General features: G+C 37.9%; 1 protein-coding gene and 1 non-coding gene across 2 annotated transcripts; both read right to left on the bottom strand.

Annotated features, from left to right (window-relative positions):
- Nucleotides 1-24,708: 24,708 nt before the first annotated feature.
- Nucleotides 24,709-26,174, bottom strand: LOC148563798 (uncharacterized). The gene is made up of 3 exons (XM_088486951.1): nt 26,005-26,174; nt 25,569-25,887; nt 24,709-25,503 (listed from the first exon to the last, which is right to left on the bottom strand). Exons 1-3 carry the CDS (start codon nt 26,172-26,174, stop codon nt 24,709-24,711), a joined length of 1,284 nt encoding a protein of 427 aa, XP_088343077.1.
- Nucleotides 26,175-52,636: 26,462 nt separating this feature from the next.
- On the bottom strand, nt 52,637-52,744 carry LOC148563797 (small nucleolar RNA R71). Its single transcript, XR_015885018.1, has one exon. It is a non-coding gene; the product is annotated as a small nucleolar RNA R71 (small nucleolar RNA).
- Nucleotides 52,745-72,089: the final 19,345 nt, after the last annotated feature.

Here is a 72,089-nt window from a genome sequence, read left to right as displayed (position 1 = left end):
ATCTTTCTACTCTGAGGTAACAATATATGCCAAAACAGGGCATACTTTCTGGTGCCAGTGAACATTACCAGGAAAGGATGAAACTATGATAATCTTTTCATCTTTTGGTCTCTATTTTCTAACTTAGTAATTGCATTGTCCATTGATTTTAATATGAACGTGTTGCTTCTATTCATAGTAATGTTATTTGATACCCTATGGTACTTTCATCCTAACCCACAAATGCTGATGAACTGACCTATATATTTCTTGTATGAATTTTTTTCTTGAATTATTTTCTGGGGGTTGATTCCTTTTATGAGTATCTACTTAAAGCTCATATCCTTTTTGGGAAGGAGGACTTTTTGGAGAATTTTTCATTCTGCTTATGTTGCTGTGCATAAATATTTCAGACATAGTCCTTAAGTTATTTGACTGGGACATGATAATTGATCATTATTTTTTATTTTTATTTTTTTTCTAGGTGGTTAATTGTACTGACAATCTTTAAGATTTGAGACTATGCTGCTTATTAATTTGAAAGATAATATTTTATGTAGTGTTTTAAATTTGGAAGATATTTTAAAATTTATATTAGACTATAATTATATTTCAGGATGTTTATTTATAATTTTTTATTATTTTATTCTAAAACGGTTTTTTCGATTGAACTACGATTGGATTGGATGGACCAATAAACCAGTGAACCAATGACTAGAACGGTTCGATGACCAGTTCGGTTCTCAGAATCTTAATTTTTTTTATCATGTTGTCTCTAACCTTGAGAACACAAAAATGTCCTCACCAACATAAACCAATTTCAGCCATCCACCTTCTTCCAGTCCATATAAAGTTACCAGATTGTAAAATCCAGCAAGTATGTATCCAAAAATATTTTCTTTTTTGACCATCAACTCTACTTGGTTCTCGTTGGCATCAATGAACTGCATTCTATTACCCAATATATCCTTATAGTTACTATAGAAAATGGAAGAAAACTCGTGAAGAAACTACAAAAAAAAATTGAACAAACTAATCAGAAAATCTTAAAGTATAGCACATTTTTAATTTATTAATATAAACTAACAGAATGAAAATCAAATATCATCACACTTCATTACCAATTTAGGATCAATCTCCATGTAAAACACTCTATCATCTTCGAATTCCATAGGCATCAATAACTTGTCCATTTTGGTTACAGATATGAGCAGCAAAGAAGAAAGAATATAGGAAAATATGATCTTATATGAAAAAAGATAGATAATGGGATGCCTTGAAGATATATCTAGGATTATGAAAATGAGTAGAATAGATTTAGAATATAAAGCTCAAGGAAAAATGGTGCTGATATATAAAGAAGAAATACGGGCAAATAAAATAATGTGTGAGAGAACTCATGATGTCCATGAACAAAGAAAAGAAAAGAAGAGTACTTTAAAACTAACGTACTTCATATGTGACTCTGTGAAGCAGCAAACAGTAACAAAAATGGTGTCAACTGGATTCATATAACAATTATTATTTTTGAATAAAGACTAAAAAGTTGCATGAAAAGTTAATGAGTAGATGCAGGTGACTAAGCATGTATTTTGGGATATGGAACAATTGTAGGAATTATCTTTAGATTTATACATGACCAACTTAAGAGAAATAAAATTTAATGTTAAAAAAAGCTTAGATTTTAGTTTAACTTTTCAAGGGTATATATGTTGCCATTAAAATTAGATGATATGGTATAAGTAGTTATGTTATTTATTTAGTGATATTAATTATACGGTGTCTGAAAATTTTATAATAAATAATAGTTCAACTAAGTAGATTTTACATATCATAAAATATAAAAAATAAAAAATACAAATAATATATATATATATATATATATATATATGTATGTATGTATGTATGTATGTATGTATGTATGTATGTATAACAAATGAAATACTTCAAAAAATATAAGTAGATGAAAATGGTATTCTGATTAAAGAAAGGAATTGATCAAACCAAACATGTAACCAACTACTAATTATTAGTTATCGATAAACAAATCTCTAAATTGTAATACATAATTTGGCAAGTACACATTTTTTTGAAATAAATATTATATATGCTAAAACTCAAGTTTATAATATGTGGACGCATTGACAAAAACTTAATTTGACTTAAATGTACCTAATAAATAGCAAATAAATTTATTTGATAAACATGATAATACAAAATATTATAAACTAGTTATGTTTTTCATAATACAATATCTTATTATAACTCTAGAAATATAGAAATGCATTATGTAGATCATAGATCCTACATAATGTTAGTACATAGGAATTTAATATTGGTGGGAATATATGACCATAAAACATAGGACAACAACATGATAATATATATTTAACCAAGATAATAGGAGCATTTTGCAGAACTGGTTTAAACTATAAACCAAGTCATTATTTTAATTTAAAGCAAACATTATATTAAACACATTTTTTGGACCATACTTCAAACCCTTTGGCAACATGACCAACTCCTTTAAACTTGTAACTTCACTAATCTTGGTGAAGTTTTTCAACATTTTCTCGTCATCAATAATGATTTGCAGGGGCGAAGCTAGACAATATTTAGTAGGGGGCCAATATTTTGTTTAATTTTTTATTTTAATTAAAAATAACAACTTAGACTTAGAATTAACTTTTTATAAGATAATTGAACATGTCGTATATTAAAATAATTAACCATAAATATCTCAAAACTAATTTTAAATATTGTAAATATAGGTTACATACTTGCTTTTAGAATCTTCAAATACTATTCAATTTCTTTTTAGACGTTTTCTACAAAATTATTAAAAAAATGTATTATGCTTCATGTAAATAATTTAAATCAAAACTATAACTTATGCAATGAAAAAATTAATAATATTATTATTAGAGCTGAAATAAGTTAAAATTTGTAATTTACATAGATAATTGAGCTCGACGTTTTTTCCTTGATTCAAAGTCATCTATTATTGAGAATTTACATAGATAATAAGATAAACTTTATGCAACTTAACTAAACTCAATTTATTTTATTTTTTGTAAATCAATAATATCAATGTCACAAACAATTAATAATGAGAAAAAATTAAAAATAATACAAGGATAGCATTACAATTACATGATCATCATCTTCAATTTTTTTAAAACCTAAATTAATATTATAAGATTATAAACTAGATAAATAAATAAATATATAAATTATTAAAAAAAAAACAAATAAAAAAATAACTTATAAAAAAAAAGAAAAATGAGAGATGATAATGGAAGACCAAAGACTACTTATTGTTTTCTAAGTTGTAATAATAATAAAAATATGGAATGATGTTTTGTTTTCTAATTAAAAAAGAGAGAAGAATGGAAGAAGTAATTTGTTGGCTTGTTGTTGCTACCCTTTTAAATTATTTATTTCTAATATAAACTAAGATTTTTTTTTAATTAAACATATGTCCCATAGCCTAAATAACACACAACTTTTCAATTATTCTTTGCTGCATTGAATGAGAATTAGGGATATTTTTTAAAATACGGGAAGACCATACATTATTTTGGGGGGTGGGGGCATTCTTTTATTTTTTATTATATTTATAAACAATTTTTTTCTTTTGGGGGGGGGACACTGCCTCCCCTATTTTATACATAGCTTCGCCCCTGATGATTTGTCTACACTTAGAGGACGAAGTAATAACAAAATCAGGATAAAGATCAACCAACTTCTTGGACTATCCAGTAGAATTAATTTCCTCTTTGGTGTTGAGAAAGCGTTAGTATTGTCATCACCCAAGATCTCAATAGAGGGAGAATCTGACCCCTGATTAAAAAAATTGAAACAAAAAGATAACTTATTTAATAACATAATCTTCATGTGGTTGTAATGTTAATAAATAAAATAAAAATTCATGCAGCTTAATAGTATCAACATAATTGGTCTAAATGCTAAGAAGTTCAGAATCCTCACCACCCAAGTTTTGCTATTAGATAAATTTATTAGTAGGTTAGACAAATGAAAATTATAAAAAAAGAGAAGTGAATGAAATTAACTCACGCTATAAATGTTATGCTTGTCCACAAAAGTAGAAATGACAGAAATCTCTCCACATATCTTGATAACTATTATCTTGCATGGTTGGAAAGAGTTAATGTCTTCCATTTTAACAGAAACTTTGAATAAGAACTTCTTATTCTTAAAAGAATCTAACTCAATGGGATATTCCTTATTTATGCAACTCTTGTAAAAAAAATAAAATGTTAGTAAAAATATGTTGAATTAGCATCCAAAAAGTTTGTAGCAGTATATAGTGCCCATTGGAGCATACGAAGTTAAATAGTAAATTGGTTAGCTGAGCAAGCCTAAGTTCAGAAGCAGTAGTGCCAAGAAAATTTGTAGCTTCTTTATCATATAAAATAGATGATGCAGTGTCAATGTCATCAGCAACCCTTAAGTTAATGTTATACTTGATTTAAAAAAAAAAGATATAAATACATGATAATTAGCTAATGTATATGATAGAATGAAAAAATAAATATGATATAGTTCTTATTAACTGATTACCTAGGAGTATGAGAGGATGGAAATGTATCACATGTAGTACAATGATATGATGTATCACTTTCCTTCGGAGAATAGAAACACTGCTTGGATCCCTTATACCACCAACCATTCTTTGAATCGATAGCAAGAATAGTTCCAATGGTAACATAAGAACCATTCTAGAATTTTAAAAAAATTAGAAATGTCATAAATAATAAGTCTTGATTATTTATATAAGATGGAATCAAACCTCAATTAACTCCTTAAGCTCGCATATAGGCTTATAAGTAGATCGATTTGGGAGATCATCTTCCAAGTTATATGCAGGATCTGTAGAAGTTTAAGTGAGTTGATTGGCATGAGGGACCCCAGACATTATAATTCTATAATAAAAATGTTAAACTGTTAGTACTATGAGAAACAAATACTTAGATGAGAATGTAAAAAATGATAATACAAAAATTAAATAGAGTCATCTCTGCCTGAAATCCTTAACCTCCTGAAAGTCAAGGTTAATTAATGTACAGAATTGAATTATAATTCGTGTTGAATATACCCATACCTCCTATAAAATGATTGTTGATTAATGATTAAAAAAGAATTCTTAATTATGTACTTGAATAGTTACATATTTGTAATAAGACACCTTTGAACATATTGAATTTGGCAAATTGAATAATAATAATATACTCAGAAGTAGGTTGTTTCTCAATATGTTAGACCAATCTTGTGGCAAATTCATCCCAAAGAGTACATTTGATCTTACCGTGTCCACTAAGAAGATATATACGATTAGAAAAATAAAATAAGAATGCAGAATATGATATTCACTAAACATATTCACTAAATATATCATAAAGCTCAATGACAATGTAGATAGATGTTTTTTCATTTCTAGAAAACTTAATAATATCACCTTTGGCAGTAAGGAGTCCCATAACATCTGGTAAGATAGAATGTAAATGTAATCAATTGTGGGTTAAGAATGAGAAAAAAAAATCTCAATTAAATGGTATAGTATCACATACCAATAAGAGAAGACTGAGCATTAGTATGGTTAAGAATGAGATCATTGGGTGTAAAACAAAAAACATTGGAAGGAAAGTTCACATCCGATACCATCCTAAGTTGAGTTTCTCTCTTGAAATAGATAAGGCGAGAATAACTTGTGGGCTTGTAATTTTGATCATTTAGTGCAAGTGAAACATTTGATAAGGCGTAAATCATCTCATCAGATAAATCACTCTCAAACAACCTTCTTTGAGGACTTCTAATTGAGGATTAGATACGATTTCCCTAAAAATATAATTTAATTAAAAAATTGTAATGCAGATAAATATGATATCAAAATCAGTAGTTATAGTACAAACTTTGAAAAGGAAAGCATTACCACTTTATCCATAACCACCATCTCAAGCGCAGATTTTTGAAATTTCTGTTCCTTTGGTGAGATTGACCACAACTTCAGGATTCTGACCTTTATCCTGTGGTTTTGACTTTTGTTGGCAGCTTCAAAATAAAAAAATGAAAGAAAATAGAAGAAAATATAATCAAGCTATTTTGGTGATAGTGCTGAAAGAGTTATTTTGGTGTTGTAAAACAAACTGAAGGAGGGCAATATTTATAATGTGAATAACCATCATGACTTTCACAAAAAAGATCAATAATAATGAGGAAGAACATAAAGATAATAATGGTGTGCAATTAACATGATTGGCTGAAAGAAAATCATGATAGATGGTTGGAATTATGAGTAATGATATAAGTGACATATGTAACTAAATATGAAAACAAAAAAATAATGATGTGAATAGTAATGTAGATAAAGAACTGAGTACTATGTACTGTTATAGAATAGTGAAAAAAAGAACAAAAATGTATGATTTAGAGAAAGGTTAAACTATCGAGTGGAGTACAAATTCATTAAAACAAATTAGTATAAAATAAGTGGCAAAACATTGATTGAGCTATTTTATATATAAAATGAATGAGAAGTCATTGAAACTAATCCAACACTTTGAAGTAACAACTAAGTATATAATTATGATCAATACTACAAAAATTATACAAATGATACATCAGTGGTTTTCAGAAAATATTTTTCAGTATGCCATGGATCCATCATCTCATTCCGAGTGCTCGACTCATCTCAACCACTTTCAATTCAACATCTCCATTCCTCGTTCTCATTCCACCAAGCCCATCCTTAGTACACCCAAAACCTAAGCCTCGATTTTCTAACTTTTTATCAAATTACCAAGTTAAAATCACCTAGGACATTCTCTACGTTTTGATATCAAAAAACGAGCCAAAAGTCTTAAATAGGTGTCACAGAAGTTTACAAGCCTAATTCTCTGTCTCTAGACTCAAAATGGAAGTATCCTATAGATTCAAACCCATTTAAAATAGTTTAGTTGAATAAAATAAAAAAAGAAAACTATTTCTCTTGCAAAAACTGATTTTAAGTTTGAAATCTCTGCACCAAGACAGCAAGCTACCCTGTTCTTAGAAAATCCACCAAAAATTATATTTTTATTTGATGTATCTAAAATTTTCCAGAAATAATCTAGACTCATAGAGCTTTAAATCCGTTAAAGTCTCATAGAAAAACTATTTTTCTAGAGAGAGTTATACTGATTACAAATTTACTTTCAAAAACTAGTTTTGCTGTCAAAATAGCTAAGAGCTCTATTTTTAAAACGAGCACAACTCCTTCTACAAAATTTATAATAGTCTAAAATTTTGACTCAAACAAGAAAATAGTCCAAGTCTCAATGTTCTTTTGGTCCCACTCAAAATTATGGTCAGGATTTGGAGATATAGGCTTGGAAAGTTGCTGGTTTGATTATGTAGCAGCAAAAAATCAGTTTTAAAGTAACAAACTTCAAAAATTTATATCTCCTAATCCAACTGTTAAACTTTAACCAAATTTTTCAGGATTTTTCTACACATCACAAAGATTCGAGAAAAATTAATCATATTCAATTGTTATGGTTAGATCATTCCCAAAAAGCGTCCGAAGCTGCTACCAGAAAATAGATTATGCAGAATTTTGCCAAACCTCAACTTTCAAAATATTTCAACCAAAATCAGACCAAAACCATACCAACTCCAATTTACCTCATAAGCCACCCTTTGTGTCACAACCTACCATTCATACGAAATTTTTTATTCACCCTTGATGAGAGGACTTTTGCGTGGTCTAGAAAATTGCGGATAAATCCTCGTTGCAAGTATAGTTTCTAAACCTTCAAAAGTCCTTTCATACAAACGTTTTGGTTGTCACAAGTAACAAACCCCTTTAAAATTGATAACCGAGTATTTAAACCTCGAGTCGTCTTCTCAAGGAATTGCAGGGAGGTATGTTCTTATTATTGGTTATGAGTTTGTAAATTGGAGAAATTTGGAGTTTGGGCAATGGGCACAGGTATATTTTCAAAGCAATAAAAATAAATAAATAACTGTAAAGCAAACTTTTGGCAAGGTATGAGAAATTGGAATTTCTATCCTAGTTATCCTTATCAATTGTGAAGAGAATTGGGTTTTAATCCCACTTGGTCAGCCTTTATTAAACAAAGGAAGGTTAAGTGGACTGATTAGCTTGATTCTCAAGTCCTAGTCAACTCCTGTGGAGAGACTAGTGTTAGAGCAATCCTAGCTAAAGCAAAATCTGCCAATTTCAATCACTTGCTGAGTTTGATAACTCAAGTACTACCAATCACTTGACCAAAACCAAAAGGGAGAAAAATATCTAAATTAAATTAAAAGCATCAATATAAGCAAAGCAATCTTAAATCTGAAAATACCTCGAATTGCATTAACAAAAGAAATTAAATCTGGCATAGATGTTCATAAATTAAATTGAGAAAATAAATAAAAATAAAGAACCTAGGATTGAGAGTCACTCCTAAAACTAAGAGAAATCCTAAATCCTAATCCTAAGAGAGAGGAGAGAACCTCTCTCTCTAAAAACTACATCTACTCCTAAAATTGTAAATATGAGAGCCTCTCATGAATGGATGTAGTCCCCCACTTTATAGCCTCTAATCTATGTTTTCTGGGCTGCAAACTGGGTCAGAAACAGTCCAGAATTCGCTGGTTTCGAATTTTTGCCACGCTGGATTTCCGTCATTCGATGCGGCCGCATGAATCACGCGATCGCATTGCCTAGCGTCAGGGAAACTATAACATATTATATATCAAATCGAAGCCCCAGACGTTAGCTTTCCAACGCAACTGGAACCGCGTCATTTGGACTTATGTAGCTAAAGTTATAGCCGTTTGAGTACAAAGAGGTCAGGCTGGACAGCTTAGCAATTTCTCCAACTTCTTGTATTCCTTCCACTTTTGCATGCTTCCTTTTCATCCTCTGAGCCATTCCTGCCCTGTAATCTCTGAAATCACTTAACACACATATCAAGGCATCTAATGGTAATAAGAGAGGATTAATATTAGCAAATATAAGTCCAAAGAAACATGTTTTTAATCAAAGCACATAATTAGGAAGGCAAATGTAAAACCATGTAAATAGTATGAATAAGTGGGTAAAGAGTAGATAAAAACCACTCAATTGAGCACAAGATAAACCATAAAATAGTGGTTTATCAACCTCCCCACACTTAAACATTAGCATGTCCTCATGCTAAGCTCAAGAGAAGCTATAAAGAAATGAAGAGGAATGGTAAAATGTATGAAATGCAACCTATGAATGCAACTACATGCTAAATGTTTTTACTTACTTGGATAAGAGTAAATAAGTTCTCCAAGAATAAATATGAACTGGATTTCACTAATTCAAATCATAAAAATGAAGTACAAATAGACTTGCAAGAAGAAAATAGCTCATGAAAGCAGGGAACAAGGAATTGAGCATCGAACCCTCACTGGTAGTGTATACACTCTAATCACTCAAGTGTTTAAGGTTCGATCTCTCAATTCTCTACTAACCTTACTTTCTAAGGCTTGCTCTTCATCTAACAATCAACATAAATTTAATGCACAGATACACATATCAAGAGGTCTTTTAAGGGTTGTAATGGGGTTAGGGTGAAGGTAGGATTGTATTTGGTCAAGTGGACTAAAATCTGAATCCTTAATTAACTTAAACTTTCCACCTAACTTTAGACAATCCATGTAATCACAATACAAATTCTAACTATCCATCAACCATGTTTTCCACATTATTCATGCATTCTAATTCTAAGTACCGTACATATGCATTACTTTCACCACTTACTTTGGGGCATTTTGTCCCCTTTTATTATTTGCTCTTTTTCTTTTCTTTTTTTTCTCTTTTTTTTATATATATATATTTTCTTTTTTTTTTCTTTTGTTTTTCTCAATGCATATGATTAATTTATTGAATGCATGAACATGTCCTAAACATTTCTTCCACATTTTTAGAAAATTCTAACATACTCAATTCTCAAACCAAATATTTCCAAACCCAATTTCCCACACTTAAATCATAAGCACTCTCACTAGTCTAAGCTAACTAAGGATTCAAATTAAGGACATTATTGTTTTCCGCTTAGAGTTAATGATGTGCTAAAGTAAAGAACAAAGGGGTAAAATGGGCTCAAATTGGTTTGCAAAGGATAATGAAAGGTAAGGCCATATGGGTATGAAAGTTCAGTGAAAAAAAGGCCTCAATCATGTAAGTGTATGCCTACATCAAACCATGGAAATATAGAATCAAGCAAGACAAAGATCACAATTTTAGAGAGAAAAATACACACTAAAAATAAAATATTGGTTGATAAAATGCAACCAATTCAAATAGGCTCAAAATCTCATAGGTTTTGTGTGTTCAAGCTCTAAACCATGTTCCAGTATAATATTTCTTCAAACAAGTGTAATATTAAATTTTATTCAAATTAGTGAAATGCTCTAAAAGGTTTCTTGAAAAAGAAAATATTACTTCAACCAAGTGGTAAAATATGCAAAAAATCAAACAAATATGCAATCAAACATGCAAATGCAACAATGAATAAACAAATAAAATAAAAATTTTGGTGTTGAGTCAAGAAATAATTAACCCATGGAGATCGGTATCGACCTCCCCACACTTAAAGATTGCACCGTCCTCGGTGTATGCTGAGATGTGCAGGTGGACGGGTTGCTCCAACTGATGCTTGTAGATGGAGGCGCCTTAGTTGGAGATCTCTTGGTTCCTTTCCTTGCTGGTGTCTTGTCAGTGGCCTTCTCTTTTCCTTTCTTGGTACCCATGCCTAAAGAAGAAGAAAAAGGAAGAGTGTGAAATATAGAAAACTAAGACCGGAAGGGAGAAAATTCCAAGTGATAAAGAATGCCAAAGGAAAGATGATAGTCCATCTACATGGTAGCTACAACATGTAGGGAAGACAACAATAAAGATTAAAAAGGGCAATTCAAAATAATTAGATGCAAGAGGGTAAGAACATGCAAATAATAGGCATGAGAAGCATAGCTCAAGCATCAAGTAATAAATTACCATGTTTGTATTGACAATTATATTCAATTAAAATAGTAAAGGGGTTTATGAAAAGCAAGCATTAAATAGTATAAAGTATAATAGAGAAGTGCATAATGCCATATGGGCTTTTTCACAAACACATAGCATGTATGGTAAATAAGCTATTTGAAAGTATTAAATTGAACATGCAAGCATCCTTTAAAAAGTAATATATAATTGTCAAATAATTATGCAATAATCCACAATGACCCAAATAAAATTCTAACACCAGTGAAAATAATGCAATGAATGAAATATACAAATAAATGAAGTAAAATAAAATGAAAGATAAGAAGAATGAGAATGGAAAGAAAGAGAGGAGAAGTAAGTAAGAAATAAGGAGGGAAAAGAGAAAATAGGATTTGGAGAAGAGAAAGACAAGATATTTTGGCATATGAGGTTAAGGTGTGCGATGCTGGCGACGCGGCCGCGTGGGTGACGCGGCCACGTGGTGCGCAATAAGGTCAGGCGACGCGGACGCGTGGGGCACGCGATCGCGTGACTTGATTTGTTCTAGTGGCGCGAGTGCAGCCTCGCGGTCGCACAACTCTCTGTTCAAAACTTAGTATTGCCAAAATCCTGGGTGACGCGGTCGCGTGGTTGACGCGATCGCGTGAGTGGCCATCATGGGATATGACGCGGACGCGTGGGGCACGCGTTCGCGTGGTGAGGCTTGGGCTTCCAGCATGATTCCAGCCCAACTCCAGCTCAACTTTCGGCCATGCACCCGGTTGACGTCGATTTTCAGGTCACGCGGCCGTGTGGGTGACGCGGTCGCGTGGGAGGCCATTATTCCCATATGACACAGTCGCGTGGGGTGATTTGTGCCATTGGCACGCCTCCAGCGCTGCTCCTGCGAAACTCTCTGTTCTTATTAATATTGTCTCCCATCTCCTTGCGACGCGGACGCGTCGCTGATGCGGTCGCGTCGCGTGCTCGCTTTTTTTTTTGTAATCTGAAAAATGCAGAATGCAGTGTTAATATGAATGTGATGCAAAACTCCAGGTTCAATATAACAAAATAAAATAAAATTCAAAAACAAATAAAACTAAATAAAAATAAAAAAGGACGATCATACCATGGTGGGTTGTCTCCCACCTAGCACTTTTAGTTAAAGTCCTTAAGTTGGACATTTGATGAGCTTCCTGTTATGGTGGCTTATGCTTGAACTCATCCAGGAATCTCCACCAGTGTTTGTGATTCCAGTAACCTCCGGGGTCCCAAACTAGGCATGTAAAACCCTTGAGCAGCTTCAAAAAGATTCTTAGGCTCTCGGGGTGTTGGATGTCAGAACAGATTCCAGGATCCCAAACCTTGCTTTTACACCCATTTTTGTCAGGATCTGTATTTTTCCAGCCGGGTGATAAGTAATTTGAATTCTCACTGCAGCTACCAAACAGCTTCCTAGACCCATTCAATTGAGCTCTACACCAACCTTTGCGTTTAAACTTAAAGCTTCCAACCATAATGAACCTTGCAGGACAATTCTCACCACTGGCCATCTTCCTCTTACTCTTAATGTCACAAAGAGCTCTAAGTTGACCATCCGTCTCCAGTAGCCCATATTCAAGTGGAATTAGAAAGCTAAGGGATATGAATTTTACCCACTTGAATGTTGTGAAGGATGATGGCAACTTAGGGGGAGGTATTTTTAATGAAATTGCAAGTTCCACTCCCTTGTGCTCTTCTCTGATAATTACCACCTCTTTGCAAGCTTCTTCAATTTCAACCTCTTGTTCTTGGCAGCTCTCTTCCAATTTAATCTCCTCTTCATTGCTTTCCAAGGGCATGGGAGGTTGTGCTTCTTCTTCTTAAATCTCCATCTCTTGATCAACCTCTTCCAAGTCTTCAACTATGATATGCTTTGAAGGTGGTACACCCTCCTCAGCATCAAATTCAACCGTCTTGGAAGGATGCTCTATGTCTTGACTTTTCCATGGAGGTTCTGCATCTCCTAGATCTTCAACCAACTCTTCTTCTTGAACAATGACAGCTTCTTCTACTTGTTCTAGTACGAATTCATTCTCTGTCTTGTCCACTGGGGTTTCTGGTATCTCCTTCATGCTACGCTCTTCACTAGACTGTCCACATGGGGCTGTGGCTGATCCTTGTGTATTTAAGTGCCCTGAAACCCATTGAATTACTACTTGCTCCAGTTGTTGAATGGTTGTTTGAAATTTATTTACTGTTTCCCTTAGGCGAACCTCTGCTTCTCGGGTTGCCGGACTTGGACATGACACAAAAGAAAGTGGTGGTGGTTGGGAGTGATTGGATTGGAATTGGGGTGGTTCTATATATGGTTCATATGGCTCATAAGGTGGTTGGTATGGTGGTTGAGGGTTAGGGTCATATGGAGGTGAATGGCGGAAATGGGCTTGTGAGTTTGGTGGTCCAAAGTTATGTTGAGGAAAGGGTTCATAGGCATATGGTGGTGGTTGTTGATAGTCCATTGGAGGTGGTTGTTGCCATGAGGATTGATAAAGTCCTTGTGGCTCCTCCCATCTTTGATTGTTCCAACCTTGATGTCTGTTCTCATTGTAATTTCTTCTTCCTGCAACATAATTGTAACCAGACTCATAGCCAAAGGGGTGAGAGTTCATAGTAAATAGAAATTAAAAATAAAAACAAATTGAAATTAAAAGGTTATTTAAATTTTTAAAATTGAATTTTGAAATTTGATTTTTTTTTTAAATTTAAATTTTGAAATTTGATTTTTGAAATAAGATAAGATAAAATAAAAATTTTAAAATAAAAACCAATAACCTCTTAACTTAAGAAAAAGCAAAAATAAAAATAAAAACAAATAAACAAGCAAAAATAAAATATTTACAATAACCAATAATAAGGCACACGTTTGCAATTCCCCGGCAACGGCGCCATTTTTGACGTTAGGATTTTTGCCAGTAAAGAATGTCATAAAAACAGTCGCGTTGTAGATATAGTCTCTAAACCGACAGAAATCCCTTCGTACAAACGTTTTAGTTGTCGCAAGTAACAAACCCCTTTAAAATTGATAACCGAGTATTTAAACCTCGAGTCGTCTTCTCAAGGAATTGCAGGGAGGTATGTTCTTATTATTGGTTATGAGTTTGTAAATTGGAGAAATTTGGAGTTTGGGCAATGGGCACAGGTATATTTTCAAAGCAATAAAAATAAATAAATAACTGTAAAGCAAACTTTTGGCAAGGTATGAGAAATTAGAATTCCTATCCTAGTTATCTTTATCAAGTGTGAAGAGAATTGGGTTTTAATCCCACTTGGTCAGCCTTTATTAAACAAAGGAAGGTTAAGTGGACTGATTAGCTTGATTCTCAAGTCCTAGTCAACTCCTATGGAGAGACTAGTGTTAAAGCAATCCTAGCTAAAGCAAAATCTGCCAATTTCAATCACTTGCTGAGTTTGATAACTCAAGTACTACCAATCACTTGACCAAAACCAAAAGGGAGAAAAATATCTAAATTAAATTAAAAGCATCAATATAAGCAAAGCAATCTTAAATCTGAAAATACCTCGAATTGCATTAATAAAAGAAATTAAATCTGGCATAGATGTTCATAAATTAAATTGAGAAAATAAATAAAAATAAAGAACCTGGGATTGAGAGTCACTCCTAAAACTAAGAGAAATCCTAAATCCTAATCCTAAGAGAGAGGAGAGAACCTCTCTCTCTAAAAACTACATCTACTCCTAAAATTGTAAATATGAGAGCCTCTCATGAATGGATGTAGTCCCCCACTTTATAGCCTCTAATCTATATTTTTTGGGCCGCAAACTGGGTCAGAAACAGTCCATAATTCGCTGGTTTCAAATTTTTGCCACGCTGGATTTCCGTCATTGCGACGCGGCCGCATGGATCACGCGGTCGTGTCGCCTAGCGTCAGGGAAACTATAACATATTATATATCAAATCGAAGCCCCGGATATTAGCTTTCCAACGCAACTAGAACTGCATCATTTGGACCTTTGTAGCTAAAGTTATAGCCGTTTGAGTGCGAAGAGGTCAGGCTGGACAGCTTAGCAATTTCTCTAACTTCTTGTATTCCTTCTACTTTTGCATGCTTCCTTTTCATCCTCTGAGTCATTCCTGCCTTGTAATCTCTGAAATCACTTAACACACATATCAAGGCATCTAATGGTAATAAGAGAGAATTAATATTAGCAAATATAAGTCCAAAGAAACATGTTTTCAATCAAAGCACATAATTAGGAAGGCAAATGTAAAACCATGCAAATAGTATGAATAAGTGGGTAAAGAGTAGATAAAAACCACTCAATTGAGCACAAGATAAACCATAAAATAGTGGTTTATCAACCCTTCAATATCCTCAACCTCAAATATCAAATATGTAACACTATAATCGTTCCTCCACCAACCGCATTCATCAATTTCCATTATCAAATATATAACAATACATTCATTTTTTAAATCAACACATTAATCAAATTCCATTCTACCATTTCCAACAATCATCATAATCAATTTCAATCTCAATCCTCAATACCATACTATCAACATCAACAACCCAAATCATCAAATCATCATACATCATCATACAACAATTCCAACAACCAATTTAATTTAATCTTATCCTATGGGTCACTAGCTTAAGTGTCCAGAAATATTATATATTACATAGAAAAAACCAAAATCATACTTTGGCTGATTCCCTATATGAACCAAAACTCAAAATTTAGCACCAAATGAGCTTCCAACCACAAGCAAGCCACCAATGTAACTCTAACAAGCACCAACAAGCTCCAAACTCACAATAATCAAACTATATATGCATAAACCATCACAAATCAACCTAGGGTTCCATTTAAACATACTATTACAAGGGTTTAATATCTCTTACCTTTTCCAACAGATTTAATAGCCAAAATCTAATGCTAAGCAAGGACTAGAGCAAACCTAAACATCCAAAATCACAAAAACTCATTTAACCGAAAGCCCTAAAAACCCAAAATTTTGGAGAGAATAACTGAGAGGATTTCGAGCTTGCCATACCATTTTCTTATATGAGTTTTGTAGAGCTCTTCACAAGGAATGCGTAGCCGTTGACGACATACAAATCGGAGCACCATAGCTCGAGATATCGCAAGTTGAAGTGAGGAGTGAATAGTGTCAATGGGGGTTTTCTTCTTCTTCCCCCTCTCTTCTCAATTCTGTTGTGTGTGTGTTTAATGATGAATGGGTTCATTAATGAGCCCTTATATATGTTGGACTTGGGCCCAACTTGGGCCCGATTCAATCCGTTAGCGTTTTTAGCCCGTTTGGCCCAACTTCGGGCCAAACCTTTAAAATTAACGCCCGGTTTTTTATTTCTAATGTTTTCTAAGGTTTTTGGCTGTTTCCACTCTTTCTCGTGTGGTACCGGGCAGACTTGAACTGGTTCAACCGGTTCAATTACCGGTTTGCAGTTTTTCACGGTTTTTCGCAGAAAATACATTTTCTGACTCAGAAAGACCCACTAAGTCCAAAAATCGCATTTAAATCCTCAAATTCTCACTCTAACTTTTTGGAACATAACATGAGCTATATAATCGCTTAATTAACCGGTTGATTAGTTGCGGTTCTTACATTCTCCCCACTAAATAAGAAATTTTGCCCTCAAAATTTGAATTACCTGAGAAAAGCTCGGTATAATCCTTTCGCATCTCGGACTCCAGTTTCCAAGTGTGTTCTTCGACTCCAGCTCTTTTCCAAGCAACCTTAACTAATGTAACTTCTTTTCCTCGCAGCTTCTTCACACTGGTGTCACTTGGAATGTTAAGTTCTCCCTCAACTCGACCGACTCAGGCTCTAACACATGAGCCGCATTTGACGTGTACTTACGGAGTTGTGACATGTGGAATACGTCATGCAGGTTAGATAGGTGAGGTGGCAAAGCAACTTGATACGCCACCGGTCCGAATCGCCTTAGAATCTCAAACAGTCCTATAAATCTCGGATTCAACTTCTTGGTCTTGATTACTCTCCCAATCCCTGTTGTCGGTGTAACCCTCAGAAATACACGTTCTCCCACTTCAAACTCTAACGGTTTCCTCCTCTGGTCCGCATAACCTGAGCAGTTAAAATCCTTTCCCATATCTTCTTAATCTTTTCTGTAGTCTCTGCTACCAAATCTGGACCCAAAACACTTGCTTTACCAGATTCATACCAACAAAGTGGAGATTGGCACTTCCGTCCATACAAGGCCTCATACGGAGCCATCTCTATGCTTGCATGAAAGTTGTTGTTGTACACAAACTCTACCAATGGCATGTAGCGGTCCCAACTTCCGGGTTGATCCAATACACACGCTCTGAGCATATCCTCCATCGTCTGAATAGTCTTTTCTAACTGTCCATCCGTTTGCGGATGATATGTGGTACTGAGACATAGCTTTGTGCCGAAAGCTCTTTGGAAAGCTCCCCAAAACCTTAAAGTGAATCGGGGATCATGGTCTGACACTATGCTCGACGACACACCATGCAACCTTACTATCTCCTTGATGTACAATCTCACCAACTCCTCCATAGAATAGTTCACGTGGATAGGCAAAAAATGAGCGAATTTGGTTAAGCGATCCACGATCACCCAAACTGCATCAAATCCCGACCTAGTCCTCGGTAAACCGGTCACAAAATCCATCGCGATTCCTTCCCACTTCCACTGAGGAATTTCAAGTGGATGTAGCATTTCCGACGGTTTCTGATGTTCTATCTTCACCTTCTGTCACGTCAGGCACCTTGAGACATGTTCCGCCACATCCTTCTTCATACCAGGCTGCCAGAACATAGCCTTCAGATCGTGATACATCTTAGTACTCCCAGGGTGAATAGAAAATCCGCTCTTGTGCGCTTCTCTCAATATATCTTGCCGCAACGTCCCAACATCCGGCACAATGATCCTACCCTTGAATCTCCACAATCCATCTTGATCCCATGACACTCTCCACTGCTTCCCTTGCTTGATAGCTGGCAACACCTTAGGTAACACGTAATCGTTTTGATGAGCCTTTAGGAGTTCGGATTTAAAGTCACTTGAGATCTGTAACTGATTTAGGCAAGCTCTTCTGGCAACTTCACCAATATCTAATTTAAGATCCACAAACTTCTCCACTAGCTCCTCCTCCTTAATTCTCATCCAAGCAATTGTCAAGGACTTCCGACTCAAAGCGTTTGCTACCACATTCGCCTTTCCGGGATGATAACTCAGTTCAAAATCGTAGTCCTTAAGCAACTCCATTGATAAACCCCGTTTTTAGGGTTTATCATGTGCGGAATTTAGAGCATTTTATTAATCTTTTCTCACATTTATTCAATGAAATAACATAGTTTTGTGATTCTCCCTCATTTTGTGCTTAAGTGTGAAAACATACTTCTAGAACTTTAATTTGATGATTTTTACTCACCTTTGATTCCACTAGATGCCTTGATTTATTTTTTAAGTGATTTCAGGTTGAAAAGGCTAGGAATGGATCAAAGGAGTGAAAAGGAAAGCATGCAAAGTGGAGAACACATGGAAAAAAGCCAAAGATTTGGATGCACTCAGCCACGTGCACGCACACTGGACGCGCACGCGTGGATTGCAAAAATCCCAAGGACGCGCACGCGTGCTGTACGCGTATGCGTCGGTGCTGAGTGGTGACTGATGTGTTGTTCTGTGTACATATTGCTACTGCTGTGTTGATTTTGATTTACAAGCATTGCCTAATTCCTGCCTTGCTTGATTGATGCTGCCCGACTCATGAAATCCGTGTTTGTTTTACCCGTTTGAGATGACTTGGATTCATATGACTGTTTTTGTTGCTTCCTGCATATGTATTGTTGATTGACAAGACCAAGGAACTATTTGACGGATTGCTGTGTCAAATAGAACCTTGGCTAGCTATGTCAACATGAACCTTCTTATGTTTTCACTAGTACCGATTTAAACCACTTGCTATATGAGTTCTATGATTTTGTCATTTGATCAAAACATGTGCCTTCTGATTAAGGTTCATTCACTTGTAATACTTGGTGCATTCCACTAGTGTGATTTTCATTTGAAATTGTTTTCAACTTGCTTTAGTCACACAAAGTGCATTTTAATTTTTTCAACACCAATTATTACAAATTTAGTGACCATGACCATTATTGGTGACTTGCTTTCTATTAAGTGCTTTTATGCAAATTCATATTTCATCATCAATGACTGCATCTTCCTCATGAATGTGAGTGCGCTTGTTATTCGTACTTTCTGCATATATCTTGATTAGGCCAAAAAAATCGTCATACCACTAATCTTTGACCGGTTTTCTAACTTCTAACTTGCTTAACATACTGACCTTTCTTTTCACTTTCAAATTAACCCTTTCACTATTCTTTTGGGTATGACGATTATTGTGCTTAATAAACAAGCATTGTGCGAATATTGCTTGAATTCTTAGTTTATGGCCCTAATTGATTACTGATTTCTATTTGCTTACATTCCAAGTTTTCCTCTTTTTGACTCACATCATGATTACATGTCTTCTTGTTGCCTTCTGTATGTGCTTAAGGCCTTGCTTTATATTTTGCTACTTGGCTTAATTGTTTATATCCTGTTATATTGGTTTTTTAGGATGTCGGATAGAGGAAAAGCTAAGGTCACCTCTAGAAAGAGGAAGAAACCTCAATCTCTCTGCTACTTCTCCTTTCACTGATTATGCTAAGAATCCCCTTTCAGAGAAGGACAAAGTAGACCAGCAGCTTCCGCCTACGGATACACACAGGTTTCCTAACTTATATTGTGAGCTCCGTTTCCCAACCTATCGGCCGAAGACCCTGAACATAGAGAAGAAACTGGCCATCCCCGCCGACCTGAGGCAATCCATTCATGCCCGTATTGAGGGGATGGGTCTCGGTTTTGTCGATAGGGTGTTGGGTAGGGTAAACACCTCGTGGGTTCATGAATTCTACTGTAACTTCTTCAGGCATAACCTTGAGTCAGTTTACCTGTGAGGCAGACAGATAATAGTTACAGAGGCTGCTATTGAGGATGTACTTGGCTGTCTACCTAAGACTAGTGACACAGATGCATATGTACCAGTTGGAGTCGAGATACATTGTATGACATTTGATTATGATGCCTTGAGGGACATTGTTGCCACCCTAGATGCCCCTTGGGAGCTTGATGCTAATAATAGGAAACCCAAGGGGATGTTATTTGCTCATCTGACACGGGAGGCTCGGACATGGCAGCAGATTCTTGCACACTATGTCATGCCGACCACCCATTTTACTGAGATTCCGGTGGATATGCTTCTCCTTATTAGCTGTATCATGGAGGGAAAGGAGGTATACTTTCCCTGGCTGATCCGGAGGTTTATGTGGTGAGGGCATGTCCGTGGCACACTTCCATTCCTGACCTTGGTCACTGAGATGATTGAGCGAGCCGGTGCTCCATGGGGAGCAAATGATGAGTCACCACCCCTAGTACACGGAAAGGAGGACGTGATTCCGTGGGGGACATGGGTGAATGAGAAGCCCCATCCCGGAGCCACTCTAGGGCTAGAGCCAGAGTAGCAGCGACACATGGAGCTTCATCTTCCTCGGCCGCAGCAGACCCATCAGCACCAGTAGCACTACAGCACCACTACCACCAGTACCTCAGTTGACATATCTATTGGTATAGCGTCTTTTCCGCTTCATGGAGCGTAGTGAGCGCCGCATCATGCGACGTCTTGACAGAGTGGATCAGATGTTTGTAGCACTAGGCGTTGAGTTGCCCCCTATTGCCGACCATTCTTCTTCAGAGGAGGAGGAGCACGAGGAGGAGCAGGATCAGCCAGAGGCGCCACCACAGACACAGGCTACCCCAGAGGCGCAGCAGCCCCCTAAGGAGCCACAGCCTCAGCCCCAGCCAGCAGCGACAGTTGACTCTCACCCCGAGCTCGAGCAGTAGCATCGAGGACGATGCTCTATTCTAAGTGTGGGGAGGTCACCGTCGTCACCGTCGGTGGAGTTGCTATTTTGGGTGATAAGTTCGGACATTTATCTTTTATTTTGTGCTATTTCTAGTATTTTGCATTTTGTTTTATTCCGCACTTTTGGTATTATTGTATATATTTGTTATTTTGAGATACTTTTATTTTAGTTTGTTGCATTTTGCATTCTAGATATTTCATACTATCAGTTGGATTTTGCCTTATGTAGTTGTTTTAGCTTTTTAGTTGTGATTAGAAAAATATTTTGGATTGTTGAAACCCAAGTTTACCCTTTTTGCATATGAAATTTGGTTTGATTGGAAAAGAAAGGAGAAACTAAGAAATTTTTAGAATTTCTAAATCACAACATTGCATTTAGAATTTCTATAGGGCACCACCCCAATTGATTGAAAATTTTTGTGGAACTTGCTTGAATCACATATAATTTGTGAAGCATGTTTTTGAGCTAAGAATACAAGCATGTGAGATTTGAGCCTAATGATGTGGTTACATCTTATAACCACCTATTTTCCTTCTTGTGTGCAATTGTTCTCTTTTTATGATTGTGATCCTTGATTTGTTTAATTCTTTATGTCCATTATTCCTTGTATTCATGCACTTATATGATTGAGGCCATTGTTTCATAAAGCTCACTTATCCAAATAGCCTACCTTTTACCTTCCATTGTTAGCCAATTTTGAGCCTACGCTTAACCCAATTGTTCTTTATTTTAGCACATTACAAACCTAAAGCGAAAAACAATAAAAGTCCCTTGTTTGGATCTTTGATTAGCTTAGGCTAGTGAGAGTGTTCATTATTCAAGTTTGGGAGATTTGGGAACATTGGTTGGGATAAAGGGGTGTTTTGTATTTCTATATTTGGGAATTGGGTGCACGCTCATGTATTGATCAAATGTTAGACCTTATGCATTGATGTTCTTGTATATAGTTTGAAAGAAAGAAAAGAAAATAAAAATGAGAAAAAAACAAAAGAAAAAGAGAAAAGTGAAAAAGAAAAGAAAAGAAAAGAAAGAAAAAAAGAAGGAAGAAAAAATTGGAAAAGCAATAAAAAGGGGACAAAATGCCCCAAAGTAAAGATCAATAAGCATCAATGCATAAGTGTTGTGAAGTAAAAAGAAATACATGAGTGTGTGAAAAAGTGAAGAATGGGTAGTTAGGTTAGAACTTAATTGTATAGGCTATCATAGGTTATGTGGGAAAGTCTAGGCTAACCAAAGATTCAAATTCTTGTCCACTTAACCATATATGACCCTACCTTGACACTAGCCCTATTACAACATATGAGAAAGTCCTCATGATAATTGTATACATGCATTGAATAATTGTTGATTGTTAGATGAAGAACAAACCTTGGAAAGCTTGAAATAGAGGAGAATTGAGTGAATCAACCCTTAAACACTTGAGTGACTAGAGCGGATACACATTTGGTGAGGGTTCGATTGCTCAATTACATGTTTTTACCATAATCATTCTTATTCATGTAAGTTTGTGAATCTTTTTGATAATTCAATACAATTGTGGGTTTGGTTTGGACTTGATTCCTATTGCTTTAGCCCCTATGCGTACATATGTTCTCTTGGAAGTTGATTTGTTTTGATCAAGCATTTGCATTCATGATAGATAGTTGCATTTAGATAGTTTGCATATAGTTTAGTTACATTAAATAAATGTCATACCCCTTATTTCATTCTTGGTATAGCATGAGGACATGCTATGGTTTAAGTGTGGGGAGGTTGATAAACCCCGTTTTTAGGGTTTATCATGTGTGGAATTTAGAGCATTTTATCAATCTTTTTTCACATTTATTCAATGAAATAGCATAGTTTTGTGATTCTCCCTCATTTTGTGCTTAAGTGTGAAAACATGCTTCTAGACCTTTAATTTGATGATTTTGACTCACCTTTGATTCCACTAGATGCCTTGATTTGTTTGTTAAGTGATTTCAGGTTGAAAAGGCTAGGAATAGATCAAAGGAGTGAAGAGGAAAGCATGCAAAGTGGAGAACACATGGAAAAAAGCCAAAGATTTGGATGCACTCAGCCACGCGCACGCGCACTGGATGCGTACACGTGGATCGCAAAAATCCCAAGGATGCGCATGCATGCTGTACGCATACGCGTCGGTGCTGGCACGTGATTTTTAAGTGAAAATGTGCCCAGCGAATTCACAGAGGCTGTGGGACCCAATCTAAACCAACTTTGGCGCCAAAAACACTTAAAAGGACCAAGGATTGAAGGGAAAAAGGGGATTCCATCACTTTAGACATGAGTTTTTAGTTAGTTTTAGTTTAGAGATAGTTTTAGAGAGAGAAGCTCTCACTTCTCTCTAGGATTAGGATTAGGTTTAGGTCAATAATCTTAGCTCTCACTTCTCTCACTTGATTTCCTTTACCATTTACTTTTCTTGTTTCTTATCCAAAACCCCAAAATATACATGTCCATAGCCAATAACAAGAACACTACCCTGCAATTCCTTTGAAAGACGACCCAATGTTTAAATACTTCGGTTATTAGATTCATTAGGGGTTTGTACTTGTGACAAACAAAATTTTTGTATGAAAGGTTTATTGTTGGTTTAGAAACTATACTTCGACGAGAATTTATTTGTAAATTCTAAACCGTAAAAAAAAATCACTCATCATCCATCCATCTCCTCTGACGCATGTTAAGCTCTTTTTGATTGAAGATGTACTTGAGACTCTTATGATCAGAAAAGACGTTAAACCTCACTCCGTATAAGTGGTGCCTCCAAATCTTCAATGCAAACACAATCGCCGCTAATTCCAAGTCATGAGTTGGGTAAGTTACCTCATGCGGTCTCAGCTGACGCGATGCGTAAGTCACAACATTCTGGTGTTGCATCAACACGCAACCAAACCCTTCAAGGAAGCATCATAGTACACTTCAAACGGTTCATGCGGTTTTGGCAAGATTAAAATAGGTGCTGAAGTTAACTTCTACTTCAAAGTCTAGAAACTCTCTTCACACTCCGACGTCCAAACGAAAGGTGCTTCTTTCCTTGTCAATTTAGTCATTGGTAGTGCAATCCGGGAAAATCCTTCAATGAATCTCCGGTAATATCTGGCTAAGCCCAAAAAGCTCCTGACTTTCGTCACCGTTGTCGGTCTTTCCCATTCCATCACCGCTTCTACCTTAGAAGGATCCACGGCTATTCCTCCTTTGCTCACCATATAGCCTAAGAACTTCACTTCCTCCTTCTAAAACTCACACTTCAACAACTTAGCATACAATTTTTGCTCCTTTAGGATTTGCAACACAGTCCTCAAGTGTTCCTCATGCTCCTTCACCGTCTTAGAGTAAACCAAGATATCGTCTATGAAAACCACCACGAACTTGTCCAAAAAGGGACGAAACACTCTGTTCATGTAATCCATGAAAACAGCGGGTGCATTCGTTAACCCAAAGGACATAACCGCAAACTTGTAATGTCCATAGTGCATCCTAAACACTGTCTTAGGGATATCATCCTCTTTCACCCTTATCTGATGGTAACTAGATCTCAAATCAATTTTGAAAAACACCCCAGCTCCTTGCAGTTGATCCATCAAATCATCTATCCTTGGCAGCGGATACTTATTCTTCACCGTCACTTTGTTCAACTGTCGGTAGTCCACACACAGTCGCATTCCTCCACCCTTCTTCTTCACCAATAAAACTGGCGCTCCCCATGGTGATACACTCGGTCGAATGAACCTCTTATTCTAAAGCTCCTCCAACTGAGTCTTTAACTCTGCCAACTCTATCGGAGCCATTCTATACGGCACAATCGACACTGGTCTGGCTCCCGGCACCAATTTAATCACAAACTCAATCTCCCTTTGAGGTGGTAATTCAGGAATATCCTCCAGAAATACCTTCGGAAAGTCTCTAACCACCGGGATCTGATCTAAGTTCTGGGCATCGCCCGAAGCATTAGCAGTTAACAAGATGTAACCCTGACGCTCTTCTCCACTACAGTGCACCATTACCGAGTTCAGGTAGTAACCTTCATCTATCACTACTCTCTTCTCTCTTTTCGGCATAAACTGAATTGACCGCTCGAAGCAATCTAACAAAATCCGATTCTTCGACAACCAATCAAACCACAAAATCATCTCCAATCCAATCATTGGTAAACAGATCAAATCATGCACAAAGTCTCTACCTTCAAGTTTGAATCCTACTTGCCTACAACCTAACCTAGTCATGACCGTCTGATGCGGATTATGTACATGCAGATCAAAAGATAACTCTGACACTTTCAAGCCTAGTTCCTCCACCTTAGCAAACGAAATAAATGAATGTGATGCTCCAGTATCATATAATGAAATTATCGTTTTATCACCAATAAGACATATACCTCTCATCAACGGATCCGCCTCGAAAGCATCCTTGGCATTCACGGCAAAGACTCGCCCATGGTGCTGACCTTGACCCACATTCGGGTTCTTCCCACGCGTGTAGTCCTTTGCAATATGACCAGGCAATCCACGGTTGAAGCAACCATCTAAACCAATCTTGCATGAGTTATAAGGGTGAAAACGTCAACAACGCACACAAGCCAAATCCGGAGAATTCTTACTCTGATTTCCTCTTCCTCTGCCACGCTGAAACTGGTCATGAAGCCTCCTTTCCCTTGAGGCGCATATCCCCATCTCTTGAAGCTTGGACCCCTAGGATGGAAATACTTGCCACGTCCCTTATTAAAGGTTCTTCCATGAGTCTCCTTGGACGCTGCTATTGTCTTGGCATACTCCTCAACCACCCTTGCTTTGTTTACCAAATTGGAGAAGATATGAATCTCCATAGGAGCCACAACAGTCATTATGTTATCCTTCAACCCCTTCTGGTACTTGATACACTTCATGCTCTCGTAGGTCTCCGGGGCACCCTGACATACCCTAGAAATCCTACAAAGCTCCTCAAACTTGTTGGTGTAATCTGCCACAGACATGGAACCTTGCTTCAGCTGCACCAGTTCCATCTCCTTCGCTTCCCTTGCAGACTCAGGGAAGTACCTCTTGTAGGAGGCTGTCTGAAACACATCCCAATGAACATCTGCGTTCTGGAGCTGTAACAAGAGGCACTCTGCTTGCCACCAGTGCTGGGCCTCTCCCGCAAGCTGATAAGCAGCAAATTCAACATATTGATTGTTTGGAACATGCTGCACCTGTAAGGCACGCTCCATAGCCTGGAACCAGTTGTCCTCTTCGGTAGGATTAGTTGATCCTCAGAAGGTTGGCAGATGAACCTTGAGGAACGTCGCCAAGGTCATCGGAATACCACCCGCATCATCTCCATTCCCCTCAGCATTATCATGAGCATTCCCTTCGCCGTTCCCATTTCCATTTCCATTTCCAGACGGTTGGCCTAACCTCTACATAGCTTGCAGAGTCGTAGCAGCATTAGCCTCAATAGTGTTTGCCAAATTAGCCATAGCCGCCATAAATTCGGCATGATTGTCGGCTGGTTGCTCATTCCTACTTTCTCGTGAACGTACTCGACCTCGTCCGCGAGGAGCCATGTAGGGTTCCTGTCTGCACCAAACAATCAATATCAAGGTGATCAGTCTCAATATCAAAAGTCTAGTACTTCAATTATCCCCAAACAGACACTCACAAACAAGCATGCTATGCAATATCAAGCAGATAACCTAATAGCATCAAAGAAAAAGACACACAGAGTATGCAATGAAGCACAATCGGTCAATCCCTCAGGCTCACGAGGACGAACCGCTCTGATACCACTAAATGTAACACCCTAATTAGCCTAAGCTTTACCTCGCATCGTAAAGCAAATATTAATCAAGGATTACGACAGTTCTAAGCTCATACATATAATATATATAGAAAGAATAGTATAATCTAGAAGCCCGATGAAGGATGCAGCTCAAAAATAGGATTTTAAAAGCGCAAAATGTAACACCCTAATATTCAAATCCTTATGCTCGAGTCATAAGTTAATGATATTACGGTGGTACGACTCTCAGGTGGATTTTTAATAAATAAATATAGGTAATTTCGAAAGGAGTATTAATCGAGAAGCCTGAAAAGAGTAGAAATAAAATCACGAAGACGTAACACTCACGTTTCGACAACAAAAGATAAACCGTGAAGCCGAAAATGGTATACGGACAAGGCATAGAGGAGATTGAGAGATAGATAACAGATAGATATTTATAACATAAGTAAATAGCCACTAGTCGCGACCCGCAAAGTTTAGGCCGGCTAGGGTACAGTATGAAAGTAGTTGACAACAGTATATCCTAATCTCTCCCAAAGGAAACATGAGAGCCTCTATAGGCAATTCAAAAGAGTTCAATACATAATATAATCTTTCCAAAACAAAGGTGGAGAGATTCTAAGCAAAACACCAAGTAGAGAAAATAAAGATCTTCGCCGTCTCTCAGACGACCCACAACTCACTTCTGAACACCTGGACCTGTATCTGAAAAACAAGAGATATATACGGAATGAGAACCCCGGGCCCATGGGTTCCCAGTACGGTAAAAGTGCCAAATAAATTCAATGTACTGCAATAAAAACTCACTAAGCATCCTAAACTTCTTCGCCAATTATTCATCCTAGGTTCTCGCTAATCCATGAATAGGCAACTGCCATAAGGGAGTGCTAAATTTAATTCATGTTTCACATGTTTCCCAACTCGCTGACTCTTCCACGAATCAGACTCAGAATCATAAACAAAACCATCATCAGTCATCCTGTCTCAGCAATTCTATATCAATACATCATACCCTCACCTGGAGCTAGTGAAATCACATCACTGCGTCTACCCAGGGAGCTCAAATCATCTCATCCAATGGTCATCATCATCATGCAATCTCATCATCAATTCATCTCATCAAGAACAGCCCTCAACCTCTACCGACACCAACATGAGGGGTCTCTCAGTTGTACAAACACAAGCAATACAGGCAAGTAATACACAATTAAGGTACAAGTAGAACAAGTAGCAAATAATCAGATAACATAGCATATATAATGTAGAAATCCAAAACAAATAGGCAAACCCAAACAATTCAAACATATGCAAATGATGAGTGCCTGACCTATGGCTGATGATATCATCTGTCGGTTATCAAGCCAACCCGACGTGTCCGGTAGCTAACCCGGGCACAGTCTCTCTGTTGCGCAATAATATCATTAGAGGGAATATGTGCCATGTCACCATTAGAGGGTATCTGCACCCTGTCGCCATTAGAGGGTATCGGTGCCCTGTCACCCTTACAACCAGAGAGAAAACACAAGCATACTTACATTCAACATTTTCCATTATTATTCATTTATCATATTCATTCATTTATCATATATGCATTTATACTCAGCCATAATCCATAATGGCTTTGCCGTAACCCGGCAATAACTCAGCTATCCGGCTCACAGTTCAATCCAGAACTAGCCAATTTATCAACATGGCTCTGCTGTATTCGGCAATAACTCAGCCACCTGGCTCATGGTTCAATCAAGAACCAGCTATTTATCAATAAATATAGTCCTTCGGCTCATGGCATACACGGTACTTCCACCGTCATCCTCCATATCTCATATAATCATCTTTGATCATCGTTGATCATAACTTTTTCCCTTGCTTCATTCGCAAGTTACCACATCCCCTAGCTCCTTTCTCATTGCTAGGCATATCGTAAGGATTTAATACATAAGGGGTGAGATCGGAGGCTTAGAAGTATGATGTTTGGCTTTTAAAACTCAAAAATTAACTTTGGCATGAAAACAGAGCCACACGTACGCGTCCTCCACGTGTACGCGTGGGTGCATTTGTGCCCCAAGCACAAAACTGGCACAACTCTCGGGAAAATGGCTGGGCATTGGGTGCAACGCATCGACGCGCACGCGCGCACGCGTGGATGGTGCCTTCTTGAAGAACGACGCGTACGCGCCAAGTGCGCCTACGCGTGGAGGGTCATTCTACTAAAAATTTTCTAAGTTAAAAGCTGCAGAATTCACAGATTCAACCCCCAATCTTCCGACGGACATAACTTTCTCATTTTAAATCGTTTTTCACCTGTTCTTCAAACGGTACGGACATCCTGGATCCAATTTTACTTCTAAACAAGTTTGGCACAAAACGAAAATCTGCAGTCCAAGTTATGTCCCGTCAAAGTATGCCCAAAAAACATGTTTTCACACAAGACCACAAAGTGCCATTTTCAAAACAAGCCATTTTCAACCTTTTCAAAATCAACCAAAGCATTGCTAATTTCAACCCCTTTTGAAATCAATCAAAATATACCAAAACCAACATCAAGCCTCCTCAACTCATACATTAACACTTTACCACAATTCACAAAACCGCCATATGACCGTTTTTACCCATTTCAAACAAATGGCTAAATTGCAAACACATTAACATGTCATACATCCTTTCTCATCCTAATTTCCAACAATACTATTTTCAATCAATCATCATTATACATAATCAATATCATACTCACTATCACGTGGTTTCACCCACTAATCAACCTTAATCATTCCTCAAGCATATATCACAACATACATATCTCTCATGCATCATCATACCATCAAGGCATCATTAATCATAATCACATATATGACCACATAATATATCTCAACCAAAACTAAACATACCTCATCTACATAATTTCACCCAAAATTACCAAATTCCACACTTCAACTCCTCAAACCTTATTATTCAATAACCAACCCAATTATTCATATATTCATTATCTGAAATTCATCCAATCACTTGTGTCATCATAAAATGCACACATCAACTTACCTTCCTTACCTCTTTCCGGCCACCGGCCCAAAATTCACGGCCTCCGGCCCAATATTCACAATTTAAATGCATAAACCACAAATCAATACTCATTACCCAGTACATCAAATTCTCAATACACCAAGCATACAAGGCCACACAATTTTCAACCCAATTATTAATTCACATTACATACCAACTATGCATATTAGCACCAACCATTTACACAATCCAAACTTAATCCTAAGGGCATCTAGCCTAGGAATTCTCACACGGTACTTAAATGAAACTTAAACCGTACCTCTTGTAGCCAAACCAATTGAGCCTCTTCTTTGGAAGTCTTCACCAACCTTAGCTCCAAGCCTCACCAAAGCTCCTCAAGCAATACCAATCTCTCAATTGTACACCAACATCACCAAATACACTAACATAACCAATATCACATACATACATCAACTTAGGGCTCATAAAAATGACAAATCACAAGGGTTAGAGGGTTTCTTACCTTAACCCACTGAAGTTTGTGATGAATATCACCCATGGCTCATACTAGAGCACTCCTAAACAACCAAAATCATAAGGTTTCCTCAAAACCCAAACCAAATTCGAATTTGAAGAGGAAAATGAAAACTGGGCAGAGGACAGTGGATTACTCACCACAAAACTTAAATAAAATTGTAGAGGATAAAAAGAGCGACGCGTGGCCGTAAACGGCTCGTCAATCGGAGCTCCGTAGCTCAAGTTATGGTGGTTTGAAGATCAAAGAGAGTTAGGTTTTCTCTCTTCCCTCCTCTCTTCTCAATTCAGCGCCCCAACCCTTCCTTTTAGAGTAGAATGAGCTGAAATGCTCATAACTAATGTTTATATATATTAGGTCTTGGGCCCACTTAGGCCCGGTTTACTTATTTTTGTCCGTTAACCCAATTTTGGGCCAAAACCTTTAAGATTAGCGCTCCAAATCGCATTTTAAATATTTCTACCTTCCCTAATTAAAATTCCTCCTTTCTTAACCTTATTTACTTATAATCAATTTTCTCAACTGCAGTACCAGACAGATCTCAGCCGGTACTGCCGGTCAAAATTCCACTGCGCGTTTTTACGCAGAAAACTATGTTTTCCGACTCGGAAAATTCACTGAATCCAAATATTATATTTAAATGATCAAATTCCAATTGCCAAATCTTCCAACCATATTCGCTCCTATTTAATTTACTATTTAATTAATTTTCGTTAGACCGGGTATTACATTCTACCCCCTAACAGAAATTTTCGCCCTCGAAAATTCTATCCATCACTGCGAGTACGTGAGCATAGTCTGCCTTTATATCCAACGCATAACAGTTCCAAGGTCCTTTTACTCTGCGCGCTTCCGTTGCACACTCTGATTTCTCTATCTCCGAGGGTCTCATTCATTCGTTCAACGTCAACCAACAGCCTCGTTCCTTACTTTTTTCGTCTCATCAACTCACACCCTATTAAATCTCAAATCATGTCATCAATAAGATTGCCATCATCGTTAATCATAGCCATCATCCCACATCACTATAATCAATCGAAGATTATCACCATACCTTAAACATACTCCATCACTATCCTCTCTCTCTGCCAAGCCAATTCCTCTAATCACAGTTCAACTCCAAGCATAACCTCCAAACTTACTTTCTTATTCTCAAACCCTTGAAGTTCTACATGACTTGCTGTTATGAAGTCTCTGACTTGTCAATCAAAAACCCCTTTCATTTCTAGAAATCAAATGAGTTTGAAATAATAATTCAACAAAATCATGAGAATCTGCTTTTCTTTAATAATCTATAAAAGCATTCGAGACACATCTCTTTTGTTAGAGTTACTCATATCAAAAATCATCTTCAAAATCATAACCAACACTCTTTCAAATTCTTGGAAAAAAAAATTTTTTTTTAACAGTACCTCCCCAAAAATTGGAGTTTACCACCTGTCACGGGTTCCCTCAAACCAATCTCAGTACCGCATCAACATTTCAATTTAATGGTTTTCACATTCGTCTTTCAAAACTAACCATTATAAATCTCAATCTAAATCCAAGGTCACTATGACCAATCATCATAGTACTCATCTCTCAAACACGACAACTTGCACCCTCTCATCATCTAAATCTAATTATACATCAATGAAAATTTTCTCATCCGCTTTAGAACCATCAAAGCTCGCAGCCGCAATCAATTCCAACTATTTGGGGATCATTACTTGCAGTAACCCGCTTAACCCTTCTAGTATTCAAACTTAAGATATTATAGTAAACTTTTACAGCTCCTATTCGTAGCTATCCTGTGTTACTGCTTCTGCAAGTTTCTGCTGCTTTATTCTGATCTCTCGTCTAGTACTAGCTCTATCACTTACTTCCTCAAGTACTCAACCACAACTTAGCATGACTGGCATTCACTAGATTTCTATCTATGATAGCCAAAACTACATACCAACTTAATCGTACTTTTAACACGCTGTTACCGATCTTTCGATTACCAATTCCCAAACCGTCAGATCTATCGGTATCACCCGTTGTTTTAGTGAACACACAACCTTGTTGTTGTCCCTTGGTAGTATTCCGGTTGACCTTCTTAGGACGTTTCCAGGACACGTGTCCAACTCCTCTATAACCATGGTAAAGTCCCAATCCATCTCGACACGGATTTACCGGATTATGGCTTTCACATCTCCCACAAGTCATCCCACTCTGAGGTTGCTTTCCATTAAAGGCCTACCTAATCGTTATGCTCACCAAACCTTCTATTAAGATAACTTAGGGTTATCTAGAACAGATCATAATTTTTTATTCGACCATGTATTATGAGTGAATACCAGCCTTCAGCATTGTCTAAAGTGGTAAAGAATTAAGTTATCAGTTTTCTTATTACTTCAGGTACGAGAATTGTACCTGGCAGTCTCCCGGTCCTTCCGGTGTGGGCAATTTCTGACCAAATGTCCTAGCTTTCCGCAATTGTAACACAAACTCGAACCATAATGACACTGTCTATTTGGGTGATGACCTCCACATCTCTGACAGCTCAAAACATCCGAAGCAGCCACTATCTGTTTTCTCCTACCTTTTCCTTGGGAATTCTTATTCGTCGCAAGGTCATTTTGCCCTTGGGGAAAACGTTGTGGGTATCCTCTTCTCTTAAACTCTTGACCCCTTGTTGGGTATTCTTGATTGTGCTCCCTACGGTGGGACTCCCGACGGTCATTCTTCGCCTTAACAGCCTTCCTCACACATTCTTCAGCAATACGGCTCTTGTTCACAAGTTCGGAGAAGACCCTAATCACCATCGGTCCAACGGAGCTCAAGATTTCACTTCGAAGTCCTCCCTCATACTTAATACACTTCCATTCCTCGAAGTCTCCTGGGGTTCCTTGACACATACGAGAAAACCTGAATAACTCCTCAAATTTATCCGTATACTGAGATACGGACATTGTACCCTACTTCAGCTGCAGTAATTCAAGTTCCTTGGCCGTTCTAGCAGAATTCGGGAAGTACTTCTTATAAAATTCCACTCGGAAGGCACCCCAGGTGATAGGATCATTCCTCTGCTGCAAGAGACGTCGAGCCCCTTGCCACCAATGCGATGCTTCCCCCGTGAGCAGATAGGTAGCAAATTCAACACACTGTTCTTCAGGCACCAACTGCGCTTGCAGTGCTCGCTCCATAGCTTGAAACCAGGTGTCAGCTTCAGTCGGATTGGTGGTTCCCTTGAACTTAGGTGGATCAACCTTTAAGAAAGTTGCCAGTGTCATCGGGCCCTGAGCTCCACTTCCGCCGTTGCTATTATTATTTATCTGTTGCCCAAGAGCCTCCGCAGTGGCCTGCATAACAGCAGCCATATTCTCCAACGCCGCCATAAGGTTTACCGGGTTATTCGGGTTGATTTCTTGTTCCTGAGTACTAGTACGATCTCTCTCACGTCCCCGACCGGGTCCATGAGGCACCATCTGGTTCCTATACACACCAAACAATCGATATCAAGTTGATCAGTCTCAATATCGGAAGTATAGTGCTTCAAAGTACCAAAGGTACACTCATGGACTTTATGCTAGATGTATCGATTAGATACTCTAACTAGCACAAGCACAGACTCAGAGTATGCACTTAAGCATAAGCAGTTCCATCCCTCAGGCTCACGAGGATGAACTGCTCTGATACCATAATGTAACACCCTAATATTCAAATCCTTATGCTCGAGTCATAAGTTAATGATATTATGGTGGTACGACTCTCAGGTGGATTTTAAATAAATAAATATAGGTAATTTCGAAAGGAGTATTAATCGAGAAGCCTGAAAAGAGTAGAAATAAAATCGCGAAGACGTAACACTCACGTTTCGACAACAAAAGATAAACCGTGAAGCCGAAAACGGTATACGGACAAGGCATAGAGAAGATTGAGAGATAGATAATAGATATATATTTATAACATAAGTAAATAGCCACTAGTCGCGACCCGCGAAGTTTAGGCCGGCTAGGGTACAGTATGAAAGTAGTTGACAACAGTATATCCTAATCTCTCCCAAAGGAAACATGAGAGCCTCTATAGGCAATTCAAAAGAGTTCAATACATAATATAATCTTTCCAAAACAAAGGTGGAGAGATTCTAAGCAAAACACCAAGTAGAGAAAATAAAGATCTTCGCCGTCTCTCAGACGACCCACAACTCACTTCTGAGCACCTGGACCTGTATCTGAAAAACAAGAGATATATACGTCACATCAAATTTTAAATGCATAAACCACAAATCAATACTCATTACCCAGTACATCAAATTCTCAATACACCAAGCATACAAGGTCACACAATTCTCAACCCAATCATTAATTCACATTACATATCAACTATGCATATTAGCACCAACCATTTACACAATCCAAACTTAATCCTAGGGGCATCTAGCCTAGGAATTCTCATCACAACACACGGTACTTAAATGAAACTTAAACCGTACCTCTTGTAGCCAAACCAATTGAGCCTCTTCTTTGGAAGTCTTCACCAACCTTAGCTCCAAGCCTCACCAAAGCTCCTCAAGCAATACCAATCTCTCAATTGTACACCAACATCACCAAATACACTAACATAACCAATATCACATACATACATCAACTTAGGGCTCATAAAAATGACAAATCACAAGGGTTAGAGGGTTTCTTACCTTAACCCACTGAAGTTTGTGATGAATATCACCCATGGCTCATACTAGAGCACTCCTAAACAACCAAAATCATAAGGTTTCCTCAAAACCCAAACCAAATTCGAATTTGAAGAGGAAAATGAAAACTGGGCAGAGGACAATGGATTACTCACCACAAAACTTAAATAAAATTGTAGAGGATAAAAAGAGCGACGCGTGGCCGTAAACGGCTCGTCAATCGGAGCTCCGTAGCTCAAGTTATGGTGGTTTGAAGATCAAAGAGAGTTAGGTTTTCTCTCTTCCCTCCTCTCTTCTCAATTCAGCGCCCCAACCCTTCCTTTTAGGGTAGAATGAGCTGAAATGCTCATAACTAATGTTTATATATATTGGATCTTGGGCCCACTTAGGCCCGGTTTACTTATTTTTGTCCGTTAGCCCAATTTTGGGCCAAAACCTTTAAGATTAGCGCTCCAAATCGCATTTTAAATATTTCTACCTTCCCTAATTAAAATTCCTCCTTTCTTAACCTTATTTACTTATAATCAATTTTCTCAACTGCAGTACCAGACAGATCTCAGTCGGTACTGCCAGTCAAAATTCCACTGCGCGTTTTTACGCAGAAAACTATGTTTTCCGACTCGGAAAAATTCACTGAATCCAAATATCATATTTAAATGATCAAATTCCAATTGCCAAATCTTCCAACCATATTCGCTCCTATTTAATTTACTATTTAATTAATTTCCGTTAGACCGGGTATTACACAAAACGTGCTAATGAAACTACTGACTTAAGGCACAAGAAATAGGTATAAAATAACAAAATATCATAGTATAATAGTATAATATCATAAGACTCTAGCCACGGCTCGTGGAGTTTAATCCTGCTAGCCATATACAAAACCATACATGAAACTAGGCAGTAAAAACAACTTATACAAGTTTTGTTCTCTCAAATTCAAGCCTCTAGGCAAAGCAAAATACAAAAGATGAGAGACATATACAAAAGAGATCAAAAGACTTCAAAACAAATAGATATCCTCCACTCCTATCACCATCAAAGCAACTCACCGAGGTGGGTTACGACCTGCATCTGAAAAATACAACAGAAATATGGTATGAGAACCGGAGGTTCTCATTATGGTAACAGTGCCAAGTGATGTAAGATATAAGACCCCGGGACACCAAAGGCAATCCTAGACTTCATATCCATTACAAGATTCAATCTTAAGGCATACTAAAACAAATAAGTATCATATATAAACTTTCACATAAATAAATAGGACATTCTATCTTAGGGGATTTCTATTCTAACTAAACACCGCTGTCTCACAGCCTTCACCAACCTATCTTCCATGTGATCCCATCGCCACCGCCTTCCGAACCTCCTCAATCCCAGTAGAAAACACAATTTTATACAATGCAAGTAAAACACAAGTAGAAGCATAATAGGCAATTAATTCAAATAGCAGTTAGACATTTTATACAAATAGGCAAGTAATTTCAAGTCGGCGAAGCATGCAAACAGATAGAAAATGCACATGATGAATGCATGTCCTATTGGCTGTGATATCACATTGTCGGTTCAACAGCCAACCCGACACATCTCCATGGAGACGTCGCCCTTCGGAATCATCATATGGGAACCCCTGAGATATAGTCCTCAGATCACTGTCCAAGATTTTGCGCCTGTACGCTCTATTGATCCGAAGGGATGCGAGCAGGATACTCTTGCCACCGACCTCGCATTTCAACACAAGTGGGACAAATCACCGCCCTTACGCTTCCGCCGCTACCTCGACAGGCGGGATCCAACCGCCATCCCTGCCGGGCGCATAGCGTTTCATAATCTCAATATACAAATGATACATCAGTGGTTTTCAGAAAATATTTTTCAGTATGCCATGGATCCATCATCTCATTCCGAGTCCTCGACTCATCTCAACCACTTTCAATCCATCACATCTCCATTCCTCCTTCTCATTCCACCAAGCCCATCCTCAGTACACCCAAAACCTAAGCCTCGATTTTCTAACTTTTTATCAAATTACCAAGTTAAAATCACCTAGGACCTTCTCTACGTTTTGATATCCAAAAACGAGCCAAAAGTCTTAAATAGATTTTACAGAAGTTTACAAGCCTAATTCTCCGTCTCTAGACTCAAAACGGAAGTATCCTATAGATCCGAACCCAATTGAAATAGTTTAGTTGAATAAAATAAAAAAAGAAAACCATTTCTCTTGCAAAAACTGATTTTAAGTTTGAAATCTCTGCACCAAGACAGCAAGCTACCATGTTCTTAGAAAATCCACCAAAACTCATATTTTCATTTGATGTATCTGAAATTTTCCAGAAATAAAATAGACTCAGAGTTTTAAATCAGTCAAAGTATCATAGAAAAATTATTTTTCTGGAGAGAGTTATATTGATTACAAATTTACTTTCAAAAACTAGTTTTGCTGTCAAAATAGCTAAGAGCTCTATTTTTAAAACGAGCACAACTCATTCTACAAAATTTATAATAGTCTAAAATTTTGACTCAAACAAGAAAATATCCAAGTCTCAATGTTCTTTTGGTCCCACTTAAAATTATGGTCAGGATTGGGAGATACAGGCTTGGAAAGTTGCTAGTTTGATTATGTAGCAGCAAAAAATCAGTTTTAAAGTAACAAGCTTCAAAAATTTATATCTCCTAATCCAACCGTTAAACTTTAACCACAGTTTCCAGGATTTTTCTACACATCACAAAGATTCGAGAAAAATTAATCCCATTCAATTGTGATGGTTAGATCGTTCCCAAAAAGCGTTCGAATCTACTGCCAGAAAACAGATTATGCAGAATTTTGCCAAACCTCAACTTTCAAAATATTTCAACCAAAATCAGATCAAAACCATACCAACTCCAATTTACCTCATAACTCACCCTTTGTGTCACAACCTACCATTCATACCAAATTTTTCATTCACCCTTCAATATCCTCAACCTCAAATATCAAATATATAACACTATAATCATTCCTCCACCAACCACATTCATCAATTTCTATTATCAAATACATAACAATACATCTCATTTTTTAAATCAACACATTAATCAAATTCCATTCCACCATTTCCAACAATCATCATAATCAATTTCAATCTCAATCCTTAATACCATACTATCAACATCAGCATTTCAATTTATCAACAACCCAAATCATCAAATCATCATACATCGTCATACAACAATTCCAACAACCAATTTAATTCAATCCTATCCTATGGGTCACTAGCCTAAGTGTCCTAAAATATTATATATTACATATTGGAAACCCAAACCATACCTTGGCTGATTCCCTATATGAACTAAAACTCAAAATTGAGCACCAAATGAGCTTCCAACCACAAGCAAGCCACCAATGTAACTCCAACAAGCACCAACAAGCTCCAAACTCACAATAATCAAACTATATATGAATAAACCATCACAAATCAACCTAGGGTTATATTTAAACATAATATCACAAGGGTTTAATGTCTCTTACCTTTTCCAACAGATTTAATAGCCAAAATCCAATGCTAAGCAAGGACTAGAGCAAACCTAAACATCTAAAATCACAAAAACTACCCGAAATTTTAGAGAGAAGAATTTAGAGAATTTCGAGCTTGCCATACCAGTTTCTTATATGATTTTTGTAGAGATCTTCACAAGAAACACGTAGCCGCTGACGGCACGTAAATCGGAGCATCATAGCTCGAGATATCGCAAGTTGAAGTGAGGAGTGAATAGTGTCAATGGGGTTTTCTTCTTCTTTCCCCCTCTCTTCTCAATTCTGTTGTGTGTGTGTGTTTAATAATGAATGGGTTTATTAATGAGCCCTTATATATATTGGACTTAGGCCCTACTTGGGCCCGGATCAACCCGTTAGCGTTTTTAGCCCGTTCGGCCCAACTTTGGGCTAAACCCTTAAAATTAACGCCGGTTTTTTTATTTCTAATGTTTTTCTAAGGTTTTTGGCTGTTTCCACTCTTTCTCGTGCGGTACTGGGCAGACTTGAACCAGTTCAACCGGTTCAACTGCCGGTTCGCAGTTTTTACGGTTTTTCGGAGAAAACACATTTTCTGACTCAGAAAGACCCACTGAGTCCAAAAATCGCATTTAAATCCTTAAATTCTCACTCTAACTTTTCATAATGTAACGTGAGCAATATAATTGCTTAATTAACTGGTTGATTAGTTACGGTTCTTACATACCCTGCTAACTGTTATATTTGCTATTTGCACTATCTGTTTTCTACTTGTGCGTGAAATTACTTGTTTGTCTGTCTCTGCTGAATCTTGGATGATGGAGGAGCGGAGGAAGGGTTGATTTGGTTAGATGTTAATGTTAGGACTAAAGTAAGTAAGTTTCTAAAATAAGTAAGTTTAGGAATGCTTAGATTACCTATCCCTCTTTATGGCTCCTGCTTAGAAATTAAGTTTTATAATTGTATGATGGAGTTCTAGGATTGCCTCTGGCATTCCCAGGACCTTATGTATTATATGTGTGGCACCTTTACCATGCTGAGAACCTCCGGTTCTCACCCCCATACGGTGTTGTTGTTTTCAGATGCAGGTCGAAAGGCTCCTCGCTAGGCGTCTGGATCCCTGAAGCGGAGTAGTCCTTGGGTTATTTTGGGTTTTCAGTTTGTATATATATGTATATATATATTTAGCTTTCTCTCCAAGAAACTTGATTATTTTGTTCCTCATAAAGGTTGAAGGAGAGTTAGGGCCTTATTTCTGTATTTTGAGTATTTTGGGTTACTTGTATATTGATGAGCGGATATTTTATACGCTTTTGGGGTTAATTTCATATAGTTTTTAGTATGTTTTAGTTAGTTTTTAGTTTATTTTCATTAGTTTTTAGGAAAATTTCATATTTCTGGACTTTACTATGAGTTGTGTATTTTTCTGTAATTTCAGATATTTTTCTGGCTGAAATTGAGGGAGCTGAGCAAAAATCTGATTCAGGCTAAAAAAGGACTGCTGATGTTGTTGGATTCTGACCTCCCTGCACTCAAAGTGGATTTTCTGGAGCTACAGAACTCGAAATGGTGTGCTTCCAATTGCGTTGGAAAGTAGACATCCAGGGCTTTCCAGCAATATATAATAGTCCATACTTTGCTCAAGGATAGACGATGTAAACTGGCGTTCAACTCCAGTTCTCTGCCCAATTCTGGCGTCCAGCGCCAGAAAAGGATTAAAAGTTGGAGTTCAACGCCAGAAATGGATCCAAACCTGGCGTTGAACGCCCAAAATGGCCTTATGCACATGAATTGCTTAAGTCTCAGCCCTAGCACACACCAAGTGGGCCCCAGAAGTGGATCTCTGCACCATCTATCATAGTCTACTCACTTTTTGTAAACCTAGGCTACTAGCTTAGTATAAAAACAACTTTTAGAGACTTATTTTGTATCTCATGACATTCTAGATCAAAACTTTGTACTCTTTGACGGCATGAGTCTCTAAACTCCATTGTTGGGGGTGAGGAGCTCTGCTGTGTCTCGATGAATTAATGCAAGTATTTCTGTTTTCCATTCAAACATGCTTGTTCCTATCTAAGATGTTCATTCGCGCTTAACTGTGATGGAGGTGATGATCCGTGACATTCATCACCTCCCTCAAACCATGAACGTGTGCTTGACAACCACCTCCGTTCTATCTCCGATTGAATGAGTATCTCTTAGATCTCCTAATCAGAATCTTCGTGGCATAAGCTAGAACTGATGGCGGCATTCATGAGAATCCAGAAAGTCTAAACCTTGTCTGTGGTATTTCGAGTAGGATTCAATGATTGAATGATCGTGACGAGCTTCAAACTCGCGAGTGCTGGGCGTTAGTGACAGACGCAAAAGGACGAAGAATCCTATTCCAGTATGATCGAGAACCGACAGATGATTAGCCGTGCTGTGACAGAGCATGTAAGCATATTCTTCACTGAGAGGATGGGATGTAGCCATTGACGACGGTGAACCCCTACATACAACTTGCCATAGGAGGACGTGCGTGCGTGAATCAGAGAACAGAGGAAAGCAGAGATTCAGAAGACAAAGCATCTCCAAAACTCCAACATATTCTCCATTACTGCATAACAAGTAACCTTTAATTCATGTTCTCTTGTTTATTCACAATTCAACTGATAAACATAATTGACTTCCTGACTAAGATTTACAAGATAACCATAGATTGCTTCAAACCAACAATCTCCGTGGGATTCAACCCTTACTCACGTAAGGTATTACTTGGACGACCCAGTGCACTTGCTGGTTAGTGGTACGCGTTGTGAAAAGTGTGAGTCACAATTCGTGCACTAAGTTTTTGGCGCCGTTGCCGGGGATTGTTCTTGTTTGGACAACTAACGGTTTATTTTGTTGCTTAGATTAGGAAAAATTTCTCTTTTTGTTTAGAGTCTCGTATTATTGTCGTGTTAAAATTTTAGAATCCTTATTTTCTTATTAAAACCTTTTTCAAAAATAGTTTTTCTATTAAATCCTGTGCCAACCTTTAAGTTTGGTGTTTTCTTGTTGATTTCTCTGTGTTTTTCTAAAAATTTTAAGTTTGGTGTTCTTCCTTCGTGTTCTTGTGTTCTTGTGAATCTTCAAAGTGTTCTTGAGTTTTCCTTGTGTCTTGATCTTAAAATTTTTAAGTTTGGTGTTCCTTAGTGTTTTTCCCTTAAAAATTTTCGAAAATAAGGAGTATCAGATCTAAAAATTTTAAATCTTGTGCTATCTTATTATTTTTCTCTCTCCTCTTTAAATTCAAAAATATATTTTCTCTCTGTTTTAAAAGCAAAAATTTTCGAAATCTATTTCTAAAATTCAGATTTTTATTTCAAAATTTAAAACCTTTTTCAAAAATCATCATATCCTTTTCAAAACTTCCTAACCACTTTCTCTCTCCTCAGTTTTTCGAAAATCTTCACTCATTTTTTATTTATTCTATTTTGATTTATTTTGTTTTCGAAATAAATAAATAAATAAATAAAAATAATTTTTTCTATCTTACATCATCTCCCTTTCTCCATCATGGACCTAAGTGGAAATGAACAGTCCAGGAGGACTCTGGGGTCATATTCTAACCCCTCTACTGCTTCATATGGGAGTAGCATCTGCATACCCTCCATTGGAGTCAGTAGCTTTGAGTTGAATCCTCAGCTCATTATCATGGTGCAGCAAAATTGCCAGTATTCCGGTCTTCCACAGGAAGAACCTACAGAGTTTCTGACACAGTTTCTACAAATTGCTGACACAGTACATGATAAAGAAATAGATCAGGATGTCTACAGACTATTACTGTTTCCATTTGCTGTAAAAGATCAAGCTAAGAGGTGGTTGAATAATCAACCTAAGGCCAGCATAAGGACATGGAAACAGCTGACAGAAAAAATTCCTGAATCAATACTTTCCCCCCAAAACAAATGACACAGCTAAGGCTGGACATCCAAGGCTTTAAACAAGGAGATAATGAATCTCTTTATGATGCCTGGGAGAGATACAGAGAGATGCTAAGAAAATGCCCCTCTGAAATGTTTTCATAGTGGGTTCAGTTAGACATCTTCTATTATGGGCTTGCAGAAGGAGCTCAGATGTCTTTGGACTACTCAGCTGGTGGATCTATCCACATGAGAAAGACAATTGAAGAAGCTCAAGAGCTCATTGATACAGTTGCCAAGAATCAGCGTCTGTACCTAAGCAGTGACCCTTCCATGAAAGAAGAAGTCAAAAAAGCAACTGCTGAACTCAGTCCTGTAAAACAAGCTGCTGAATTCAATCAGCAATTGGACTTTCTAACAAAGCAGTTAGCCGAATTCAAAGATAGACTACAAGAGACAAGGATGGCTAATATATATATGGACGAACAGTTTAAGCAAACAAAGCAGCAGCTGTCAAGGCAAATAGCAGAAGAATGCCAAGCAGTTCAACTAAGAAGTGGGAAAACATTAAATACCCCACCTCAAGGCAGCAAAAAGCTAAGAAATGAGCAAACCACCCAAAATTCACCTGAGGACAGTAAGAGCCCAGGGAAAAGTAATTCTGGAACTAAAACGCCAGAAAATTGGTGGAAGGCTGGCGCTGAACGCCCAGACCATGCTCAGGACTGGCGTTCAACGCCAGAAACAAGGCAGGACTGGCGTTCAACGCCAGAAATGGGCAAGGATCTGGCGTTGAACACCCAAAATGGGCACAATTCTGGCGTTCAAACGCCAGGAGCAGACAAGGAGCTGGCGTCCAGTTTCACTCCAGCTTCTAACTCTGGTACTCAATTGCCAGTGAGGGATCAGACACACACAAATGCTAATAACAACCCTTCTAAAAAGGCTTCTTCAACCACTTCTGTAGGCAATAAACCTACAGCAACTAAGGTTGAAGAATATAAAGCCAAGATACCTTATCCTCAAAAACTCCGGAAAGAGGAGCAGGATAAGCAATTTGCTCGCTTCGCAAATTACCTCAGGACTCTTGAAATAAAGATTCTATTTGCAGAAGCACTTGAGAAAATACCTTCTTATGCCAAGTTCATGAAAGGGATCTTGAGTCATAAAAAGGATTAGAGAGAAACAGAAAGAGTTCTCCTCACTGAAGAATGCAGTGCAGTCATTCTGAAAAGCTTTCCTGAGAAGCTCAAAGAACCTGGGAGTTTTCTGATACCATGCATATTAGAAGGTCAATGCACCAAGACAGCCTTATGCGATCTTGGGGCAAGCATCAACCTAATACCTACATCCACTATCAGAAAGCTTGGCTTAACTGAAGAAGTTAAACCAACCAGGATATGTCTCCAACTTGCTGATGGCTCCACTAAATACCCATTAGGCGTGATTGAAGACATGATTGTCAGAGTTGGGCCATTTGCCTTTCCCACTGACTTTGTTGTGCTGGAAATGGAGGAGCACAAGAGTGCTACTCTCATTCTAGGAAGACCCTTCCTAGCAACTGGACGATCCCTCATTGACGTCCAACAGGGGGAAATAACCCTGAGAGTCAATGATGATGAGTTTAAGTTGAACGCTGTCAAAGCCATGCAGCATTCAGACACATCAAAAGACTGCATGAAAGTTGATCTTATTGACTCTTTGGTAGAAGAGATCAACATGGCTGAGAGTCTTGAATCAGAGTTGGAAAACATCTTTAAGGATGTTCAGCCTGATTTAGAGGATTCAGAGGACATGAAAGAGCCTCTGAAATTTCTTCTGGAAGAGAAAAAACCTCCTAAACCCGAGCTCAAGCCATTACCACCATCCTTGAAATATACGTTTCTGGGAGAAGGTGACACTTTTCCAGTGATCATAAGCTCTGCTTTAAATTCACAGGAAGAGGAGGCACTTATTCAAGTGCTAAGGACACACAAGACAGCTCTTGGGTAGTCCATAGGTGACCTTAAGGGCATAAGCCCAGCTAGATGCATGCACAAAATCTTATTGGAGGATAATGCCAAACCAGTGGTTCAACCACAGAGGCGGCTAAATCCAGCCATGAAAGAAGTGGTGCAGAAAGAGGTCACCAAACTACTAGAGGCTGGGATTATTTATCCTATTTTTGATAGCCCCTGGGTGAGCCCTGTCCAAGTCGTCCCAAAAAAGGGAGGCATGACAGTGATTCATAATGAAAAAAATGAACTGGTTCCTACAAGAACAGTTACAGGGTGGCGCATGTGTATTGACTACAGAAGGCTCAATACAGCCACCAGAAAGGATCATTTTCCTTTACCATTCATAGACCAGATGCTAGAAAGACTAGCAGGTCATGATTATTACTGCTTTTTGGATGGCTACTCAGGCTATAACCAGATTGCAGTAGATCCCCAAGATCAAGAGAAAACAGCATTCACATGTCCATTTGGAGTGTTTGCTTATAGAAGGATGCCATTTGGGCTATGTAATGCGCCTGCAACCTTCCAGAGATGCATGCTCTCTATTTTCTCTGATATGGTGGAAAAATTTCTGGAAGTCTTCATGGATGACTTCTCAGTATATGGAGACTCATTCAGCTCCTGTCTTGATCACCTGAAACTTGTTCTGAAAAGATGCCAAGAAACCAACCTAGTTTTAAATTGGGAAAAATGTCACTTCATGGTGACTGAAGGGATTGTTCTTGGGCATAAAATTTCAAACAAGGGAATAGAAGTGGATCAAGCAAAAATAGAGGTAATTGAAAAATTACCATCACCTGCCAATGTTAAGGCAATCAGAAGCTTTCTGGGGCACGCAGGATTCTATAGGAGGTTTATAAAGGATTTTTCAAAAATCGCAAAACCTCTAAGCAATCTGCTAGCTGCTGACACGCCATTTGTGTTTGACACAGAGTGCCTGCAGGCGTTTAAAACGCTGAAAGCTAAGCTGGTCACAGCACCAGTCATTTCTGCACCAGACTGGACGTTACCATTTGAGCTAATGTGTGATGCCAGTGATCACGCCATTGGTGCAGTATTGGGACAGAGGCATGACAAGCTTCTGCATGTCATTTATTATGCTAGTCGTGTTTTAAATGATGCTCAGAAAAATTACACAACCACAGAAAAAGAATTACTTGCAGTGGTTTACGCCATTGACAAGTTCAGATCATACTTAGTAGGATCAAAAGTGATTGTGTATACTGATCATGCTGCTCTTAAATATCTACTCACAAAGCAGGATTCAAAACCCAGGCTCATCAGATGGGTGTTGCTTCTGCAAGAGTTTGATATAGAAATAAGAGACAGAAAAGGGACAGAGAACCAAGTGGCTGATCATCTGTCCCGGATAGAGCCAGTAGAAGGGACGCCCCTCCCCTCTCTTGAGATCTCTGAGACTTTTCCGGATGAGCATTTATTTGCCATTCAGGAAACACCATGGTTTGCCGATATTGCAAACTATAAAGTTGCAAGGTTCATACCCAAGGAGTACAACAGGATACAAAAGAAGAAATTAATTACTGATGCAAAGTACTACTTGTGGGATGAACCCTATCTCTTTAAGAGATGTGCAGACGGAATAATCCGTAGGTGTATGCCTAGAGAAGAAGCACAGAGGATCCTATGGCATTGCCATGGATCACAATATGGAGGCCATTTCGGAGGTGAGCGAACAGCCACCAAGGTCCTCCAATGTGGCTTCTATTGGCCCACACTCTATAAAGATTCCCGAGAGTTTGTACGCAACTGTGACAGTTGCCAAAGAGCTGGCAATCTGCCTCATGGTTACGCCATGCCTCAACAAGGAATCTTGGAGATTGAGTTGTTTGACGTATGGGGACTTGACTTCATGGGACCTTTCCCACCATCATACTCAAACACTTATATTCTGGTGGCAGTTGATTATGTATCAAAATGGGTTGAGGCCATTGCCACACCCACCAATGATACTAAGACAGTGCTGAAGTTCCTCCAGAAACATATCTTTAGCAGATTTGGTGTCCCTAGAGTACTAATCAGTGATGGGGGCACTCACTTCTGCAATAAACAGCTTTACTCTGCCATGGTTCAGTATGGAATTCGCCACAAGGTGGCTACTCCATATCATCCACAAACTAATGGGCAAGCTGAAGTCTCTAACAGAGAATTAAAGAGAATCCTAGAACGGACAGTAAATACCCGTAGAAAGGATTGGGCACGGAGCTTGGATGATGCTCTGTGGGCTTACAGAACAGTATTCAAGACCCCTATAGGGACCTCTCCATACCAACTGGTGTATGGTAAGGCATGTCACTTGCCCGTGGAACTGGAACATAAGGCCTACTGGGCAACCAGATTCCTAAACTTTGATGCCAAATTAGCAGGAGAAAAAAGATTGCTCCAACTAAATGAGCTAGAGGAGTTCAAATTCACAGCTTTCGAAAATGCCAAGCTTTATAAAGAGAAATAAAAAAAGTGGCATGACAGAAAGCTGTCATCTAGAATCTTTGAACCAGGACAGAAGGTTCTGCTGTTCAACTCTAGACTCAGGCTATTCCCTGAGAAATTGAAATCCCGGTGGAGGGGACCATACGTGATTACAAGCGTATCACCATATGGTTATGTAGAGCTTCAAGATATTGACTCTGACAAGAAGTTCATTGTTAATGGACAGAGAATCAAGCACTATCTTGAAGGCAATGTTGAGCAAGAGTGCTCAAGGTTGAAGCTAGATTAAAAGCTCAGCAAGGTCCAGCTAAGGACATTAAAGAAGCGCTTGTTGGGAGGCAACCCAATTTTTATTTATTTTCATGGTTTTTCATGTTTTATTAGGTTCATGATCATGTGGAGTCACAAAATAAATATTAAAAATTGAAAACGGAATCAAAAACAGCAGAAGAAAAATCACACCCTAGAGGAAGCACCTGTCTGGCGTTCAACGCCAGAACAGAGCATGGTTCTGGTGCTGAACGCCCAAAATGGGCAACATCCTGGCGCTGAACGCCCAGAACAAGCATGGTTCTGGCGTTCAACGCCAGAAATGGCTAGTAAATGGGCGTTGAACGCCCAAAATGGGCACCAACCTGGCGCTGAACGCCCAGAGTTGTGTGCAAGGGCATTTTGCATGCCTAAATTGGTGCAGGGATGTAAATGCCTTGACACCTCAAGATCTGTGGACCTCACAGGATCATTTCAAGATCTGTGGACCCCACAGGATCCCCACCATCCCTCCTCATAATCCTAGTTTTTTTTCCACATCTTCATCTATTCCTTCTTCTTTTACTCGAGGGCGAGCAGCATTCTAAGTTTGGTGTGGTAAAACAATTATGTGAAGGATCTATAGCTCAGTGGTAGAACATGTGGCTACAAATCAAGAGATTACCTCAGGGGATGCACTTCCCTCCACATAATTATTGGAAGCAACTGAGGATAGAAATACCAAAAATCACTAGGAATCAAGCCACAAAGGCAAGGAAGAGACATAAAAGAGCTCAAGAACATCATTGGTTCCTCAAGAAGGAAATGCCATCATCACTAAGGTGGACTCGTTCCTTGTTCTTACTTTCTCTGTTTTTCGTTTTCTCTATGTTAAGTGCTTATCTATGTTTGTGTCTTCATTACATGATCATTAGTAGTAATTAGTGTCTATTTTGATTTTATCCCCAATTAAGTTATAGTCTATTTTTCTCATCATCAGCAAACATGAATAAAGTAGTAGATCTTTTGAATAAGAGGCAATAAAATTTCGAGTTTTTAAGAAAAATTCTAATTAGTAACATGTGGTGGCAATGCTTTCTGTCTTCTGAATGAATGCTTGAACAGTGCATATGTCTTTTGAATTTGTTGTTTAAGACTGTTAAATATGTTGGCTCTTGAAAGAATGATGAACATGAGACATGTTATTGATAATCTGAAAAATCATAAAAATGATTCTTGAAACAAGAAAAAGCAGCAAAGAACAAAGCTTGCAGAAAAAAAAAAGAGAGAGAAAGTGATGAGCGGATAATTTATACGCTTTTTGACATTGTTTTTAGTATGTTTTTAGTAGGATCTAGTTACTTTTAGGGATGTTTTCATTAGTTTTTATGTTAAATTCACATTTCTGGACTTTACTATGAGTTTGTGTGTTTTTCTGTGATTTCAGGTATTTTCTGGCTGAAATTTAGGGACTTGAGCAGAAATCAGATTCAGAGGTTGAAAAAGGACTGCTGATGCTGTTGGATTCTGACCTCCCTGCACTCAAAGTGGATTTTCTAGAGCTACAGAACTCGAAATGGCGCGCTTCCAATTGAGTTGGAAAGTAGACATCCAGGGCTTTCCAGAAATATATAATAGTCCATACTTTGGCCAAGAATAGACGATGTCAACTGGCGTTCAACGCCAGCTTTCTACCCAAATCTGGCGTCCAGCGCCAGAAAAGGAGCCAAAACCAGAGTTGAACGCCCAAACTGGCACAAAAACTGGCGTTCAACTCCAAGAAGAACCTCTACACGTGCAACACTCAGGCTCAGCCCAAACACACACCAAGTGGGCCCAGGAAGTGGATTTATACATCAATTACTTACTCATGTAAACCCTAGTAGCTAGTTTATTATAAATAGGACATTTTACTATTGTATTAGGCATCTTTTGATCATCTTAGGATCTTAGGATCATCTTTGGATGCCTGGTTCTTAGATCAGAGGGGCTGGCCTCTCGGCCATGCCTGGACCTTTCACTTATGTATTTTTAACGGTAGAGTTTCTACACTCCATAGATTAAGGTGTGGAGCTCTGCTGTTCCTCAAAGATTAATGCAAGTACTACTGTTTTCTATTCAATTCATCTTATTTCGCTTCTAAGATATCCATTCGCACCCAAGAACGTGATGAAGGTGATGATTATGTATGACGCTCATCACCATCTCCCCTATGAACACGTGCCTGACAAACACTTCCGTTCTACATGAAATAAGCTAGAATGAATATCTCTTAGATCTCCTAACCAGAATCTTCGTGGCGTAAGCTAGAATGATGGCGGCATTCAAGAGAATCCGGAAAGTCTAAACCTTGTCTGTGGTATTCCGAGTAGGATTCAATGATTGAATGACTGTGACGAGCTCCTAACTCGCGATTGCAGGGCGTTAGTGACAGACGCAAAAGGATAGTAAATCCTATTCCAGCATGATCGAGAACCGACAGATGAATAGCCATGCCGTGACAGGGTGCGTGAGCATATTATTCACTGAGAGGATAAGATGAAGCCATTGACAAGGGTGATGCCTCCAGACGATTAGCCGTGCCGTGACAGGGCATTGGATCATTTTCCCGATAGATGACCGAAAGTAGCCATTGACAGTGGTGATGTATCACATAAAGCCAGCCATGGAAAGGAGTAAGACTGATTGGATAAAGATAGCAGGAAAGCAGAGGTTCAGAGGAACGAAAAGCATCTCCATTCGCTTATCTGAAATTCCTACCAATGAATTACATAAGTATCTCTATCCCTATTTTATTAATTAATATTCGAAAACATCATTATCAATTTATATCTGCCTGACTGAGATTTACAAGGTGACCATAGCTTGCTTCATACCAACAATCTCCGTGGGATTCGACCCTTACTCACGTAAGGTATTACTTGGACGACCCAGTGCACTTGCTGGTTAGTTGTATCGAAGTTGTGACAAATTATGAATGTGTAATCACGATTACGCGTACCAAGTTGCTCACGTGCCAGGAATAGTTTGAGCCTGGACATCATAATTTTGTGCACCAAGTTTTTGGCGCCGTTGCCGGGGATTGTTTGAGTTTGGACAACTGACGGCTCATCTTGTTGCTCAGATTAGGTAATTTTCTTTTCGTTTTGTTTTCAAAAAAAAAAATCTTTCAAAAATATTTTCAAAAATCTCTCATCTGTTTTCGAAAAAATAAAAATGTTTTTCAAAAATTTTATTCAAGATTTTTAAGAATGAATTCTAGTGTTTCATGAAGCATGTGAAGCCTGGCTGGCTGTAAAGCCATGTCTAAATTCTTTTGGACTGAGGCTTCCAAACCATCAGAGGTAAGTTACATACTTGATAAATGATGAGCAGCAATTTGTTATCAAGAGCAATATACTCTGGTGTTAAATGCTGAAGCTTGGCTGGCCATTGGCCATGTCTAGTGTTTTGGACTGGAGCTTTCTTTGAAAGCTTGGCTGGCTAGTGAGCCATGTCTAATTCCTGGACTGAAGCTTTAGACTAAGAATGCAAGATTCCTGGAATTCATATTAAAAATTTTGGAATCCTTATTTTCCCTTTTCAATAAATTTTTGAAAAAAAATCCAAAAAAATTAGAAAATCATAAAAATCAAAAATATTTTCTGTTTCTTGTTTGAGTCTTGAGTCATATCATAAGTTTGGTGTCACTTGCATAAGCATCTTGCATTTTTTTCGAAAATATCATGCATTCATAGTGTTCTTCATGATCTTCAAGTTGTTCTTGGTAAGTCTTCTTGTTTGATCTTGATGATTTTTTGTTTTGTGTCTTTTCATGTTTATCATATGCATTCTTGAATTCTTAGTGCGTAAGCATTAAAGAATTCTAAGTTTGGTGTCTTGCATGTTTTCTTTGCATTAAAAGTTTTTCAAAATTGTGTCTATGATGTTCATCTTGGCATTCAAAGTGTTCTTGGTGTTCATCTTGACATTCATAGCATTCTTGCATGCATCACATGTTTTGATCTTAAAATTTCATGCATTGCATAATTTTCATGTTTTTCATAAAAATTTCAAAAATAAAAAAAAAATCAAAAAAATTATCTTTCCCTTTTTCTCTCATCAAATTCGAAAATTTGAGTTGACTTTTTCAAAAATTTTTAAAATCAAGTTGTTTCTTATGAGTCAAATCAAATTTTCAATTTGAAAATCTTATCTTTTTCAAAATCTTTTTCAAAAATCAAATCTTTTTCAAAATTCTTAGTTATTTTCGAAAATTCCAAAAATATTTTTCAAAAATCTTTTTCTTATTTTTATATTAAATTTTCGAAAATAACATAAACAATTAATGTTTTGATTCAAAAATTTCAAGTTTGTTACTTACTTGTTAAGAAAGATTCAAACTTTAAGTTCTAGAATCATATCTTGTGATTTCTTGTAAATCAAGTCATTAATTGAGATTTTAAAAATCAAATCTTTTTCAAAAACTAAGTCCTATCATATCTTTTCAAAAATATCTTCTTATCTTATCTTTTTCAAAAATATCTTTTCAAAATATCTTTTCTAACTTCCTAACTTCCTATCTTTTCAAAATTGGTTTTCAAAATTTGTTTCAACTAACTAACTAACTTTTTGTTTGTTTCTTAACTTTTTCAAAACTACCTAACTAACTCTCTCTCTCTAATTTTCGAAAATATCTTCCCTCTTTTTCAAAAATTTCTTTTTAATTAACTAATTATTCTTATTTTTATTTTTGATTTTAAAAAATTTTTGAAAAATACTAACATTTTTCAAAAATCATTTTCGAAAATCACTAACTCTTTTTCAAAAATATTTTTCGAAAATTCTCTCTCTCCCATCTTATTCTATTTATTCATTCATATCCTAACATCTCATCTCACATCTCTTCCATCCTCACAGTTGTGTTTCTTCCATTATATTACATTCTTTGTCTCCCCCTCTTCTTCTACTCACACAGGGATCCCTATACTGTGGTATAAAGGATCTCTATTATTATTATTATTATTATTATTATTATTATTATTATTATTATTATTATTATTATTATTATTATTATTATTATTATTATTATTATTATTATTATTATTATTCTGTGCCTTCTTCTTTGTCATATGAGCAGGAGCAAGGATAAGAACATTCTTGTGGAAGCAGATCCAGAACCTGAAAGGACTCTGAAGAGAAAATTAAGAGAAGCTAAATTACAACACTCTAGAGAAAACCTTTCAGAAATTTTCGAACAGGAAAAGGATATGGCAGCCGAAAATAATAATAATGCAAGGAAGATGCTTGGTGACTTTACTACACCAAATTCCAATTTACATGGAAGAAGCATCTCCATTCCTGCCATTGAAGCAAACAACTTTGAGCTGAAACCTCAATTAGTTTCTCTGATGCAGCAGAACTGCAAGTTTCATGGACTTCCATCTGAAGATCCTTTTCAGTTTTTAACTGAATTCTTGCAGATATGTGATACTGTTAAAACTAATGGAGTAGATCCTGAAGTCTACAGGCTCATGCTTTTCCCTTTTGCTGTAAGAGACAGAGCTAGATTATGGTTGGATTCTCAACCCAAAGACAGCCTGAACTCTTGGGATAAGCTGGTCACGGCTTTCTTAGCCAAGTACTTTCCTCCTCAAAAGCTGAGCAAGCTTAGAGCTGATGTTCAAACCTTCAGACAGAAAGAAGGTGAATCCCTCTATGAAGCTTGGAAAAGATACAAACAGTTGACCAAAAAGTGTCCTTCTGACATGCTTTCAGAATGGACCATCCTGGATATATTCTATGATGGTTTATCTGAGCTATCAAAGATGTCACTGGACACTTCTGCAGGTGGATCCATTCACCTAAAGAAAACGCCTGCAGAAGCTCAAGAACTCATTGACATGGTTGCTAATAACCAGTTCATGTACACTTCTGAAAGGAATCCTGTGAATAATGGGACGCCTATGAAGAAGGGAGTTCTTGAAGTTGATACTCTGAATGCCATATTGGCTCAGAATAAAATATTGACTCAGCAAGTCAATATGATCTCTCAGAGTCTGCATGGAATGCAAGCTGCATCCAACAGTACTCAAGAGGCTTCTCATGAAGAAGAAGCTTATGATCCTGAGAACCCTGCAATAGCAGAGGTAAATTACTTAGGTGAACCTTATGGAAACACCTATAACTCATCATGGAGAAATCATCCAAATTTCTCATGGAAGGATCAAAAGCCTCAACAAGGCTTTAATAATGGTGGAAGAAACAGGTTTAGCAATAGCAAGCCTTTTCCATCATCCACTCAGCAACAGACAGAGAACTCTGAACAAAATACTTCTAATTTAGCAAATTTAGTCTCTGATCTATCTAAGGCCACTGTAAGTTTCATGAATGAAACAAGATCTTCCATTAGAAATCTGGAAGCACAAGTGGGCCAGCTGAGTAAAAGGATCACTGAAATCCCTCCTAGTACTCTCCCAAGCAATACAGAAGAGAACCCAAAAGGAGAGTGCAAGGCCATTGACATAAGCACCACGGCCGAACCTGTGAGGAGAGGAGAGGACGTGAATCCCAAGGAGGAAGACCTCCTGGGACGTCCAGTGATCAATAAGGAGCTTCCCTCTGAGGAACCAAAGGACTCTGAGGCTCATCTAGAGACCATAGAGATTCCATTGAACCTCCTTATGCCCTTCATGAGCTCTGATGAGTATTCCTCTTCTGAAGAAAATGAGGATGTTACTAAAGAGCAAACTGCCAAGTTTCTTGGTGCAATCATGAAGCTGAATGCCAAACTATTTGGCATTGATACTTGGGAAGTTGAACCTCCCTTGTTCATCAATGAACTAAGTGATCTGGATCAACTGACATTGCCTCAGAAGAGACAGGATCCTGGAAAGTTCATAATACCCTGTACCATAGGCACCATGATCTTTAAGGCTCTATGTGACCTTGGTTCAGGAATAAACCTCATGCCCCTCTCTGTAATAGAGAAACTGGGAATCTATGGGGTGCAAACTGCTAAAATCTCATTAGAGATGGCAGACAGTTCAAGAAAACAGGCTCATGGACAAGTAGAGGACATGTTAGTAAAGGTTGAAGGCCTTTACATCCCTGCTGATTTCATAGTCCTGGATACTGGAAAGGAAGAGGATGAATCCATCATCCTAGGAAGACCTTTCCTGGCCACAGCAAGAGCTGTGATTGATGTTGACAGAGGTGAAATAGTCCTTCAATGGAATGAGGACTCCCTTGTGTTTAAAACTCAAGGATCTCCCCCTGCAACCATGGAGAGGAAGCAGAAAAAGCTTCTCTCAAAGCAGAGTCAACCAGAGCCCCCACAGTCAAACTCTAAGTTTGGTGTTGGGAGGCCACAACCAAACTCTAAGTTTGGTGTTGAACTCCCATATCCAAACTCTAAGTTTGGTGTTGGAGAGTTTCAACAATGCTCTGAACATCTGTGAGGCTCCATGAGAGCCCACTGTCAAGCTATTGACATTAAAGAAGCGCTTGTTGGGAGGCAACCCAATGTTTATCTAACTCTATTATTATTGTTTTTCATGTTTTCTTAGGTTCATGATCATGTGGAGTCACAAAATAAATATAAAAATTGAAAACAGAATCAAAAACAGCAGAAGAAAAATCACACCCTGGAGGAGCATCTGTCTGGCGTTCAAACGCCAGAACAGAGCATGGTTCTGGCGCTGAACGCCCAGAATGGGCAGCATCCTGGCGCTGAACGCCCAGAACAAGCATGGTTCTGGCGTTCAACGCCAGAAATGGCAACAAATGGGCGTTGAACGCCCAAAATGGGCACCAACCTGGCGCTGAACGCCCAGAGTTGTGTGCAAGGGCATTTTACATGCCTAAATTGGTGCAGGAATGTAAATGCCTTGACACCTCAGGATCTATGGACCCCACAGGATCATCTCAGGATCTGTGGACCCCACAGGATCCCCACCTACCTCATCATCTCTCTTTCTATTCATGATCATCCCTTCTGTTTTCCATTTACCACTCACATCCATACACCCACTACCTTCAAAATTCAACATCTCTCTCCCACCCAATCCCACCCATATGGCCGAATACACACTCCCATCCATCTCCTCCATGTCTTCTTCTTATTCTTCTATTCTTTCTTCTTTTGCTCGAGGGCGAGCAACATTCTAAGTTTGGTGTGGTAAAAGCATAGCTTTTTTGTTTTTTCCATAACCATTGATGGCACCTAAGGCCAGAGAAACCTCTAGAAAAAAGGAAAGGGAAGACAAAAGCTTCCATCAAGGGTCTATAGCTCAGTGGTAGAACATTTGACTGCAAATCAAGAGATCCCTGAGATACCTCAGGGGATACATTTTCTTCCACACAATTATTGGAAGCAACTAAGGGTGGAACATCAAGAGCACTCCATCATCCTTCATGAAATCAGAAAAGATCTAAAAGCAATGAAGGAGGAGCAACAAAGACAAGGAAGAGACATAGAAGAACTCAAGGACATCATTGGTTCCTCAAGAAGGAAACGCCACCATCACTAAGGTGGATTCATTCCTTGTTCTTATCTCTTCTGTTTTTCGTTTTCTATGTTATGTGCTTATCTATTTTTGTGCCTTCATTACATGATCATTAGTAGTTAGTAACTTTGTCTTAAAGTTATGAATATCCTATGAATCCATCACCTCTCTTAAATGAAAAATGTTTTAATTTAAAAGAACAAGAAGTACATGAGTTTCGAATTTATCCTTGAACTTAGCTTAATTATATTGATGTGGTGACAATGCTTCTTGTTTTCTGAATGTATGCTTGAACAGTGCATATGTCTTTTGAAGTTGTTGTTTAAGAATGTTAAATATGTTGGCTCTTGAAAGAATGATGACTAGGAGACATGTTATTTGATAATCTGAAAAATCATAAAAATGATTCTTGAAGCAAGAAAAAGCAGCAAAGAACAAAGCTTGCAGAAAAAAAAAATATAGGCAAAAAAAAAATAATAGAAAGAAAAGCAAGCAGAAAAAGCCAAAAGCTCTTAAAACCAAGAGGCAAGAGCAAAAAGCCAATAACCCTTAAAACCAAAAAGCAAGGGCAATAAAAAGGACCCCAAAGCTTTGAGCATCAGTGGATAGGAGGGCCTAAAGGAATAAAATCCTGGTCTAAGCGGCTAAACCAAGCTGTCCCTAACCATGTGCTTGTGGCGTGTAGGTGTCAAGTGAAAACTTGAGACTGAGCGGTTAAAGTCAAGGTCCAAAGCAAAAGAAGAGTGTGCTTAAGAATCCTGGACACCTCTAATTGGGGACTTTAGCAAAGCTGAGTCACAATCTGAAAAGGTTCACCCAATTATGTGTCTGTGGCATTTATGTATCCGGTGGTAATACTGGAAAACAAAGTGCTTAGGGCCACGGCCAAGACTCATAAAGAAGTTGTGTTCAAGAATCATCATACTGAACTAGGAGAGTCAATAACACTATTCAAAATCTGAAGTTCCTATAGATGCCAATCATTCTGAACCTCAATGGATAAAGTGAGATGCCAAAACTATTCAAGAGGCAAAAAGCTATAAGTCCCGCTCATATGATTGCAGCTATGTTTCATTGATAGTTTGGAATTTATAGTATATTCTCTTCTTTTTATCCTATTTGATTTTCAGTTGCTTGGGGACAAGCAACAATTTAAGTTTGGTGTTGTGATGAGCGGATAATTTATACGCTTTTTGACATTGTTTTTAGTATGTTTTTAGTAGGATCTAGTTACTTTTAGGGATGTTTTCATTAGTTTTTATGTTAAATTCACATTTTTGGACTTTACTATGATTTTGTGTGTTTTTCTGTGATTTCAGGTATTTTCTGGCTGAAATTTAGGGACTTGAGCAGAAATCAGATTCAGAGGTTGAAAAAGGACTGCTGATGCTGTTGGATTCTGACCTCCCTGCACTCAAAGTGGATTTTCTGGAGCTACAAAACTCGAAATGGCGCGCTTCTAATTGCGTTGGAAAGTAGACATTCAGGGCTTTCCATAAATATATAATAGTCCATACTTTGGCCAAAAATAGATGACGTAAACTGGCGTTCAACGCCAGCTTTCTACCCAAATCTGGCGTCCAGCGCCAGAAAAGGAGCCAAAACCAGAGTTGAACGCCCAAACTGGCACAAAAACCGGCGTTCAACTCCAAGAAGAACCTCTACACGTGCAACACTCAGGCTCAGCCCAAACACACACCAAGTGGGCCCAGGAAGTGGATTTATACATCAATTACTTACTCATGTAAACCCTAGTAGCTAGTTTATTATAAATAGGACCTTTTACTATTGTATTAGGCATCTTTTGATCATCTTAGGATCTTAGGATCATCTTTGGACGCCTGGTTCTTAGATCAGAGGGGCTGGCCTCTCGGCCATGCCTGGACCTTTCACTTATGTATTTTTAACGGTAGAGTTTCTACACTCCATAGATTAAGGTGTGGAGCTCTGCTGTTCCTCAAAGATTAATGCAAGCACTACTGTTTTCTATTCAATTCATCTTATTTCGCTTCTAAGATATCCATTCGCACCCAAGAACGTGATGAAGGTGATGATTATGTGTGACGCTCATCACCATCTCCCCTATGAACACGTGCCTGACAAACACTTCCGTTCTACATGAAATAAGCTAGAATGAATATCTCTTAGATCTCCTAACCAGAATCTTCGTGGCGTAAGCTAGAATGATGGCGGCATTCAAGAGAATCCGGAAAGTCTAAACCTTGTCTGTGGTATTCCGAGTAGGATTCAATGATTGAATGACTGTGACGAGCTCCTAACTCGCGATTGCAGGGCGTTAGTGACAGACGCAAAAGGATAGTAAATCCTATTCCAGCATGATCGAGAACCAACAGATGAATAGCCGTGCCGTGACAGGGTGCGTGAGCATATTATTCACTGAGAGGATAAGATGAAGCCATTGACAAGGGTGATGCCTCCAGACGATTAGCCGTGCCGTGACAGGGCATTGGATCCTTTTCCCGAGAGATGACCGAAAGTAGCCATTGACAGTGGTGATGTATCACATAAAGCCAGCCATGGAAAGGAGTAAGACTGGTTGGATGAAGATAGCAGGAAAGCAGAGGTTCAGAGGAACGAAAAGCATCTCCATTCGCTTATCTGAAATTCCTACCAATGAATTACATAAGTATCTCTATCCCTATTTTATTAATTAATATTCAAAAACATCATTATCAATTTATATCTGCCTGACTGAGATTTACAAGGTGACCATAGCTTGCTTCATACCAACAATCTCCGTGGGATTCGACCCTTACTCACGTAAGGTATTACTTGGACGACCCAGTGCACTTGCTGGTTAGTTGTATCGAAGTTGTGACAAATTATGAATGTGTAATCACGATTACGCGTACCAAGTTGCTCACGTGCCAGGAATAGTTTGAGCCTGGACATCACAATTTCGTGCACCAGAAAGCAAGCAGAAAAAGCCAAAGCTCTTAAAACCAAGAGGCAAGAGCAAAAAGCCAATAACCCTTAAAACCAAAAGGCAAGGGCAAATAAAAAGGATCCCAAGGCTTTGAGGATCAGTGGATAGGAGGGCCTAAAGGAATAAAATCCTGGTCTAAGCGGCTAAACCAAGCTGTCCCTAACCATGTGCTTGTGGCGTGTAGGTGTCAAGTGAGAACTTGAGACTGAGCGGTTAAAGTCAAGGTCCAAAGCAAAAAGAAGAGTGTGCTTAAGAACCCTAGACACCTCTAATTGGGGGCTTTAGCAAAGCTGAGCCACAATCTGAAAAGGTTCACCCAATTATGTGTCTGTGGCATTTATGTATCCGGTGATAATACTGGAAAACAAAGTGCTTAGGGCCACGGCCAAGACTCATGAAATAGCTGTGTTCAAGAATCATCATACTAAAATAGGAGAATCAATAACACTATCTGAATTCTAAGTTCTTATAGATGTCAATCACTCTGAGCTTCAATGGATAAAGTGAGATGCCAAAACTGTTCGGAAGCAAAAAGCTACTAGTCCCGCTCATCTAATTGGAATCTGAGCTTCATTCAAAAACTCTGAGATATTATTGCTTCTCAACCCATTAGTCTCCTATTTTATTTGTCTAGTTGCTTGAGGACAAGTAACAGTTTAAGTTTGGTGTTGTGATGAGCGGATATTTTATACGCTTTTTGGGGTTAATTTCATATAGTTTTTAGTATGTTTTAGTTAGTTTTTAGTTTATTTTCATTAGTTTTTAGGAAAAATTCATATTTCTGGACTTTACTATGAGTTGTGTGTTTTTCTGTAATTTCAGGTATTTTTCTGGCTGAAATTGAGGGAGCTGAGCAAAAATCTGATTCAGGCTAAAAAAGGACTGCTGATGCTGTTGGATTCTGACCTCCCTGCCCTCAAAGTGAATTTTCTGGAGCTACAGAACTCGAAATGGCGTTCTTCCAATTGCGTTGGAAAGTAGACATCCAGGGCTTTCCAGAAATATATAATAGTCCATACTTTGCTCAAGGATAGACGACGTAAACTGGCGTTCAACGCCAGTTCTCTGCCCAATTCTGGCGTCCAGCGCCAGAAAAGGATTAAAAGTTGGAGTTCAACGCCAGAAATGGATCCAAACCTGGCGTTGAATGCCCAAAATGGCCTTATGCACGTGAATTGCTTAAGTCTCAGCCCCAGCACACACCAAGTGGGCCCCAGAAGTGGATCTCTGCACCATCTGTCATAGTCTACTCACTTTTTGTAAACCTAGGCTACTAGTTTAGTATAAAAACAACTTTTAGAGACTTATTTTGTATCTCATGAAATTCTAGATCAAAACTTTGTACTCTTTGATGGCATGAGTCTCTAAACTCCATTGTTGGGGGTGAGGAGCTCTGCTGTGTCTCGATGAATTAATGCAAGTATTTCTGTTTTCCATTCAAACATGCTTGTTCCTATCTAAGATGTTCATTCACGCTTAACTGTGATGGAGGTGATGATCCGTGACATTCATCACCTCCCTCAAACCATGAACGTGTGCTTGACAACCACCTCCGTTCTATCTCCGATTGAATGAGTATCTCTTAGATCTCCTAATCAGAATCTTCGTGGCATAAGCTAGAACTGATGGCGGCATTCATGAGAATCTGGAAAGTCTAAACCTTGTCTGTGGTATTCCGAGTAGGATTCAATGATCGAATGACCGTGACGAGCTTCAAACTCGCGAGTGCTGGGCGTTAGTGACAGACGCAAAAGGACGAAGAATCCTATTCCAGTATGATCGAGAACCGACAGATGATTAGCCGTGCTGTGACAGAGCATGTGAGCATATTCTTCACTGAGAGGATGGGATGTAGCCATTGACGACGGTGAACCCCTACATACAGCTTGTCATAGGAGGACGTGCGTGTGTGAATCAGAGAGCAGAGGAAAGCAGAGATTCAGAAGATAAAGCATCTCCAAAACTCCAACATATTCTCCATTACTGCATAACAAGTAACCTTTAATTCATGTTCTCTTGTTTATTCGCAATTCAACTGATAAACATAATTGACTTCCTGACTAAGATTCACAAGATAACCATAGATTGCTTCAAACCAACAATCTCCGTGGGATTCGACCCTTACTCACGTAAGGTATTACTTGGACGACCCAGTGCACTTGCTGGTTAGTGGTACGCGTTGTGAAAAGTGTGAGTCACAATTCGTGCACCATATATATATGTAAATAATCTCTGGCCAGCCTTGGCTTCACAGGCTGAGTCAGGAGCTAGTTATACCATGGTTCTAAAAACCGGACCGGACTGGCCGGTTCAACCAGATTAACCAGGAACCGGTTACTAGGCCGGTCCAGTTGATCCCAAAAACCAGTCTGCAAAAAACCGGTGAAAAAACCAGTCAAACCGATGGTTAACCGGTGAACCGGTCAAATCGGACGGGTTTTTAACGGTTTTTTACAATGCTGCAAAAAAAAAAAAAAAAAAAAACTAAACAAGCCCAACCCACTTACTAGCTGACCCGGTAACCCAATTACCCAACCCCTTATGCAAACAAAGACCCAGTTCCCTCATTCACCAGCCACCACACCTCAACCCTAATTTCTCTTCCAAGTTCCACCACACCAGCCTCATCTTCTTCTGCGATCTCCTCCCAGATAGGTTCCATAATCCCACGCGCCAGAGAAGTCCGCTTGCTTCCTCTCTGCAATGATGTAGCTGCCGTTTGCTCATCTCGGTTTTCGAAGCACTGCACTACTGGTGTCGCAGATCAGATCTAGTGGAGTCGCGTTCATCATCTCCATCACTGCAACTGCCTTCCCTTTCCCTTCTGCAGAGGCGTCGACCGTGACGCTACTACTAGCATTGTTAGCGACATCACCACTGAAGATTAGAGATGGTGGTGGAGCACCCTCAATCTCCTCCTTCCTCTGCCTCTTTTCGCCAGGCGCCATCGCAGCTGTGTGTTCCTCACCGCAATCGCCATATCCTTTTGCTTGTATGTTGTTGTGTTAACTTTGTGAGTTGGTATTGCAATTGGATCTGCAATTAGATTAAATTCTTCTTCTTCTGTTTCTTCATCATCTAACAAAATTGAGCTCTGATCTCTTATTTCTTCTTGTTGCTGAGGTTTTATTGATATGTGGAAGTACTGAATTCGAGTTTCTGATACTGTATTTATTTTTTTTAATTCTTACTGCCTCTCTTGATTAAAAGAAACGACAATTGTGATAATATTTGACACGGTTCTACTGGAGACGGGGACATTCTCTGTTTAATGGTTCCCCCTCCTTATGATTGCTGCATATGGAAGCTGTAACAAACTTATTACTGATTTGTTTGTTAGTTTTGATTATTAGGTTATAAATTGAAATTTTAAATTTTAAATTTTATTGAAATTTAAATATTTAAAATTATATATTAAATTTTTGATAATTTTATTTAATATTTAATTAAACCGGTCGAACCCCAGTTGAACCCCGGTCGAACCATTGAACCAGTAAACCAGTCATCTCATCGGTTTATTGACCGGTCCGGTTCTCGCAACCTTGAGTTATACTGTATTTCTTGGCTCTCTATTCACTCTTTAGCTTACTCGTATCTATGATCTTGAGGTTTCTTCACACACAAGTTATTCCATCTCCGGAGCGTTGCGCTTTTTATTTCGTGATTTTGTTTTACCCATTTTTCAAGGCTCCTAGTTTATTATATTCTTTCTGCTATTATACGTACGTATTTTATTTAAGAGGTCGTAGCACCTCGCCACCTCTGTTTTACATCCTAGGTGTAAAGTTTTGTGTGGTAGGGTGTTACATTAACTACTCAAGTTATATTTTATATAATAGTTTTCTCCCTATTTTATATTCTATTGTAATAATATTATTTCAAAATAAGATGCACGCAATATTAAGCGCAGAAAGAAGAACATAATTATGTAGTGAACTTAACATAAATACGAAATTTACAATGTTTCCTATGGTACCAATTACCCTAAAGCTAATTAGTTACTTTACTTAAGAGGAAGAAAAACCTGGCACCCTCTAATAGTTATCTTGAACATGAAATTAATGGCAGAAAAATATAGAGGCTAATAGAGCCATGTACTAATTTTGTATTAGAACTCTAGTAATTATAATTATAATCAATATTATATATTTTACTAAGCATGATCGTTGTTATCCTCTCCTATTTTCTGTCTTTCACAATGACATCAATAAATGAGAAAGGCAAAAAATCAATGTAGAATCCAATTCAAAGGCAGAAAACAAAAGCTCTAAATAGAGCAATTAATTAAAGACATTTGAATAGCAAATATACGGATGATCTCATCAATTACTCCAGGAAAAAGCCCTAAATCCTAAAAGTCAAATTTATAGGCAATTCATGCTGTATTACTTAGAAATCTCATTTAGTTTTGTGTATTGTAAACAAATTGAATATAAAAGGGAAAGAGGTTAAGACCTTTTGGCAAATTGAAAATAGATTCTTAGCAAAAATAATAAGGTTCTGGCTTTTCTGCATGAACAGCTAGATACCAAACAAAGACGCATATGCATAACAACGACAATAACATTTCAAATATTACCAAAATTAGAAGATATACATTAGATCAAATAATAAGGAACATACATAACTAATCATCGCAAAGCATTACGAATCCGTGATTGAAGCAGATTCCCTACAAAGCTTCGTGCCTCCGCTTGATAGTAGGGGTGTATCTCAAAAAAGTGCACGGAGGAGACCAATAAGAACTAAAGAAGAAGAGAATAAGTGAACGGAGGAGAAAAAATAATGGAGATAATCCCTTTTTTAATTCTGAGGAGGAAGAGAAAAAACTGAAAATAGAGAATGGAGAGATCCCCTTTTTAATTTTAAATTTGAATTCAAAATTACAAAAATTGAAATTTCAGAAAAGTGTGTACATGTAAAGCAAGTTTAAATATAGGATATAAAAAGAAGACACGGTCATGAGATGTGAAGTGTAATGAGAATGGTTTCATGTAGGAGTGGTATGTGGTAATAAGGGACATGATGAGTGAAGAGTGAAAATATTGATATCTTGATAGAAACTCAAAATGAACATAAGAGATGACACATTAGAATTCCACTACAGGAATAACCTTCTTTTTAAGGTATGTTATAGGATTAGAAACAAGTAAAAAATTGATGGCGGCAATTTGTAAGAAGTAAGAAGAAGACGGAAAAAAAAGTAAAAAATTGAGGGGACAATTATTGCAGTGATGCAAAAAAAAAAACATATTTTTAAAAAGAAAAAAATGGTGGGGACGATTTGACAGATGGTGGTGACGACTTGACGAATGGTAAGGGAGATTTGTCAGGAAAAAGTAAAAAAATTTTAATCTCAATGACAACAAATAAGGACTCAATGATGGAAACATCGCGTTCATTTTGTTGTTCCTCCTCTTACTCTTTTTCTCTGGTTTTGTTTTTCTGGTATATTTGTTATTCTTGTATTTAATTTAAAAAATTAATAAAAAATAGGTAATGGAGTTAGTTTGAGAGTATATTATAATTATCAAATTTTATTTCAGACATCCAAAAGTGTAAGATTTATATGTGATAACTTGATGTGATAAATTGTTCCCTTCATAATATTATTTGAAAAACTAAAAGGTATCATTTGTGAAAAGATAGATCTTCAAATTTTAAAAATAGTGACTAGTATTGTGTACAGGTATCCTGTAATAGTATTTGGAGGATCCATACAATTCAAGATGAAGTATGTCACTGATAAAGCAACGATGCAAGAAATATTTTTAATATATCGTGAAATTCGAGCACAAGAGTCCGTCATCGAGCTATATGTTAAGTTCGAACACTTGTCTTATAGGGTTGAAGAAGCCAATGGAAACATGGAATGAGAAGACTACAATAGTGAAAGCGAAAATAAATTTGAAGGCAACTATGAAATAGATTATCCAAATGTAGATGGCGATGATGATGATTACACTAATGAGGCAGATGTAAAAGAAGTGACAAATGTACTAACAAGCCAACATCCGCTCGAAGAGCCGTCTTTTATGTGCGCTTTGGACCTTGGGGCTTTGAATGCATCGAAGGAAAATTTTCTGAGTATGCGAATGCTGGTATGTGAATATGATATTAATAGAATATACCTATATTTTCTGTACTATAAGATGATGATTATACTGTGGTTACTAATTGTAATGTATAATTGTTTTTTGTGGTATTGTTGCAGACCCACCTACTGTTGCAGATGGCGATTTGTTATTGGGATGGAATTCAGTTATAAAGAGATTGTGATCGCGGCCATAAAAAACTATACGATTTGTAGAGGAGTTAACTATCGAGTATACGAGTCTGAACCAACGACATTTTATGCCAAATGTGTATAATATAAAAATAATTTTGATTGGAATATCAGGACTAGTTTGATCCAAAAGAAATATTATTGAAAAATAAGACGTTATAACGGTAGCCACACCTGCATTAGATCTACTATTTCTCAGGATCACTGCAAGTTAGATTCAAACACAATCGTAGAAGCGATAAAGTCATTAGTGGAAGCTGACCCATCTTTGAAGGTGCAATATGTGACTGCAGATGATCAAGCAAAGTTCTACACGATGAGCTACCCCAAAGCATAGTTGGCAAAGTAAAAAGCAGTGGAAAAGACTTTTGGTCGTTGGGATGCCTCATATGAGGCTCTGCCAACATAGCTTGATCCGTGCACTCATCTGCTAGGAGGTTGTAACTGCTTCTAGTTAACCCTGAGACTAGCATACCAATACTTGGAAGACCAAGAATCAAGGTTGCGAGAACCGGACCGGTTAATAAACCGGTGAGGTCACTGGTTCAATGATTTACTGGTTCAATCGGGGTTAAACCAGGGTTCAACCAGTTTAATTAAATATTAAATAAAATTATTAAAAAATCTATATTTAATTTTGAATATATAAATTCAATAATTTCTAACTTAATAAAATTTAAAATTTCACAATTTTACATCGTAAATTATTTATAATTTAATATTAGAAGTTCACAAACAACTTCAAACATCAAAGTTCATGACGAAAAACAACCAAAATGCACATAATAACAAACACAATTACTAAACCAGCAAAAATCAATAACCTCAGCAAACAATTACTAAACCAGCAAACAATCACTAGCCTATTGCATTATTTAATTGGTTATGTTGGGATAAAAAAGTGCAACTACAAAAAGAAAACAAGAGGACTTGTCAATGTTAATTGCATACAAGCTTCTGTCCTGTTAGTAGATTTTGGTGACGATCAATACAAAATGGAGCCTTACCTTAAATCTAAGAACTCCATAATCTTTATTCACCTTTCTTCACTTAGAATAATACAGTAGCCACTATAATCAGTTAACATTAGAGTATTCTTTTTTAAGTTAAAACATTCTGCCAATAATTAGAGGATTCTCAATTAAATCAAAGGCTGCACAGTTTTCTTGTATTAACAAAAAAAATTAAAGCACTAGCCATAATCGTAAGACCCAGAACTTTTGAAAAGTCTTATTATGATCAAGTCTCAAATCATGTAGTTACTTATAGCCTTAATCTCAGAGGTTATTTTATTAAAGGTAATTAAGGCAAGTTTTGATTTATTGAATTTGAGACGAGTTATGATTATTATCCAATTTTATAATTATTGGATTATTTTCTATATTTAAAGTATAAGGTTGATAGTTATGAAATAATAAGGATTTTATATGATATGGACTAAATAATCAATATTTTAATATATTGATATTGCTATTTTGGAAAATAGAGAAATTAATTATATTATTTCTAAATTTTGGATTTGGACATTTTATTGAAAATAAATTGTGAAATTGATGAGCAAATAGTATTTTTATGTACTATTATTATTAGATTAGAATTTATTTCTAATTACTACATTATACCTATTTTTGAGTAAAATTACAAAAATGTCCCTAACCCTAATTTTTGAAAATGAAACCCTAATTTCCCAAACCTATCAGCTGCAGCCTTCCCTAAACCCAAACACCCCATCGGACTCACCAAGCTTGAGACACACAGCAGCTGCCGTTACCCCCCTAGCCACCCTCTTCCTCACTCTCAGCGGCACAAAATCAAACACACACCCACAGATGAGAGCGCGCCGGCCAGGAGAGTTGCTGTCGCCACCAGCTGGTCGCCGTCGATACCATCACTGGCGTCGTTGCCAGCCGTGCCACCAGCGGAAGAGATCGGGCAGAAAGGGGGAAACAAGGGAAGGGACCGTGGAAAAGGGAAGAGAGAGATAGCTCGTGCCTCACCGCCGGCACCCATGGAGCCACGAGATCCCGCCGTCGTCGACGACCGTTCTTGCACCGCGTCAGAACAGAACTGCGAACGGAAGGGAGTGCGAGCCACCACCACAGACGAAGAAGAAAGGGGTGCGCGCGGAGGAGGTGAGGCTGTCGCTGTCACCGTCGCGGGTGGGATCGCCGCGGTGCTTGGTTCCCGTTGCGGCTGGACTTCGACCGCCACCGTGATGCTCGCGTCGTCGTCCTCCTCACCGTGGAGTCTGAGTTCTCACCATCCACGGAGGGTCGAAGAGAGAAGCTCGAGCAGGAGGGAGAGAGAGATCGGCAGAAAAGGGGGTCCTTGTTCTGCGGCTGTGCCTCCGCCGTCGCGGGCCCTCCGTTGTCCTTCCACCAGCACTGAAGTCCCTCATCGCCATGGCTTGCTGTTCGAAGCTGCCAACTCGCCACTGCTGTCTGCTCCGATCCGGTTCGAAGGAGAGAGCGCCATTGAGTGGGGAAACGCTTCTGTCACTCTCCTCGGTCACTGGTGGTGGAGCCGCGCCGCCGTCGGAACCACCGCCGCCTCTGCCAGCTTCCACCTCCATCGTGGTTGATCATGGAGGAGAGTGGAGGAAACTGCCTCTGCCGTCGCCGGAGAACTCTGCCGGTAAGCGTTTAATTTGTGGTTTTGGTCATTTTGGATATTGAGGAGGTTTTGATGCTGCATGGTTTTTATAGTTGATCCACCGGAGCTTTTGGCCACCGCCGGAGTTGTTGCCGGGGCCGGTTCGAAATCGCAGCTGCTTCGTTTTGTTAATTCAGTGAGTATTTCTATTCCGAAAGCCTCGCGTTGGTACCATGTTGTGTTTGGTTAATGATTATGAGTTTTGGTAACGTGGGGTCGAGTCCTGACTGTTATGTGTTGCGATTAGAGTTGTTGAGATTGTTGAGAAAGCAAGTGGAGCTGAGTTGTTGCCTGCAGTTGATTTCGAGTTGAGGCTAAAAGGATTCTGTGACGCGTTTGAGTTATGGAATTGCGTTTTGAGGTAGGGGCGCTTTCCAAAAACTATAGTTTATTATTGGAATTATTACATATGGGTACTGATGTGAGATATTGTGTATTTGGTGATTGTATCTGCCTTATGTATTATTTGATTGACTCGAATGACTATGGATGTTGGTTTGGCCGAATTGTTGTGTGGCTTGTGAAATGTAATGTTTGAAGTTGATTCTTTAAAGCTTTAGAAATGAGTTAAATCGGTTGATATTGAGTTGATTTTTGAAATGACTTCCTTGAGATATGCCACTGAGGCGACTGTTGGATTTAGCTTGCTTTTGAATTGATTTCTGGTTTTGAGCTGTTGAAAAGGAATGAGAAACGGTTTAGTTGGGACCCGAACCGGGTGGCAAAAGTCCAAGTTTTAGGGGAGGTGCTGCCGAAATTTCTATAGAATCCGAGTCCTTATTTGAAATGTTAATTGGGGAATTTTGAGTTTAATGCCTTTCCTATCTATTTTGAGGATTGTGAAATTATGGCTTCTTTATTACCTTTACTTAGAACAATTAAGAAAGCAATGAAGTTATGCTTTGAAAGAATTATTGAAAAGAGAATCATGATTTATCCTTATTTTCCAAGAAGAACAGTATGTCTTTGGGTACAAGTCATTTGAAAGAGAATTTTGCTTTGAGGCTGTTTTAAAAGGTAAAACGGGTTTATGTTTTTCTCTATTAAACACAAAGATTGTCCCTTGGGAGAGTTTTCGTGATTTTAAAAGGAATTGGATTTCGATTGATGAGCCTCATTATTTTGACGTTTTAAATAAGATTCAAAGTATCTTTTGAACTCTAGTTTAACACAACAAAAATGATTCTCTTATCAGTTTGAAACGCTTCAGATTTAATTATGGAATTGAAGCCGGTTTTGTTTAAGTAAAGGAAATGGTTTTGAAAGAAGTAAAGGTTACGTGACTCGGTTTGGTTTAGATCCTATTTTCTTACTCAAATCAGAAAGCCAATGTTTTAATGATTTTAAATGATTTTGGCGAAATGAGATATGTTATTCTCCCCTAAAGATTTGGGACTCTGCCGAGAAACTTTGTTATAAAATCCCATTGTTGAATGGATGATTTTGAGTGTTTCTAAAAAGAATCTTTAACTTGCCATGGTTATGGAAGTTTGGAAAGAGGATGCCGAGAGTGGCATTGTTTTCAAAGGGGAATTTACCTTGAGTAAAAGTGGCTTATGAGCCTAAAATGATTTGAGAAATGAGATCTTTAAAGCCAAGGCTGAAAAGAGTTGAAACTCGATTTCAAAGTGAAATGAATTGAGGAAATGATTTATGGCTTAAATGCCGACTTTATGAATTTAATGATGTTGAATGGTGGAAGTGCTGTTTTGTTGTGAGCCGGAATGGCTGTGTATGTTTATACATATTGATTGGTTCTGAATTGAACCGTGAGCCGGAATGGCTGTGTATGATATGAATATTGGCTGGTTCTAGAATGAACCGTGAGCCGGATGGCTGAGATAGATGTTGATCCATGGATGAGATTGATTGCATGTTTATGTTGAATCATTGATAAATGTGAATGTTGCACTTCCACTATCTGAGATACGAGTTTCCCTGGGTAGTAGCAGTGGCTAGCCACCACGTGCTCCAGGTTGAGACTTGATACTCTGTTGACCCTATGTCGTAAGTGTGGCCGGGCACTGTGAAAGCCCCGGATGAGCTCGCCCCCGTAAATATTCACCAGTGAGGGTGATGGATATGGATCATGATTATGATCAAGTTTATGATGAGTATAACTCGAGTTGGGGATGCGCGACAGAGGGACAGTCCAATGGTTAGCTACCAGGACTTGTCGGGTTGGCTCTATAACCGACAGATGATATCATCAGCCACTAGGGACAGGCATGCATCATATGCATTTGTGTGACATTGGTTGGGTGTGCATATTATACTTGGTTTGGCTATGTGATTAATTGCTAACTGTTCTACTTGTAATAACTGTTTGTTTGTACTTGAACTTCCTATCTGTGTTTGCATCTGGGACTCTGTTGGATTGTGGTGATTGGTTGTTGGTTGGATTGTTTGGGCCTAGGGCCGTGGTTGGAAAGAGATGAACTGATGGTTGATTTCGGTTTTGTGTTTCTGGTTTGGAATAAAATTATGAAAGGCTATTTTGGTTCCGCATAGATAAACCGTTTTGAAAGGCTTTTGAGTTTTTGAGAATTGAACGGTTCTTCTTTCTGAGAAGATTTCCGACTTTACTTTCATTGTAAACCGTTGTTTTTTTTGAAAAGAGGCATAAGACGGTTATGAATCACTGGTACGGTTTATCTTCAAGTATCCTATTACAGTAATTCCCAAAAACCCTCTACTGAGAACCCTTTCGAGGATGATGTTCTCACCCCCCTACATTTTTCCCCTTTCAGGATATGGGCGCAGAAGTTACGAAGAGCTTATTTAATTGTTGTTGTGATGCTCCGTATTGTTTTAGTTATGGTTTATTGTACCCTCGCCTCTATCTTGATATATTCTATGAGAGGGATAGGGGTTGTATTGGTTAATGCTTGTAAATATATTTGTATATATATATATGTATGTATATATGGATGTACTCCTTATGAGTTTTGTAAGTTGTATGGAATCTATGGATGTATGTTATCGGATGAAGGTATTTTTGGGAGCGATGTTGCGGTTTAAAGTTTTAAACAGGCTCATATTTTAGTATTAAGTAGTATAAGTGTCGTCGTAATGTCCGAGCTATCAGAGTCGCGCAGCCGGAAGTGTGAACTTTGGTAGTTAGGGTGTTACATTATGGTATCAGAGCAGTTCTTCCTGTAGAGCCTGAGGAATGGACTGACTATGCTTCAGTTGCATACTCTGAGCGTTTGTCATGTTTTAGGTCTTGTCGAATGACGAGAATTAGAGCTTTATGCACATGACGGTCTATTGATTAACGCTGTTAGTCTTGCATTGCATAATTCCTGATATTAAGTTCGGCCGGCTTAATACTAGTGAATTATGTATATAAAAGCACTGATGGGTTATCATAGATGATATACAAGTTTCGAGTAAAGCGAATCGCGGGCTTTGGGGGAACGTTAGAAACTTTTTCTCGAGGCTATTCAGTTGTGTGTCTTGAATTCTGTTCGAGTCGACCTGTTCTTTTATATCCTAACTTGAAGTTCTTGTTTGGTACTCCTCTTGAAAAGTAATTTGATGTTTCCACTCTATTCCTCTATTCATATGCATTCTTGAATGATTTTAAGTGCATATGCTTGTTTAGAATCCTTGATGCATCTGTCTTCCTCTGTTTGAGTTCTTCTTGATTCAAGTATTCTTTGATATAGTCTTGAACTTGTCTTAATGTGCTGTGACTTTTAACTCTGGGTTCCGAGTTCATTCTTAGAGAACTTGTTGATTCAGTTTTCCTCTTATTTGACAGTGATTACAGCTAATTTTGGGATTTTTATAAAAATTGCTGTTGATTAGATATACACTTATCTATATGCAGAACTTTGAAGATTTCTTATACAGTTTAACAACTATTTATCTCTAATACCTCGCCCGTACTTTTACTGGTTTACGGAACTGCACTTACTTTAAAAGTAAATTGACTTTCTGGTAATTTTACTATAGTTCCAATGTACATCTTCGTTTGATTATGTATTTGGGGTGTTTTTCAAAATTCTGGAAAGAAAGGGGATCTCTCGCTTTTATTCCGGTTGAGTTTCGTTTGGTAAACTTCACTTAATTCATTTTGATTGGAGTTTGATTTAGCATACTACATGGTTTATGCCATTGTTGTTCTTTTGAAAGTGTTGGACTCATAGCTTTCTTCCTATGAACGAACTAAATTCTCTATTAAATCTTCCATCTCCATGAATGTCATGTTTGACCTTGTTTTTAACTGATCTTTTACATCTAGTGGATATTGCCATTGATCTTGGTTTTTCCTCTTGTGTGAATCTCACTCTTATGTGAGTCAGCCTGATTTGTTTCAATTTTATGCACCGTTTATCCTCTCATTGTCTTTACAAGAGTTTTTAGTCAAAGATTTATCCTTGAGAGATTACTAATGGTTGAGTTGTCTTTTTCTATGACTTTTGTATTCTTTTGGATCAATTTAAAGCTTGTTTGATGACTCATGTCTAGTGGATCTTGTTTGAACTACTTTAAATTAAGATCCTTTCTTGCAAGGCTTGACTCCTTTTTAGTACATCTTAAACTTCTTGAATGTTCTTCCAAGATGGTGATTTCAAGAACGCTTTTGGAGTCTTGTTTTGAACCTTTTAAAGAAGTTTCGAATTCTCTTTGACGAGATATTAAACGGAATTTTATTTTCTGTTGTTTGATTGAGATTAAAACCATTGTCCAATTTTGACGAAATTAATTTAAAGTTGGCA

Source organism: Arachis ipaensis, chromosome B5 (assembly GCF_059453495.1).
Source record: "Arachis ipaensis isolate K30076 ecotype BB chromosome B5, ASM5945349v1, whole genome shotgun sequence".
NCBI classification, from domain to species: Eukaryota; Viridiplantae; Streptophyta; class Magnoliopsida; order Fabales; family Fabaceae; genus Arachis; species Arachis ipaensis.
This window is presented reverse-complemented; position numbering and strand designations above follow the sequence as displayed.

What these genes read in the sequence shown, in the direction of transcription:
- LOC148563798 (XM_088486951.1), bottom strand. Translation starts at nt 26,174, where the DNA reads ATGGAGCGTGCCTTACAGGTGCAGCATGTTCCAAACAATCAATATGTT. An exon ending in CAGACAGCCTCCTACAAGAG is followed by an intron (nt 25,888 to 26,004) that starts GTACTTCCCTGA and finishes TAGGATTTCTAG; the next exon opens with GGTATGTCAGGGTGCCCCGG. An exon ending in CAGAGGAAGAGGAAATCAGA is followed by an intron (nt 25,504 to 25,568) that starts GTAAGAATTCTC and finishes AACTCATGCAAG; the next exon opens with ATTGGTTTAGATGGTTGCTT.